The 69,589-nt window shown below is 42.4% G+C and overlaps 6 protein-coding genes and 1 long non-coding RNA gene across 9 annotated transcripts; 5 read left to right on the plus strand and 2 right to left on the minus strand.

Annotated features, from left to right (window-relative positions):
- Positions 1-3,682: 3,682 nt before the first annotated feature.
- Positions 3,683-10,415, plus strand: LOC121319408 (GPI transamidase component PIG-T-like). 2 transcript variants are annotated; one of them, XR_005950697.1, is made up of 13 exons: positions 3,683-4,197; positions 5,021-5,198; positions 5,352-5,479; positions 5,762-5,862; positions 6,085-6,171; positions 6,546-6,633; positions 6,788-6,885; positions 7,172-7,334; positions 7,488-7,688; positions 8,026-8,191; positions 8,392-8,475; positions 8,637-8,938; positions 9,463-10,399. XR_005950697.1 is itself a non-coding variant. In XM_041256821.1 (12 exons), the coding sequence occupies exons 1-12, from the start codon at positions 3,720-3,722 to the stop codon at positions 8,884-8,886; spliced, it is 2,022 nt and encodes a 673-aa protein (XP_041112755.1). In that variant the 5' UTR covers positions 3,683-3,719; the 3' UTR covers positions 8,887-10,415. The 2 variants fall into 2 exon arrangements, 1 of the variants encoding a protein (XP_041112755.1); XM_041256821.1 differs by having other exon boundaries at positions 8,637-10,415.
- A 963-nt stretch (positions 10,416-11,378) lies between these two features.
- Positions 11,379-14,158, minus strand: wfdc2 (WAP four-disulfide core domain 2). Its single transcript, XM_041256826.1, has 4 exons — positions 13,968-14,158; positions 12,281-12,418; positions 11,973-12,110; positions 11,379-11,634 (listed from the first exon to the last, which is right to left on the minus strand). The coding sequence occupies exons 1-4, from the start codon at positions 14,059-14,061 to the stop codon at positions 11,501-11,503; spliced, it is 504 nt and encodes a 167-aa protein (XP_041112760.1). The 5' UTR covers positions 14,062-14,158; the 3' UTR covers positions 11,379-11,500.
- A 640-nt stretch (positions 14,159-14,798) lies between these two features.
- Positions 14,799-19,118, plus strand: LOC121319410 (acyl-coenzyme A thioesterase 8-like). Its single transcript, XM_041256824.1, has 6 exons — positions 14,799-15,446; positions 16,307-16,443; positions 16,800-17,025; positions 17,550-17,707; positions 17,890-18,081; positions 18,195-19,118. The coding sequence occupies exons 1-6, from the start codon at positions 15,277-15,279 to the stop codon at positions 18,311-18,313; spliced, it is 1,002 nt and encodes a 333-aa protein (XP_041112758.1). The 5' UTR covers positions 14,799-15,276; the 3' UTR covers positions 18,314-19,118.
- A 584-nt stretch (positions 19,119-19,702) lies between these two features.
- On the minus strand, positions 19,703-25,205 carry snx21 (sorting nexin family member 21). Of its 2 annotated transcripts, XM_041256823.1 has the most exons (5): positions 24,901-25,205; positions 24,070-24,096; positions 22,548-22,824; positions 21,775-21,929; positions 19,703-21,508 (listed from the first exon to the last, which is right to left on the minus strand). In XM_041256823.1, exons 3-5 carry the CDS (start codon positions 22,807-22,809, stop codon positions 20,783-20,785), a joined length of 1,143 nt encoding a protein of 380 aa, XP_041112757.1. In that variant the 5' UTR covers positions 22,810-22,824; positions 24,070-24,096; positions 24,901-25,205; the 3' UTR covers positions 19,703-20,782. The 2 variants fall into 2 exon arrangements, with proteins under 2 accessions (XP_041112757.1, XP_041112756.1); XM_041256822.1 differs by lacking the exon at positions 24,070-24,096 and having other exon boundaries at positions 19,704-21,508; positions 24,901-25,204.
- Positions 25,206-32,153: 6,948 nt separating this feature from the next.
- LOC121319413 (troponin C, skeletal muscle) lies at positions 32,154-39,003 on the plus strand. Its single transcript, XM_041256827.1, has 6 exons — positions 32,154-32,253; positions 35,358-35,412; positions 35,834-35,977; positions 36,085-36,199; positions 37,379-37,515; positions 38,625-39,003. The coding sequence occupies exons 1-6, from the start codon at positions 32,251-32,253 to the stop codon at positions 38,654-38,656; spliced, it is 486 nt and encodes a 161-aa protein (XP_041112761.1). The 5' UTR covers positions 32,154-32,250; the 3' UTR covers positions 38,657-39,003.
- A 2,059-nt stretch (positions 39,004-41,062) lies between these two features.
- On the plus strand, positions 41,063-44,753 carry LOC121319414 (troponin C, skeletal muscle-like). The gene is made up of 6 exons (XM_041256828.1): positions 41,063-41,169; positions 42,887-42,941; positions 43,410-43,553; positions 43,669-43,783; positions 44,043-44,179; positions 44,391-44,753. Exons 1-6 carry the CDS (start codon positions 41,167-41,169, stop codon positions 44,420-44,422), a joined length of 486 nt encoding a protein of 161 aa, XP_041112762.1. The 5' UTR covers positions 41,063-41,166; the 3' UTR covers positions 44,423-44,753.
- Positions 44,754-48,870: 4,117 nt separating this feature from the next.
- LOC121320232 lies at positions 48,871-56,523 on the plus strand. The gene is made up of 3 exons (XR_005950797.1): positions 48,871-48,986; positions 51,973-52,611; positions 55,849-56,523. It is a non-coding gene; the product is annotated as an uncharacterized LOC121320232 (long non-coding RNA).
- Positions 56,524-69,589: the final 13,066 nt, after the last annotated feature.

Consider the following 69,589-nt stretch of genomic DNA (forward strand, 5'->3'; position numbering starts at 1 on the left):
GTTATCACACAGGTCGTTTCAGTGTCACAAGGACACTCTGAGATCACCTAACTCAAGTCTTACACTCTAAAAGTCTTGATGAAGACATTGTGTTTGAGGCTGATTACCTTATTATGAGTCCAGTGATTCCTTTCCCAGTCTTGGGGTCACAGTGACCCAGATTTTTGGAGCTATGGGACAAAAGTTATCATGAATTGCAATAAAACCTAATTGGCTAAATCGGTAATAGCCGTGTTGAAGGTTTAACAGCCATTAACAGAATACAAATCTTAGAAGACCTCCCTTTTGCTGTTTTATGTTATTAATTAAACTGTGGCAATCAATGCAGTTTCTAGTACGATATAAACTCCACAGCTAAACATATTTTTGTATCAGCACTTTTTTGTTTTAATGCATGTTTTGCCAGATCATTGGTTAGAAGCCAACCCAGTTTATAATCCCAGTTTCTGCTTAGTAGTCCCTTTGAAGTAATATTTAAAGGGCTTGACTGAACCTAAATGGAATAATACCTTCAGGAAAGCATTACCAGTCAAAATATTTTTTCTGCTTGACCTCACCATGTTATCATCTTGTGCTTGAAGTTAAAGTGATCTGCATTGTATCCCCGGGAAATGTCAAACCGATGACTTAATGAACTGGAAGGATTCAGCAAAGGTTTCTTAATAATGACGTAAATAATATGCTTCTTGCAGGCCCAGGTACACCGGAACTGCCTTTCGATTGGCTTCTGCAATCAGAGGTTAAAGGTCAGCATAGTTTGTGGGAGGAGAGCAACATGTCAACTTGTTAAACTGTGTCTGTCTACCCTGTGCAATGCATTCATGTCTTCATCCCTCTGGCAATGTAATACGTGGATGATCCTGCCTCAGGCTAGGTCTGGTTGCAACTTTCAAGGGATCCAGTCTGGATGACATTCAAGTTCCGGCTCAACCATGAGTGGATGAGATCATCAGGCTCCCTTCATAAATCAAAGCCTAATTCACAATACAATTAGACTCAACTCCCCAAAGACACAGGAGGAGCATCTGGAAGTGGGGTTCTGCTTATACAAGCACTTGGAAGAGTATAAAGAGTGAAGGGCCCTCAGTCGTCTTCTAATTGGGACTATTTACACTTTCCACCCTGGCTTAAGGAGCTGTGCTGCTTCCTGGAGTATAAGTGGTCAGTGCTAGTGAAACTGCCCAGTGTGAAGAGCAGGGCTTAAATAGTGTCTTCAGGGCTACACACTTTCAGCTACACAACTGCAATGGGGATCGGAGAAGAAAATAAGTTCAATAAAGTAAGAACATGCACATGTCTGTCCTGATGCAATCTTTGATGTTTTGATAGTGGAGTGTCCTTATGAGCAGCCTTCAGTAGGGACTGTGCCCAGCAATGACAGAAATTCATTTGAAGAACAAGGAGCAAAATCTACATTAGAGAAGAAAGGCACTGCAGAGAGTAAAGAGAGGTCCAAGCTGCAGTACACATTTAAAGATGTACGTGGAGAGAGAGAGAGAGAGAGAGAGAGAGAGAGAGAGAGAGAGAGAGAGAGAGAGAGAGAGAGAGAGAGAGAGAGAGAGAGAGTAGTTACCCAAAAATATTGGCTCATCTCCATAGTTCTTTAAAACAGCGGGTTTCCATGACATCAAGATTAAACAGATAACACATTCAAAGACTGGACCTGGACAAATCAAAGAGCCTTTGTTTCTGGTGTATTTTATATTCTATATTCCAGTCAATGTTTTTAATGAATATTTTATGTACCCTTTCCTCCTTTTTTTGGAGAAGCATTTAATCACTCTATAATAAAGTAATTATTATTACTGCCCAGACAGGATGTGTGTGTGTGTGTGTGTGTGTGTGTGTGTGTGTGTGTTTGCTGAAAAAAGCCTTCTACCCCAAAGTGTAAGCAATAAGCTGCTGTTATTGCTGCCTGATTAGCTATGCATTGCTCATGTAGGGCAGCGTTTGCGAATTCATATCCCTACCATATTAAATTGCACAGTGTTGGGATTGCTATCTACAACATGACCCCCTTGTGTTATTTTGATTTTTTAGGATTTTGATCACAACCCTCGCCATGTGTTGTCAGAAAGTAGTCAATTTCGTTCATACAGCTGCAACGTGTTAATATGAACAGATGTTGCCTATGCAGTGCAATACACGTCTGTTGAATGTGACATTGATTTGCTGATACTGTGTATGTATTTCTGCTGTACAGTCTAAGACACTGCGTACAGTACAGTGTGTGAACTTCCTTTGCTTTGGTTCAGGGGGACATGAGACGCTGTATATTGAGTCTTGCTATACAAAGCACAGTGCACAGGAGAGGACAGGCCTGATCTTGAATACATAGAAAGAGGGAGAAATCATACACATTACCATTAGCCTTTCAGTAATAAGGCAGCTCCACTTGCAGTTTGCATGATTCCTTGGCAACTTACACTGACACACTGTAGCATTTTGTGTTTGAAATTCACTTTCAAATATAATATCTCTCGTGAAAAATACTGACGGGGCTGCTGTTTGTTCTCTTGCACCCGTGCAAATATAACCAAGCGGTTTCCATACAAAGAACAACTCCCCACTTTTTCTACCTGCATGCCAGGTGTTTGTTTTTGCTCATTGTATTTCAGTAACATGCTGTCTTTGTAGAAAGAGGGGTCAAACGTTGCCCTGCTAGTTCAAATTTAAGTTTAAGACCACCCAATGTTAAAGTGTGTGTAGGCACTAGGGAGCTGTGACACTGAAACAACATGAGGGAAGCAACACCTTATATAACACTGATGTGAATGATATCAAACAAGCCTGAGAGGAGTCAGGTGGGAGACTATGAGGGGCAGGCCTGGCACTGTACAGTGTACTGTACAAATATAATATAAATAGCATAAGATGTGAAACAAAAACTAAACTAAAAAAATCTATATAAAAAAGCGCACTGTTAAACAATCTTACTCGTTTTAATAATAATAATAATAATAATAATAATAATAATAATAATAATAATACTTTTTGGACTTCCTCTCTTTATTATTTACAGCCAGTAACAGTAGTTTATTGAAGCTTTTCAGAAATGCCACTGCCAAAGACAAGGCCAGCGTGCAGCAAGCTGCTGCAGTGCCAGCAACGCTGCTGAGAGACGCAAAGGGAGGCAAGACATCTACAGACAGTGAAGAGGGTGGGTAGTAGAATGAGCTTATCCACAGTATCATTCTAGACGCTAGGAGGTAAGACACAAATAATATTGAAAAAATACACGTGTGTGTAGGGTAATGACTAAAGCCAGATGTGCAGATTGAAATACTATGTGTAGTAAATACACACCATTCACAATGTAAGTACTTGTTTTTCTGACTGTGACCCTTTGTAAAACTGTCGGAGGTGGAGGTGACGGAATGAAGTTATTAAAAGCTCGTTGATTTTTTTTTTTTTTTTTTTTACATAATTTTAATACATCACGTATGGATAACGCTGTATATGCGCACTCACGAAATTAACAAAAGAACAGATTGCAACACCGACTGTAAACCTGCTGTGACTTCAGCTAATCAAGTACGCTCCTCTAGTTGGTTGACCCGCCTCTTGAGTAATAACAGCCAATAACAAACAGACATTTGAAGACGGATCTTGATTGGACGTTTTGTGAACAGCTTTTTCAATACAATTGGCCAGAGGGGTGCAGTAGGCGGAATTATAACGCTTTGCAAGACTGAATACAGGAAGTGGTTGAGAAAAAGATGGTAAGTCATCGGCTCGGCGTTGCTGTGTTGGTTGCTACGGCAATCCTCTTGGCCGAATCAGAACCGAACCGGGTCGAGTCTGAAAAATTACAGGACGTCAGCGGGAGTCCTGATGCTGTCTTCTCAGACGCAGAAGGAGGTTTCAAAACTGGGGACGGAACTAGTGAAACAATACCGGGGCAGGCCGAGACTCACCCGCACCCGATAGAGACTGGACAGGCGGATTCCGCCGGGCGGTGGGTGTCGATCGAGGTGGGATCGGTTCGGGTCGAGGAGCCCGTCGCAGATGAAAAGCTGGAAAATCTTCAAGCAGAATTTGATTTGCAGGATGCACTGCAGCAGAGCAAACCCGTACCGACTCCCCGAGACCACTTTGCAGAAGAGCTGGTTATCAGACCCTTGCTGTCCGGGGATATTTACACGAATTTCCAGTTTCGCACACGCTGGGATACAGACCTGCACCGGGGGAAAAAAGGTGATCACACAATATCCAGTAATAGGATTTCACACAGTCAAATGAGTTATGCCTTGGGGTTTAACCATACATTAATAATACGAGGCCGTACGCTTCAGTATATGCGGGTCGCGATACTGTGTGTGTGCCACGATGCATGTGAGTGTCATGATCGGTTACTTGTAGGATGCATAATAAGAAGTGGTCATTTAATCATCAACCGTTTAGTTAATAGAATTAAACGAGACACTTAAACCACTTGTTGTGCTTTTGATGTTGTATCAAATGATGCATATTTCTGTTACGGTACTGTGTGCCATGTAAAGAAAGTATCGCCTTCATCAGTACAGGACGAATCGTTACACCCCAAGTATTTCAGCCATGTTGCTTGGCATTAAGAAACATACCAGTTCTGCTGTTCATGCTAAAACCAGCCTCTACCACTACCTGAACTTTAAGACTGATGATTTTTTTCTGTTCTTGTAACAGTTGCCATAGTAAGACAGGAACCGAGAGGGAGCAGTTGTCCCATCCCGTGTAAGGTGCTAGGGTAGCCCACACTGTGTAATGGGGAGGGGGGGGGGGGTTGTGATGAGAATTGGGTGAAAAACTCCCTTTAATCCAATTTTCATTCGATCCAGTTATCCAAAAAATTCTAATAAAGAAATATACAGTAACTTACCATTTTTTCTTGTGTAGTGTAATACCACTCTGTGTAAGTGGGCACAGCGAATGCTTATGCCGCTCAGGGTCATCAGATAGCTGGTACTACTGGGGTGATTTGTTCTTTTGCCCTAGCTTATTATTACTCTGCCATTGATTCCCTGTGCTGTGTGTGTTCTAGTGTCTCACTACAGGCTGTTTCCCAAGTCCCTGGGCCAGGTCATCTCCAAGTTCTCTGTGCGAGAGCTGCACATCTCCTTCACACAGGGCTTCTGGAGGACCACGCAGTGGGGCCAGCCGCTCCTGTCGGCCCCCCCTGGGGCAGAGCTCTGGGTGTGGTTCCAGGACAGCGTGGCGGAGTAAGTAATAGTGGCTGGAAGAATTTGAATCTTTACATTCACATGTAGTGCAAGATGCAGTGAGTGCAGTAGCCAGTAACGGCTGCCCTATGTGTGAATGAATTTCTTGCTGTCCTGCAGTGTGTGTGAATGAACCCCCTTGCTGTCCTGCAGAGTGGATGTTGCCTGGAGGGAGCTGACCAGCGTCCTGTCTGGGATCTTCTGCGCCTCTCTCAACTTCATCGACTCGACCAACACAGTGCAGCCCAGCGCCTCCTTCAAACCCATGGGCCTCGGGAATGGTAAGTCCCAGGCAGGAGGTTGGACAGGCACTTAGAAGTAAACAGAGGGACTGATTTTATTTTAGTTGTTTTCTATTGATTTCGTAGCGTGTGCTGGAACAGTGCAGGTGAGCCTAGTGATTAGAGCTGAGGACCAGCACTGGGCTGCACAAGCTTGAAAGCATGAAGTTAGAATGTAAGGTGTAATGTGTAAAAGCAACATTTTAAATTCAGACTTTGTAGGTTCGGTCTGTAGGTTCTGTACAGGATGAGCTGCTAATGTGTTCTTGTGCTGGGGTGCAGTTACAGACCAGCGTTTCCTGCGCTATGCTGTACTGCCTCGGGAGATCGTGTGCACTGAGAACCTTACGCCCTGGAAGAAGCTGCTGCCCTGTGAATCCCAGGTAGGGAACTGTACTGCACTGCACTGTACTGGATTGTATTGTGCAGTGCTGCTCTGTACTGCACTGCACTGCACTGTACTGGATTGTATTGTGCAGTGCTGCTCTGTACTGCACTGCACTGTACTGGATTGTATTGTGCAGTGCTGCTCTGTCTGATGGCGGAGGATCCTGCGTGGCAGTACAAAGCTGCTCCTCACCCTCTGCCCTATGCCTCTTCCCCAGGCTGGTCTGGCTGTGCTGCTCAAGTCAGAGAAGCTCTTCCACAGCAGCTACCACTCCCAGGCTGTGCACGTCCGCCCAGTCTGCAAGGTAAGGACTGTCTGTTTTAATCATGTCAAGCAGGATCTGTATCGCCAAGGGAAACAGCAAAATAAGTAGCATGAACCCCAAAAGAAAAGCGTTCTGCATCAGGTGACATCATCCGTAACTTTTGGTGGTCATGTTTATGCTGAAATACTGTATACCGCTAATGTAAGGACTGTTATGATGATGATAAATACGAAAAAAATAAAATCGCTACATTTTTTGTAGAATCTACTGTTGATGTTTAATGTGCTTTTAAAATGATATCATGAGTACTTTCTAAGCATACTGGGTGCAGGGATGTCCCTTGTCTTTTGAAGACCTCTGCACCTGAACTCAAGGAATAAAGAGGGTGATATTAAATGTGGTTGTTTTTGTAGGACTCTGCGTGCAGGGAGACATCCTGGGAGCTGAGCCAGACCCTGGGCATTGTCTTCGACCTGCACGCCTCGGGGCAGAGCAAGAGAGGTGAGTGAGGGCAAGCAAGCTGGGGGGAGAACAAAGTCAAATGTGAGGCTTTTCCATCGAACCGCGTTCGTTTCATCTGTTCATTCACTTAGCAGAGGAAATTGCGTGTGTGTGCTGGGTGCTGGATGCTAATGCTCAAATGGTTTCTTCTCAGAGTGGTCTCTGTTCAAGATGTTCTCCCGCACACTCACTGAGCCCTGTCCCCTGGCCTCCCGCAGCAAAGTGTACGTGGACGTCACTGACAACCCCCTGGTACAGTTTCAATGTATTTATTTATATAGCGCCTTTCATACCACAGTATCTCAAAGCGCTATACAGGTCGGTTAAAACGGAAAGAAGCATAGTGTCAAGAAGTAGCAGAAATAACCATCATCATAATAATCTAAATAAAACTATTGAAGGAAAAAGGAAATTAATAAGAATCGATAAAACACAGAATAAAAATAAATACGCAAATAGAAGAAAACGGAGGGGTATTTCCATTGCCTGGTTGCTGACTGAGCTGTGCATTAACTGTGTTATGTGTCCTCCCGTCCAGGGGGAGGAGCTGTTCGATCTGAGCCCTGCGGTGTCCTTGCAGACCCAGGTGGTGGTCCTGGGGGATCGCAGGACGTTCACGGTGTACGACCTCCTGACCCCTGAGCTGTACGGCCCCACGCGCTCCCTGAACATCCTCCTGAAGTGGAGGCAGCAGGAGAGCGGTGAGGACTGCTCTCTCTCCACTCTAAACTGTATATTTAGAGGGATAAAGGAATGGGTGGGCAGTATTTATATGGATTGATGAACCACGTTATAGGTGATACAGTATCACATGCAGTTTTATTCACCTTTGGTCTGCCTCCCCGCCCTTCCAGTGGACATGCATCGGCCCGTTCTCCACACAGAGCGCTTTGTGAGCGGCTACGGGCTGCAGACGGGCGAGATCAACACCCTCCTCTACAACAGCCACCCGTTCCGGGCGTTCCCTGTGCTGCTGATGGAGACGGTGCCCTGGTACCTGCGGCTCTACATCCACACCCTGACCGTGCAGAGCAAGGGCAAAGAGAACAAGCCTAGTGAGTGCCCGTGCACCAGGGCGAGGGGAGGGGGGAACCTTGTGGTATTTGGGTATTATTGAGATATGAGGGGGTCTGAACCAGTAGACCCCAATATTGCTGGAGAGTTAAATATGTATGGATCATTGATAACTATGCTCTTTGCATTTCTGCTCAGATGCGGTGTACTCATTGTCCACTAGGTGGGGCAGTGCTTGTGGAAAGTGGAAAGCCTGGATGTAAACTTGCTGAAGTGATTCCTCCCCTTTAAGCTCTGTGTGAGCTAAAAGACGTATTGCTGGTGAAGAAATCATTTTTAACAGAAGGAAAGAACTTCATATAGTTTCTGTGTCTCCAGGTTATATCCACTACCTGCCCTCGAAGGATCGACAGCGCCCCCACCTGTTGGAGATGTTAGTGCAGCTGCCCCCCCACTCCGTCACAAAGGTCACAGTGCAGTTCGAGAGGGCTCTGCTCAAGTGGACTGAGTACACGCCTGACCCCAACCATGGCTTCTACATCAGGTGAGACCCCCAGCTCCTCAGCCTGCTTAATCACTGACTGCCTAGACGCTGTGGGTTATAAACAACAGCAGCTCAGAACATACATACATACATACATACATACACAAATTCTCCAGAGTGCTTGTGTGTTTTTTTGTGGGTTGCTGTCCTGTGAACGACTGCTAATGATTCTTGCTTCTCTCTCGTTCTTTCCTCTGTAGCTCCTCAGTTGTTAGCGCTATGGTGCCAAGCGTGGTTGCCATGGATACCAATAGCACAGAGGAATGCCCCCTTTTCACCACCCTGTGAGTATCAGAACTGATCCACTGTACATTGTAGGCATTACGTTTTTTTTTTTTTTTTCCAGAGTACGCTGTATAGATTTTCTAGAACTCTGAGAAAAGCTGCTTGTGTGAGACCTTGCTTTGTCAGTAATAAAGCTGCGTGTGTGCGGCTTGGTTTGCAGGTTCCCCAGTACAGAGGAGTCCAGCTACTTCGTGCGTGTGTACAGCGAGCCCCTGCTGGTGAACTTGCCCACCCCGGACTTCAGCATGCCCTACAACGTCATCTGCCTGACCTGCACGGTGGTGGCCGTGGGCTACGGCTCTCTCTACAACCTGCTGACCCGCACCTTCCAGGCAGAGGAGCCCAGCGGCGGGCTGGCCAAGCGGCTTGCTAATGTCATCCGCAGGCTGAGGGGAGTACCGGCGCTGTGAGAGGGGCAGGGGGAGAGAGCGAGCCCCCACAGACTCTTAACACATTGAACAGGTAACTCCCAGTAGTCTGGGGCACAGGGGAGAGGGGCTACATTAATAACATACACAAATGTGCAGTTCAGCAGCCCACTAAACACAGGGCTACTGTTTTCTGCTGATGCTACTAGTTCATTGTGACTTTCCATTTGTTCTTTAAGTCCTTACATGGGGTGAAATTGCTGGAAGAAAATGCCCCCTGCTACTACTTGCTTTAAAAGTAGCCTTGTTTTTTTTGGGCTTAAGATTCTTTGTGAAAATATTAGGACAAACCTTTTGTATGCAGAAAGTTTATAAAAGTTCTAAAAGAAATTAACGTAAAAATAATTCCTGATCGGTCAGCACTTTCAAAGGGGCTTGTAAAATATATAAACAAATCAAACAATAACTACAGTCCGTCCTGGTAAGAGGTGACTGCTAACACGGGGTCCACTGCACCATACCTTACTCTTACACTAACTCTGGCCCAGGGTGGTTATGGGCCGATTGCTGAGTGTCAGGGAGGAATGCTGATGTTTATAACTCTATAACTGTTTATAGGCTGCCTCTCCCTGCTCCTCTCTGCTGTGAGAACGACAGGACGAATGAAAAATGTACGAAATTCCTGCAAGTCTTCTATTCACAGAGGGGTAACAAAAACACACAGTGGCTGGGATTTCTGTACTCTGGTGGGTAGCGAACTGCAACCCACTGAAACACAGAAATCTACAATGTTTTAAATCTGAACACTACAGTGAAACTTTATTTTTTCATTAACCCTGTGCCTCTTAGAGTAAATGCAGCCTGACCCATTCTGTTGGCACAAGTGTAAACTATATATGCCAGTTACCCTGTGCAGTTTGCATACAGGTCAGGAATGTGCTGCATGCATCAATTGTGTGTGACTTTAATTTCATTTGACAGTGGGGTGGGGTGTTTATACTGGCAATGGAAATGTATGTGAGAGGGGGAGGGGCTGTTGTGTTTGTTGTTACGTGTTTTCAATAAACCAACAACCGAGCCCTTTGTCCTGCTCTTACTCCCAAGCTCTCTGTTTTACATGCCTTCTCACAATGGTACAGAATCGCGGGTCTTGACCATCCTCCTTTATAAAGCTGACTCCCACTGCCAGGAGTTCCTTGTTTGAGTTTAGATAATGTAGCACAAACTGAGTCCTGGCCAACTGCCAATCACACTTTTCCTCAAACTGCTGATTGTGGATTATAGGGCAGGTCAAGCCCATTGTACCCCTTGTGTTTGACAAGCTGTGCGGTGTGTTAGAGCAGTGTTCCGTGTTTGGGGCGCACAAGTCACCACTAACAGGCCAGTGATGACAGCAGTTCTAGAAACCCTTGTTGCTGTCATAAAGTATCCCAGTCTGATTGTTCTGTGCAGTGCCTCTCATTAAAGACTTCAAGACTGCCAAGGGAGAAGGAACGCTCTGTGTGCAGAGGGATAGGGAAAACATTTGGCACAGCCCCCTCGACTGACCTCAACAAAGAGCAGCTCAGCAATCTGCTTCCAGTTTTCTATGGTAGCCTTGCGCTTGTGTTTCAGCTTGAATACATGGTTTGCTTGGGCAGGTCGACTAATGTGAAAATCATTTTACATAAGTCATGATTAGCATTTTTAGTTGCAGGATTTTATTAACAGATTTACTCAAGTTAACTTTGATAACAGCACCCATAGTGCATAGGTGTACCCTTTCATGAATGGCGACCTTGTGTGGGAAAATCTCTTATAGTCTTCATTGGGGACATTCTTTCCCCGTATAAAGCAGTGGGGAATTTTTTTTTTTAACAACTGTCAATGAAAAATATATGAATATTTCATGCACGAAAGGGTTGAGCAAAGAACAGACCTGTTTTCCTATTTGTAATCCGCATTTACCATACTTGTTAAAGCCCTACTGGGGGATGTGATCTCGAGCGGTTTGGTCCCAAAGCTTTTGCCACTAAACAAGGCTGCAGGATCACAACATGCTGTGCTGGTGCTCCGCTCCACTGCTGCCAAGCCGAGGGGGACCAGAGACAGAGCTCTCATTCACTGGAGCTTCTGAAACACAGCAAGAGTCTCTACATTCCAGGGGACAGTGCTAATCCCGAGACTGACTGACTGACTCTCTCGCACACACAGGAATGTGTGCAGCCGCTCTGCAAAAGGGTCTAGACGTTTAGGAAAACATGTCGATGTTTAAAAAAGGGCTCTGGAGCCTCTTCCTGTGGGAGTGGGTTTGGGAGGGGAGGGATGTCTTCAGAATAACTGCTTCCAGCTGCCCTCTGGCTCTGCACAGACTTCAGAAACTAAGGGTAATCTTAACCTCAGCTCAGCCCAGTATTTCACACTTTACTCTTGAATGCTCACTTAACTGTGCCAAGTTGATTTGTTTTTCACACAGAGAAAGCACAATTAAGAGAGCACTAACACTAAAGTGCATTTTTCTGAATGTTTCTATGGAAGACAGGAAGGAATGAAAATGAAAGGCTAACCAGGCCGTTTTATTGGTTTAAAAACTTGATACGGACACACTGCACAACATGAGAGAGAGATACGAAATGAAGGGTCAAGTATAAAAGGCAGCCTGCTGCGTGGAGTGTGGTCAGCAGGGCTCGCTGCAGGCGTGGCCGCAGGTGGTCCGGCAGCACTTCTGCTCCTCAGGACACTCCCCGTCGTGGTAGCAGAACTCGGCACACATGTGGGTTCCCTTGGGGCGAGCACAGCGGCCTGGCTTCACTGGGGAGACGGACGGTTACAGCATAGCACTCTCCTTATCAGGCTTCAGTGTAACATTGCAGTGGACTACAAGCATACCTACAAGTTTATGAGTGAGGAATACTCTCCCTGACAACATAAGAGGCTTTACAGATAATTAAAGGAAGGCCTGGTAATGAATATTAGAATTTGGTGTAGTCTGCAACAACAAGTCTGTCTTCAACTTCAGTAAGCTGCTTTTAAGCAAGCACACAGGACATGTACGCAAATGCGCCAATGCTATAGAGTACATCTCGATGTGCTCTTCGACATACACTTCCCTATCTATCCTGAATATGTGGTGCAGTTCACGACCCTACCTGTGTATGGAGCTGTGCACTCGTGCCCACAGCCATTGCTGCAGCACTTCTCATCCTTGGGGCAGTCGCTGTCATCAGAACAGAACTCGGCACACATCCCGGCTCCGCGCTGTCTCCGTGGGCAAACACCGGGCTTTGCTGAAACACCCAAGGACAGTTACACTTACACAATACAGTATTGGTGACATAGAGGAAAAGAGCATGCAACAACCATGACAAAAAGTGCATTGCACACGCCCTGCCTTAACTGGAAACTCTGAGAATCCCACACTCTACAATTCCCACAATCTTATTAGGTGTTTCCTTACTGAAAGCAGGGGGCACGCAGACGGATCCGCAGGCAAAGACACAGCACTTGTCGTCCCCGGGACAGTCTTCATCACAGACACAGGCCCGCTTGGAAGGGACCACCTGTAGCTTCCTGGGACAGTGACCCGGCTTAACCACTGTGGGGGGGTCAGAAAGAACCAGTGTCAGCTGCCATCAGAGGGTGTCTTCAGCATTGTATACAGAACCATATCTAATCACGAATCCCAATGGTGTATGACACATATATTATAGGACCTCTCTGTGGCTCAGTATATAATAACTGTACATGCCAAGGCAAACAACCTTCAAGCCCAGTCACACTCTGTGACATCACTGTAAGGAACTATTGTCTGTTTGTGCCACAGTAACCAGCTGTTTCTACCAACAGCAAGACTTCTATTTGGCTGTGGCTTTTGTGTCAATGCACAATTCTGTTGTTCTTGATTTGTTTGAAGTTGCAAGCTGACCCCCCCCACCCCCCCCCCCCCCCCCCCCCCAACCCCCCCCCCCCCCCCCCCCCCCCCCCCCCCCCCCCCCAGCTCAGGCACACTCCAGATGTTTTCAGGCAGTTTAACAAAACTTGATCCTTTCTCCAACACTTTTATTTAAGAACAAAGTGAATGCATTGTCCAAACTGCAGCAGCTTGCACAGTACCGCTGGCAGCAGCCACTCTGAGGTAACTGTTCTGTTCTCAAACACAGTGATTGGCTTGAAGTCTGAATTTTTGAGGTCTGCTCAATTAGCCAGATGGTGCTAGCTGCCCTCAGCCAAGTCAGCTAACACGACAGCCTATTCACCGCCGATCCAACAATGTGCTTTTAACTAACGTCTATGGACCAAATAAGAACACATAATTGATCCGAGACAGCTAGAGAACTTTGTTGGTAAGAGCTGCGTCACAATGCCAAGAATCAAAGAACACTCTGAAAAAAGCTGCACTGTGTGATTCCAGTAATGTTGGCACATAATATGCAGATTCTGAAACGCACTGGCTTTAATCAAATCAAAAGAGAGGTGAGCTTTAGACCAGGGGTGCCCAATCCTGGTCCTGGAGGGCCGGTGTCCCTCTTGGTTTTTGTTCCAACTGTACACTAAATTGCTTAAGTAGGCCAATTAAGCGTTTAATAAGTGCTTGATTGGTCCAATTAAGTAATTTAGGTGACAGTTGGTACAAAAGCCAGGAGGACACTGGCCCTCCAGGACCAGGATTGGGCACCCCTTCTTTAGACCGTACAGCTAATAACTAGCATTGGAAATAGAAAAGGAAGCATACTGGACTGTCAGTAACAGCTTCTTCATAAAGTGGACCGTGACTGACAAGATAAATGAGCATGAATCACATACTGTGTCATATAATTCTATACCATTCGCACTTAGAATAAAGGGGGGTCCTGGTCCTTCTATACAGCTCTTCACTGGCAAAATAGGGGTCCCAGCGAAAGATCAAAGGGACAGTGTGTCGAAAACCCGGTGTATCAGTTTTCTCAAAACATCCCCAAAACATATCTACGACAAATAACTGAACAGCATAATACACAAAGGCATGCAATATACAGTCGCTAGTAAAAGTATATAAGTCACAAAATTATTATTATTATTATTATTATTATTATTATTATTATTATTATTATTATTATTTCCCACGCCCGCCTAGGCTATCATTAAATAAAATAAGGTTATGTTACCTGTAGAGTTGTGTCTGGTGGCAGCGGTTAAATCCAGCCATGTTCCCAAAGCACAGAGAATCACCAGCAGAAAGTAAGTCTCGCCCGTCTTCATCGTCTCTTCTGCCGGTGGAGTTAGATGGCGCTGAGGAGTGAAAACCAGCTCAGGAAAATTCGCAGATAGAGGGAGGGAGATACAGGGGCTGCCGGGCAGCGACCAGGCTTCTCCGTCCTAGTGTCTGCCCTTTTAAATGGCTTTTACCGTATTCATTTTCATCCTGGTCCTCAAATAACCCCCGGTTTTGTTCCAACCGGTCGTCTTTTTAAAATTTGTATATAAGAACAAATATGGTTCAGCGACTTCTACAATATACAAGTCTTAATCGTGTGGAGTTGTGGAAACGTTTTACTGGATGCCGTTAAAAAAACGTGGATAGTCTTAAAAAGTTTAGTGAATATTACGCTTTTGTCTTTTAAATTGCTAAGTGCTATTAAGAGTTAACGTCCATTTGGGATTATTGGTTCACTGCCAAAATCTAAAAAAAAGCCATAGCAACAGTTTCCTTTAATGCTTCCAAATGATTTTCCGCGTAAAGGAATCTGCTGTAACAACGCAATTAATTTAAAAACAGCTTATGCGTTCATCATTACAGTGCTTCGTAACGGTTATGTTATTATTTTTTTTTTTAAACATAGTATAGAAAACATACAACAAAAAATGCAACATTATGAATAATGCTTTTATTGATTAGTAAAATAAAACATGAAAAATACAATTGTGGATATCTTAATACAATAAACCTGATCATTTGAGTGTAATTACTGGTTTACTAAAATATTACTGGAATGTTTTCTTGTTTCTTAGTTTTGTGAATTAATAGTGAATTAGTAAACTGAACAGCGCCATCACGTGTTCAATCTGTTGAATTGCAATGAACACAAGGTGTGTTTGTGGGTACCACAGTCTCCATGGGAACCATTCTAAACAAATGCTGTTCTTCATGTGGAGCAGGCTGAACGAGATGACACTGAACGGCGATATCCCTGCAAAAGCAGAACTACATTTCCTAGGCAAGGCACCTACAATTACGGAAGCCTACACAGTACTCCTGATTGTAAAACAGAATTGCATGTTCTGGGTGCAAAACTTAATGTTCATCATCCAGAAAAAAAAACAGTTTTCAGCTTCCAGAATACAGGACGTCCGCTTCATCTTCAGGATGTAAAACATAAGAAAGCAGCGTACAGAAAAAAAACCCATGTCGAGAATCACAGTCCTGTCCCATGACCCCTGAACCGCTCACATGACGAGTTTTTTGTCCTAATCAACATGGCCGCGTCCATCTCCGGAGAGAAATTTCACCAGGTGGAGAAACTAATGGACCCCAAGCCGGGTACCGACCCCCCTCACCCCGGTGACCCCTTGTCCAAATCGGACCTGCGCAGCGTGCTGGTAACCAGTGTCCTAAACCTGGAAGAACTTGATACCGACCTGTACAGGTATTCAAGTCGGAGTCGGCCTGTCAGCGTCAAAGATACTCGCTGTTTGGAACGAGATGCACCTGCGTGCCTTCTATGTAATTCATGCGTGATATTATTTAGATTTGTATGCACAAACACGCATTCGTATTACAAAACAGTACAATAAATATGATACACAACATATTTGCAATATACATTTGTTGTTGCTATTTCACAAAGCTATATGTGTTTAACTGTTGTATTGTAGGGAACGCATTATGATATTTGTTCTATTTCTGATGCACTAAGAAGGCTAATTATTGTACAGATGTGAAGTTAGCTTGAAAATTATGGACCTCACAGAGCTCAAGATAAACCAATAGAGAGTATACAGAAGCCGACAGTGATATATATCATTTATACATGGGGCCCACGCCAGCTGTAATACATACAGCATATGTAATAAGTGACACGGAAGGTGTGTATTGTGGGTTTAGATGCATGCATGTATAAATGTCAGTTATATATTTGTGGAATATGCATGCATTGTAAGATTGCATGTCTGTTATTTAAAAATGTTATTCAAATGTTTATATACCGGTATATAATAATAATAATAATAATAATAATAATAATAATAATAATCTGGATGTTGCACCTCGTAGTGGATCACTGGATGTGACGCAGAATGCCTTGTAATGTATTTATCTGCATTGCATTTAAGCTACTGCAGTAGTAGAGGATGGTGGAGGGGCTATACTGGAGCTAGACAGACACCTGCAGTACACAGCACATACCGGCTCAGCATTTTTCTGTTTCACACTGTCAGTCTGTTCCTTTGGTGATGGGCTGCTGGAAACCCCATTACAATATAACCCCCGTTTATTCTCTTCCCTCAGGGGAACTCACCACTGGGTGCCCAGGACTCAGCGCTTGTTCGGTGGGCAGATTATAGGACAGGCTCTCGTTGCAGCAGCCAAGTCAGTGAGTGAGGACGTCTCCGCACATTCCTTACACTGCTACTTCGTACGAGCAGGTGAGCGCTTTCCTTAGAGATAAATGTGCCACTGCTTTCATTTCTTATTACTGAATTTATAGAATATATATATATATATATATATATATATAGTATAGTTAAATGTGATTTGTATTTCACATGACTAGTCAGATTTTTTCACATATGATCATAAAGGTTCATTTGAAGTTGATGGCTCTGTGAATGGCATAGGACCTAAAACCTAAAAACCTAGGTTCAAATATGAACCTGTGCATGTGAAAATCATAGCTGGTCTGTCTCATCCTCCTTCTATACTGTATGTGGTTTCAAGGCTGCTCAAGAAAGTCAGCTTTGTACCCTCTGATGCCACTTCCCCAATCACCTGTCCCACACAGGAGACCCGAGGGTGCCTTTTCTGTACCAGGTAGATCGGACCCGCGATGGGAGAAGCTTCAGTGTGCGTTCAGTGAAGGCTATTCAGCACGGACGGCCCATCCTCATCTGCCAGGCCTCTTTCCACCAATCACAGCCCAGCCCTGTGCAGCACCAGTTCACCATGCCGAGCGTACCTCCTCCAGAAGAGCTGCACAGCGTCGAGGAGCTCATCCAGCAATACCTCAGGTGTGAACCATGCATGTGTGAAAGAGGAGTTCCCTTCAGGGTCATTTTAACAGCTGCTCTATATCCCCATTAATTGCTCTGCCAGCCCAGTCTATGCATTTTCTATAGAAGTGTAGTGTAGAGGGTTGAAAGGTCATGTGGTTTGAGTGGAATGAGGGTAGCTGTTCATTCCCAGCATTTAGGGCTGCATAGACAAGCTCAAAGTAGAAGCAGATTTAGAGAAACATTATGACAGGAATGGAAATAAGACTCCTATTGCATAGCAGGTTCACCTATTGCAGGTTTGAATATCTGCTTGATTAGCCCCAGTGTAGAGGTAACAAGGTCAGGTGTGTCTTATTAAACTTATAGTAAAACCAGCAATGCCTCAAACTGCTATGCAATGAAGTCTTATTTCCATCCTTTATACACGTGTCATATAAATGAGTGAAATATTATTTTAACCTACTTTGTCTTTAAGTATTATTTGGTTATGGTACACCTGTTCTGCACCTCAATCAACTCTGCCCTGGATTTTGTTTCAGTGATCCAAACCTGGCAGAGAAATACAAACTGGGACTGAATAACCTGCTAGCCCAGGAGGTGCCAATCGAAATCAAACCAGTGAACCCACCTGATATTTACCACAGGGTGGCAATGGAGCCTAAGCAGCTGTTTTGGGTTCGAGCCCGGGGACATATTGGTAAGGAGCAGGACGGGTAGTTGTTCAGAAATATTGCAATATAAAATGACAACGTTCATGTAGGATAAAATGAGTTCCCATAGTTCTGTAGCTGGTGTAACCAGTCCTCCATGGAGAGAACTGTGGTGCAATGACCCTTCAGCTCATCCCTTGCCTGACTGCGCCCTCTGCTTGCCTGGCAGGTGACAGCGATATGAAGCTGCACTGCTGCGTTGCTGCCTACGTGTCGGACTACTTCTTCCTGGGCACAACACTGCTGCCCTACCCCCAGCATAAGACACACTTCACCGCCTCTCTCGACCATGCAATGTGGTTCCACAGCTCCTTCCGAACTGACGAATGGATGCTGTACGAATGTGAGAGTCCCTGGGCAGGTAAGCAAGGACTATGGTGTCCTCTGGTTCCACAGGTTTGCACAATGCGGTGTTTGTGTATGTTGATGCCGTGTTCCTCAGCATTGAAATTCCACTGCTTTGTTGTTCCGCAGGAGGCAGCAGGGGATTGGTCCAGGGGCGGCTGTGGAGGCGTGATGGAGTGCTGGCGGCCTCGTGTGCACAGGAGGGGGTATTGCGAGTCAGGCCGGTGCCAAGTCAGAGCAAGCTATAGGGACTTGTAAGAGAGCAGTCTGCATGATGCACATGGGCCTCGATCCTCTTCTGTCAGCATGGTGAAAATGCTGGAATTGATTCCAAATTGACACAAAAAAGAACACTGATAAAATTCATCTTTGACAATGTTTTTTTTTTTTTTTTTTACAGTTCTGTAAGTCTGGCTATGAAAATCAAGTCAAAGGGGTGGTTTCAGTAATCTTGGGACTACTCTATAACATTAAGTAGTCCAAGATTACAGCTCTCAGCATCTTTGAAGCCAATTATAGGTTGTAAACAACTTGAAGCTGTTTGAAGTTTTGTTCAATTATATAGTTATACTAGTTCTAAAGACAACCAAAACACTTAACAGATCGATTCATAATTTCACATTTTACATGATCAGAACCAAACTCATATCCAACAAGCAAAAGCACATTCCGTCACTTAATTCATGAGTGTTTAGAAAAGAGCAGTGGACATGCAGAATGTACCCCACTGGTCTTAGAAATAGGACATGTTACAGTGGAAGAAGTCAGGTTAGAAGAGCAGATTGGTTTTCAATCACTTCACCTGTGAATTGCACGAAGAGCTGCTCTGCAGTTTATTGTTTAAATGATGTAAACTAAATGAACAACAAATCTCCTCAAGTAATATAGCATGAAAGTAAACCGCTAAGATGTGAAGTCCCCCTTTTAAGGATAAGGGGCGTAGCGAGTTGTTATGTTAAACAGTTCTTTATTATTATTAAGGAATACACCTATAAAAATGTATTGTGACCCTTTTCAAAACACATGTAAATGAATATAGCAGTAAACTCCCATGTCTTATATGTTGTCCCTCTCTTCTGTTACTCTCTGATCTGAGGTCTTTAGCAAGTGTACCAGCTGATCAGAGCCTCTTGTACAGCCTGGGGCCCAGCCTGCTCCGTTTTACAACAGCAAGGGCCTACTCTGGGTTTTCTAGTTTGTTAAATTAAGAAGAGGAGCTGACCTCCCCTACCCCCTCTAGTCTGTTCCAGGAAATGAAAGGGCTTCTAAACCATGCTGATTGGCTCTAAGCAACGTGGTTTTCAAAACAGAGTAAAACCACAAAGACTTGGGTCTGCTGTTCCTCACAGGCTAATGAGTCACTGCTCCTCAGATATCAAGAATATTTCAGTGAGCTTTATCCTTAGGAGCATGTGACACACGGCGCTGCCTTAGTGTTCTCTGTACTTGTTCACTTTCACTTTCTAAGCTTCTTCCCTACAATCCTAATGTTTCTCACAGTCCACTATATGATTTTTGGTATTAGTACACTATTGTTTAAACCCTGTTCCCTCTGGTCATACTGAAAGTAATGTTTCACAGCAGTGAAAAAAACAAAACACAAGCTAGAGTTTAAAAAGATATTTATTTGCACTAAAAATAAACTTTCAAAGACCAGTTAAAAAGGTGACTTTACAGGCAATTTATATATAACTAATTCCACAAATAATCCATGTGTACAGCTAATTATACCTGAAGCAGCATTACTGCATTATTTAAAAATACCTCAGTCTATAATAAGACGTGACAAAGGCTTGTAGGTGTCACACTCAACACGCTCCACTCTACGGTGACAGTAAGTGGTGTAACTCTAAGGCATTAGTGTAACAGCGGCCATGTCAACAGCTGAGCACTTCCCTCAAGCTTTGGTAATATATGAGTTTCCCTATTTGGGAGCAGCAGGGTAGCAGCTTGGCAAGACAGCAATAGAAGTAGGTAAAGCACCCTGCCTCAACCCTGACTCCCGAAGAGAGAGTGAGTTTTATTTTTGAACTAGTAACTTCTGCCTCATAGTCTTTAGTGTCAAGCTCTCTGTCTTCTAAAACCACAGGACAGATATGAATCTCAGTTCTCCTCAAGTGACCAGGCCACACCAAATCCCGTCGCTGTACACATGACTAGGCCACGGTACCGTTAAGTTCTCAGTTCTTGACACTAGTGCCACACACCTTCTCAGCTATACCTGACTACTCCTGGGCAAGTCTGCCTCAAAAACGTTCCCTTTATCCACTCAGTTAGTGCTTCCCAATCCTGAACCCCATAATGCGATCTATAATCAGTTCAGATTTTTTGCTTCAAACAAAAACATACTGTATGGTTTTGTTAAAAATTGTACATGTGGTGTTGGTGCAGTTTTGCGTGCAATGGAAAACAGTGAAGACTTTATTAAACATACTTGTCCCCAGTTGAAAGGAAAACCCAGATTTCTTTGATACCAGGACTGGGGATCAATTCCAATTCCATTTTCTCATCAATTCCAATTCCAACTTGCCACTGGATTTGGAATGTACTGAAGGAATGGGAATTGGAAATTGATTTTAAAATTGAATTGGAATTGAAAAAAAATGAAGTGACCCCAACCTTCCTATCGGCAACCAGACTCCCAGACAACTCGCACAACTAACAGACTAGAGAAACTGCCCTCAGTGATGGTCACGCGATTGCGGTAGGAATCAGGCTTAAGCCACATCGTCCCCCTTGTGCCTGCCTCCCTCACTCCCCTCCAGGCTTTCCTTCACCAGGTACTCCTTCAAGCTGGGCTGGCTGCTCACATCCACCCCAGAGTCCCTCAGCTGCTGGAGCTGGGACTCCCACTGACGCTTCTCCTTGGAGACCTTCCAGGACAGACGGACAATGGCCTGCAGCAGAGGCACCAGCAGGGGGTGCTGCTGCTGCAGCTCCAGCGAGGGGGAGCTCAGGTCCTGGAGAGCCCGCTCGCAGTACTCCTGAGCCTTCTCTGGCTGCTCCAGCTCCTGAAAGCTGGCTACCAGGATGGCCAGCGTGAAGATCCAGTGGCCCTGCGGCCGACAGCCCAGCTTCTCCTGCAGGCTCAGGGCGTTGAGCAGGCAGCCCACGGCCTCCTGGTACTGGCCAGCCCTCAGCAGGTTCTGTCCCGCCTGCAGGTCTCCCAGGTAGAAGAACTCCAGGAATACCGGGGCCCGGCGCAGCTCCACCAGCGAGTGCAGGTGAGTTAGGTACTGCTCGAAGGCGCGGCTGCGTCTAGCGATGGTCTCCGCGGCAAAGTTCCTGCGCAGCTTCTTCCTGGGGAAGGTGATGCCCTGCATCTCGTCCCTGTAGAGTCCCCTCAGCTGGCTGTGCAGGCGGTTGAAGTCCGTGTAGCGTCGGGTGATCGGCGACGGGGTTTTATCAAACTGCCCTGACTTCATCACGTGGACGGTGTAGAGCTAATGAAGAAAGGGGGGAATGAAATGACTCGGCCACCATGTTAAATAAAACGACTGATTTCATTTTATGCACCAATTTTAATCTAAAGGGGTTTTTTCTTTGAGAGTGTATCCCTAAAAGTCTCAAAGTCGTACAGCTAAACAGTGAATCTTAATAATAGAATTTTCGGTGCACCAGTATACCAAAAAGTATCGCCAGTCGTACAATATTTATTATCCAAAGAGGTACAATTTGTTTTCAAGTGGAACTCTGCTCATGCACTCACCACATACTTGGAGGCCCCCTCCTGCACCACACTGGCGTCTGTCACCTCGAACAGCAGTCTCTCAGGGATGCTCTGGGTCCGGCTCTTCTTCCAGCTGTCCTGCAGCTGTTTCGTCAGCATGTTGTGGGCTGGTGGTTGGCAGGCTGGGCTGCTCTCTGCAAGGTAAGATACCAAAGTGGATGAGGACAGCCCAGTTCATCTCATCCCTGTGGGCTACTCCATCCCAGGTTTCTGTTTCTATCTAACCGACACTCATTTTCATGCATTTCTTCCAACACCCCCACCATCATATATTTAGTAAAGACAAAGTTTCAATAAGAAGCCATTGTCGATGCAAGACATGTCGCTGCACACACACCTGTCTAGTGCCTTTCTCAAACTTAACTCAAAGTTCACTTACTAGAATATTACATTTTTCCTGTCTACGTTTTGTGCTGAAAAAGGATAATTATTATTAATGAACTTTGACCGCACCTGAAGCAAAATTACAGCCCAGCTTTCTCTATAAAATGGATTTTTGTTGGAACAGATTGTTGTAAAAAACAGGAAACTACCACAGAACAGGAAACTATTGCATAATGGACCACAACGCGATTTTCTGTTTTTCAATGTCAGAGTATAAGTGGCTTGTTTAATTTGACCATAATTACATCTTTATATGACTGCACCCTTTTTTCTTTTTACTTTAGTTTTGTCCAATCAAACAAGGTAAGGCAGTGGCTCAGTAGCCACGCCGCACTCTCAAGCTCACGAGAGACTGGGTGAAGCAGTACCCGCGATCTCTGTGCCGTTCTCTACCGAATCCCCCAGGACATCTGAATCGCTGTCCAGCTCCGAGTTCTCTCCCTCCGACTCTGGCTCCGGCTCCGGCTCCCCCTCGAAGCTGAGAGTGCCGCTGAACCGCGAGGACAGTCCCTCGGTGTCATCGTCCAGCTCCGAGCTCTCGGGGAAGTCCTCCGCGCCGCCCAGGTGGGGATGCAGCGTCACTTCCCTGAAGAGGCTACGGCGCAGCCTGTGCAGCAACTTAGAGGCCATGTCCCCGGGCCAGCACTGCACACAGCACACAGACAAGAGGCAACGTGAGAAGCAGTGTGGGGCCAGCGCTGCACACAGCACACAGACAACAGGCAACGTGAGAAGCAGTTTGGGGCCAGCACTGCACACAGCACACAGACAGAGGCAAGGTGGGAAGCTGGTGAAAACCAGCTCGTTTAACCCTTTCATGCATGGCAACCTCATATGGGGACGGATTTAAGAAAAAAAAAAAAAACTCCTAGTGGAAGACGCAAATGCACGATAGCCTCGTAAAAGGATGCAATTTTATCTCCACATAATGCAATGGGGAAAACAAGTGTTAGTGGAAAATATATGTATTGTGTCCAAAACTACTTCAAAGATTTGTTTTTTTACACCCCGGCTATTTTCAGTAGGTCTGGGGGAAGTAGTGCGTGCCAGTGATCAGACAGGAGAATTGGGGAAGTGATCTGTAGTTGCTGAGCAAGGTTTGCACAGTATTTGACGCTCTGACATATACATCTCCGTTTCACACATCTCTTCCTTCTGTGAGCCTTGGAGCCCAGGTGCAGGGAGGTGTCAGAACTGTTGCGAGAGAGTTGGAAATTCTTCAGATTTACTGTGTTTTTGTGGGTGAAAGTCTGATGCTTGTGAATGTAGTGCTTACCTATCTATGCCTTACCATTCTTTCACTATGCTTGATTACACTTTGCTGTGCTTTTAATATGGGAAACTTCTAAAAGTGAAAAACAAAGTGCAACACTTTGCAAAAATGTTTTGCTGTAGTAGTTTTGCATTAGTTAACGTGTAATTATGTGCTACAATAAAAACATTGTATTTTTTTGTTGATATTTTGACCGTTATATATATATATATATATGCACACACACACACACACACTTTACAGATTTGCAATGAAAGAAATCTGTGGGAAAATGTCTTGACCGCTAGGGACTTTCCATCAAGCATCTGATGATGGATATAAAGTGAAACACTACAGCACAGCTCAAAGATGCAGTGCCACATGAGGTTTTCATAAACTATATATTATCAGGAAACACAAATAAGCAGCTTTAAAAATGTTTATTCCCCCATAGCTTGCAAGCGACACACTGTAGAGCTGAATGACAGGACTTCAGAGAGGAAGGAAGCTGTGTAGATAAAGCTCAACGCCAACACGTTTCTAATTATGTAATGTGCAAAACTGGAGGCGAGAGTGAAAGTCATTTGTTAACTGAAATGGTAAAATATTCAGTGAATTATACAGTTTAATAGTATTACCTTGAAAACGATCGTTGGACACTGCAGCTTTTAAGTGAAAAAAAACAACATTATGTTATTTGGTTAAACGCAAATCCTTAGTTAGCTACGCTTATGTTTTTTTTTTTTATTATTATTATTATTAATTTTTGTATTCCAACAGTCGTATCTTCTGCGAACTGTTATTTTCACAATCCACCACCGGGCAGGTGACGTCATTCCATAAAACACAACAGTATATTACTGTACTTTCAGTAGCAACAGGAGTTTAAAACGCGCTGCGGGTTTACGTCACACAGTTGCAATATTTAACTCGGGGTTTCTAGGGTCTAGCTAACTGATAAATTCCACTTGTGATTTTCAAAGAAATGAATTTAAAAGTACCTACTTTTCTGTGATCCCAATTTAATTAGCAATCTCCAGATGTGTTGGAAAAAGTGCTAGTATGAGGCCTACGGGCTATGTGTGTTTGGACAAAGTGATAGCTGCTTACGACTAGTCATGACCGGGTTTAATGATTTTAATTTAAAAATAAAATACCCCTCTCCCCCACATTATTATCTCTGTTTAGTAAATTATAGAATTTTTAAAACCAAACAAATCAAAGTAAAGCTGTTTTGAAAAACAAACCTGCCCCCCGTTACAACATACTCTATGTACTGAGATTTGGCTTCATTTACGTGAGATTAATTTTCCAGAAATCATGATATCATGCAAGCAAGAACTGTGTTCATTATAACTACCGAAGCCGCGCTGCACTGTTGAAAGGGGCACACAAACAATACACGTTATGTCCCTCACAGTGTAAACAAACACATATTTTAATATACACAGATAATTATTCCAACTTACTTTTCTTCTGTCGACGCTGTCAGTCCACGGCTTTTAAACCCGACACGTTCGGTTTGTTGTTTATGTAATTCCTTTTCCAGCGCTCTTCGCTTTTATTGTTTGCAACAGAAAGAGCAGTAACTCACTCTTCGGTGGAGGGTTTTGCAAAACGGGTTTTTCAAGTGTAAACGTTTGATAAAAGAAAACAAACTTTTCCTTCAAAAAAACTAAGATGGTTGCAGTTAAACTATCCAGCGCCGATCCGACCTGCGCCGCCCTTTTTCCCTTGTCAGCGAGTCTGACAATCAGGCGGGGATATCAGGAACTGGGAAATCAGGGTGAAGTGAGATACAACAATAGGGCTTTTAGCAGAGAGCAAAAGTGGGCTACAATGAGTTAACAAAACACTACGATGAGTATACTCATATGCATGCGTTAATTTTACTCTAAGCAATTTATACACGAATATTTAAAACAAAAAACACAGAACATGCATTAATTTTGAACACAAGTATTGTTTGTTTTGTGTGTTTTTTTTGTTGTTTTTTTTTTTAAATATTCAGATAGGTTGCAAGCGAGTCTCAGTTTTACGCAGTGTGTACACCGGATTTAAACATAATATTATTGCTGATTTCAAATGTTTAGATAAACCACCTAATGCAACTTGGTAGTGAGTGTAAACTAATTTCACAGATAATCAGCTGTGTCTTCAGTACATAGTAATTATTTATTAGTGTTCCTAAAATAAAAAATAAATAAATAAAAAAACCGCTGCATATATCGAATTACGAGTAACTTGATAACTCTGAGTTGAAAAGCTATCTCGTTGCATTAATCTATTACCTCACACTGCAATGCGAGTGAAGACTCTGCTAATCTCCGCAAAGCGAAGCTTGGTGGTCCAGTGGTTAAAGTAAGGGGCTTGTTACCAGGAAGTGCCAGGTTAAATCCCAGCTGAGCCAATGACACACTGTGTGTGACCCTAAGCAAATCTTAACCGCCTTGTGCTCCGTCCTTCCTTCGCATGAGACGAAAGACCGAGGTCCTGTTGTAAGTGACTGCAGCAACAGTTGTGATGCATAGTTCACGCCCAAGTGTCTGTAAATAGCTTTAGATAAAAGTGCCCGCTAAATGACTAAATAATAATAATCTACAGTCTCAACTACAATCTGTTGCTTTTACAATTATACTGCTGTAACTTCCAGGACAGTGTTTATTTATTTTTTGCTAGGGGGTGGCAGAGGGATATGTGTGTAATGGGTTTACATTACCATGCTTGTTTTTGCATGTATTATTATTATTATTATTATTATTATTATTATTACCTTGTTTACCTGTACCTTAAGTGCTTAAAACTGATATATCCTTATTAAAGTTCTCTCAGGACCACAGTGCAATTTAACCCTTTTAAATACTGCTCTTTTTACCACTGCAATATGCATGTTAAAGCTTCAGTCTGGTAGAACAGGATAAAGTGGTTGTGGTCATGATCTGAAGATCTTCCACTGCAGCAACTGAACTGTGCCATGCACAGGGCGGATATGGCAAAACCAGTTAGAACAGCAGCTGCAAAACATTCGTGGTGAAGACCAGTAAACGCTAGGCTTCCCATATGACTCCATGTACACTTGGACAGTTTTTGACAGTTCAGGCTTTTCAACTCACATTGCAATGCATTCTGGTACGCTTTACCTGTCTCAGGTACCTTGCCAAATGATGATTAAAAAAAAACAAAAACAAAAAAAAAGCTTTTGATTTTGTATTTCGTAAAAGCAAGGTGAACAGTACATATAGTTTATTTCAGAGTGCTATGGGAGTCTAGCTGGGTGTGATCACAGAGTTTGATGTTTATACTACCAGCGTGTTTTAGTGATGTACAGGAACCATTATAAAAACAACAGGATATCTTCGTCTGCCAATCAGAAATCCCGAAGTCTACTATGCAACGACTGAATGAATCCCAGAATAACTAAAGCCTGTGTTGACTGGGTAGCTTACCATTCCAAGTGAAACAAGCAAAGAAACAGCTGCCTGGATTTGTGATGATTGCTGCTTGTCTGAGACTCTGTGGAGAACAGCATTCATCACACCTCTAGACAGCTGTCTATTCACTTGTTTCAGTCTGATTATCCCCTTCAACACCAATGACCCTCACCTGTGGGGAGCTGAGCCGAATAACTGAATCATCATTTCCTGCAGCTCAACTGGAAAGTATATTAGCCCACGAGACAGCCCAGTCCTCAGAGAAATACTATGACTGTTCCAAAGTAATCCTCACATTCCTAGCTGGGACAGGCAGCTGTTTGCGGAGTCGCAAATCCCCTCGCCACCGCCCGACTCTTACCTTATTTAGTTGGGAGCGTCTTGAAGGATGTCTCAGCTGTTTTTCTAAGAATAAAGTGTTGTGGCGAGAGGAGATGGAGAGGGACACCAGGCGCTGTCTGTCTATCAGACCAGGCATGTGGGCCCCCCAGCCGCTTCCACCCCCTCCCCACACACATGGTCCTCACAGAGGACTATACAATACAGGTGGATGCAAACATAGATACACAGAATCTAAGGACAGGAATACCGGTGCAAAAAAGATATATACACTGCTGTGCAAAGGTCTTAGACACATTCAGGAGTTACAATACATACATATATATTTATATATATATATATATATATATATATATATATATATATATATATATACACACACACACGCACACACACAATTTACTCAAAGCTTCCACTCATGTTTTTCGCTTTCAATACAGCTTAGTTTGGGTGAAAAGAAACCAAGCTTGTGATCACCACAACCCTAAGTAAACTATGCATGAGCAGCTAATATGAAGTGTTGTAGTAGCTAATCCATCACATTTACCCAGTGCTTCTCAACGTGACATGACGTTCTGTAGATGGCACGGGTCGATTCTATGGCCATATTAAAGGAGGTTGAATCTATTGCCGTATTAAAGCAGGTTGAATCTATGGCAGTATTAAAGAAGGTTGAATCTATGGCCGTATTAAAGCAGGTTGATTCTATGATAAAGCAGGTTGATTCTGTGGTAAAGCAGGTTGATTCTATGGCAGTATTAAAGCAGGTTGATTCTATGGCAGTATTAAAGAAGGTTGATTCTATGGCAGTATTAAAGCAGGTTGATTCTATGGCAGTATTAAAGAAGGTTGATTCTATGGTCGTATTAAAGAAGGTTGATTCTATGGCAGTATTAAAGCAGGTTGATTCTATGGTAAAGCAGGTTGATTCTATGGCAGTATTAAAGAAAGTTGATTCTATGGTAGTATTAAAGCAGGTTGATTCTATGGTAGTATTAAAGCAGGTTGATTCTGTATTAAAGCAGGTTGATTCTATGGCAGTATTAAAGCAGGTTGATTCTATGGCAGTATTAAAGCAGGTTGATTCTATGGCAGTATTAAAGCAGGTTGATTCTATTAGTATTAAAGCAGGTTGATTCTATGGCCGTATTAAAGCAGGTTGATTCTATGGTAGTATTAAAGCAGGTTGATTCTATGGCAGTATTAAAGCAGATTGAATCTATGGCAGTATTAAAGCAGGTTGATTCTATTAGTATTAAAGCAGGTTGATTCTATGGTAGTATTAAAGCAGGTTGATTCTATGGTAGTATTAAAGCAGGTTGATTCTATGGTAGTATTAAAGCAGGTTGATTCTATGGTAGTATTAAAGCAGGTTGATTCTATGGTCATATTAAAGCAGGTTGGTTCTATGGCAGTATTAAAGCAGGTTGATTTAATTTAATGCCTAAGACTTTTGCACAGCGGTGTTTATATCCAAATCTAGGTTTGATAGAATAAATGGCGGGTACCTTATGGGTACATGTTCAAAGAAAAACTGTTGAGATTAATTTTCAAAAAGAGCGTACGAATTACAGTCGTTTTCATATCCATGTTTAAAGATAAGTGCATATCAACACGGTACCATACATTGTGATTTACCATGCTTTCACTATGCTTTCACTCTGCTTTACTTTGCTATGCTTTTCCCATGGTATGGTGCAATGCACGTTTGTAAAGGGACTTTAAACATGTCTTTGTGAACCAGGTGGCACAACAAGGAGGAATGATGCAGTCCATTTGTGGATCAAAGATAATGACACTTGTATCAATAGATCCTGCTTTCTGTGAGGTCTTGGTGTGACCTAATGCATGTTTTGTTCAAATTGCAAAACAACCTAAAATACCCACAAGCTCATTATTTTTTGGGATTCTAAAAGGTCCAGAGTTGTACCTATATAAAAAAAGAAACGCAAATGACTTTTAAAGAAACGTATTAAGCATTTCTGTTCCCATGGCAAAACTACAAACAGCCATCATTTTTTAAATCAGGGTTAAAAAGTATATTTAAATTAAAGCAATATGCTTGCACCCATTTTCTTTTAATTGTATTTAAATTGTGAATGTGTGCTGCTTTGCTTCCTTGTCTACACGCTTTAAACTTGATCTGTTTTAATAATATTGCTGTTTACAAACAGTGCTACTTATTTTAAGCAGAACAGCATGTCATTCTTTGGCGTCAATAACAATGCGATAGGGAATGAACAAAGTAAACCGTAACTCAATAATTTAGAGGATATGGGCGCCTCAGCAATATGACCCTATTGAATTGCAGCGTGTGAGTCTCTGTGTACACGAAGAGCTTGTGATTCAGAGACAGAACGCTTTGCTTTGAAGACAATGTCTTATTGTTTACAGGTGTTCTTTTTTTACATTTATTGGCTGGGATAGCCCCCTCCAGATTTGCTATTTTGGGCCGGGTATATTTTTTTCATGAGCTAATGAGTTTCTTTCGGTCACCCAAAGTGATTACAAGAAGAAATCACTGCAAAAAATAAAATGAAAAAAAAAAAAAAACAGTAAATTGCCTTTGCACATAGGACAGCAGCTGATTCCACTATATGTGAGTGTGTGAGTGAGTTAGTGTGGGTGAATGAGTGTCAATGTGTGGTGTATCACTGTAGAAGACGTTGTCTTGAACAATTGTTGGATTCTGTGACATTGGAAATGCTTATCACAATAAAATCCTGGCTTTAATGCTCCCCAGCTGTACAATTACTCAATCATTTCTTCCCTCTGTGCTATATATTACAAACTAAAGCTGAAGGAACACAAAGCCACTTTTTCAGGAACAGTGGCTTGAAACCTGGTTACAGGAGACCAGGAGACCTAGTTTGAGGCAACTTTGCTGTATAAAACCCCAGGTCTCCCCTGGTGTTCCACGCAGTGTCCTGAAACCTTTCCAAGCCACAAAGTGGCTTCATGTTCCCTCAGCTAGTGTGATGTGCTCTCTAGAATGTATTGCTTGTATTATAGGTGGTAGAGCGTGCTGCTGGCACTGGAATCATGCATTTAGATGACATGATTAACACCTATGGCATTTGAAATGTTATTTGAGATCTGTGAAATAAAAAGGCTTGTAATTTACAGACTCCACCACTCCCGTTGAGTCCCATAAGATCCCGCTTAACATTTTGGAAGGTAATCAACACCAGCTATTAATCACACTGATGAGAAAATCATCTCAAAGAGCCATTTATAGGGGTCCAGACGAGAGCTGCTTGTCACTAAGATTTAATGATTTGGCATCTAGAGTATAAACTTGGGCACAGAAGCAACTTGCCATAAAGATACAGTGTCTGTATTCTTCAAACTTTCGAGTGCCAGAATGTAATGGATTTACTAGCATGATAATACATCATGAATAAGGCTCAGATGGGCCCTTGTTTATCAAAGCTTTTTAAACTGTGTTTGCGAAAGAAATATGCAACCAGCGATGTGACAAACCGCCTGTTCAATGACCCTGACTCTGAAGCTGTTTCTTAGCAATGTTGTACCGTTACTGATGTAAATTGTCTTTCACAGAAACAGGATGGTGCATCCTGTAGACTACTTTGAGAGTGTTCTTAGTATGTTACCTTTCCAGAAAGAAAGAAACTGAGAAGGAAACATTTCAGCAGTTAAGCTGTAAACTTCTTGTTCCGAACAGGCGGCAGAAAGTGATAGCTGTTTACTGCTCTGTGTCCCTGCTACCCCTATCAACAGCTTACAAACTGTCAGTCACCAACCTCTGAAGGAAGAGCTAGGACTGGCTTGTTCACTCACCACTGAACTAAAAAGTCTCTATGTGGACTTATTAACTAATACCCCATTCACACTACTTATATAATGCATGACCATGACCAAGCGGGATTGTCAATGACGGGAATAGCAATCACTTAGGCAGTGTGGATTATTGCTGAAGTTGCTCTATTCAGAATAAGCTGCAGAAAGTCATAGCTTAGCAGTTGAATATCTCTCTCTGTAAACAACCTGCGACTAGGCTAATTGTGTATGCTTAAGTGATTACATGTGTTGTGCATAGACACAGAAACTCAAATACATGAAATACAGGTAACACGATTCACTTTACCTGGCTTTCATCTCCAGGACCCATCAATGCATCCAACACACCTGTGCATCTTCTGGGCTAGGGGTGTACAGTCAGGGCGTCACTGTGTTTGTAATTACTTAATCAAATCAGTGTTTGCTTGTTCTTTTGTCTGGGCTGAGCTGGTTTTCTTTCACATTTCTGGGACGCTGCAAGTTCAAGCCAACCTGGTTAAACTCTGGAAAGCAAGCTGTAGTCCAACAAAAGACCTGGACTTGAAGTGCTGTCGCTGCCTACACTGTTAACAGCAGATACAGCTTATTTTTGCTTATTTATCCTGGTCAGTGTTGGCATTTTGCAGGGTTTTCAGCTGGTCATATTGTTTCAAGAGCTGGTTATGCTGGACAATTGATAGGTATCTGCTAGCACAACTGAACAAACAAACAATAGTTTTAAAGTTAGCAGGTTTCCTTTGGGTCAACTTTGCCTCATTTAATTCTGTGGGAATCAGCATTATATAACTATATAAACATGTTTATATGTGCATATATACATGCATACATATAATACTGTGTCTCTATACATTAGGCACACCCCACCGCCCCCCTGTGAACATTACCAGGCTGCCATATGCTGTGGCTCCTCCTCAAGACTGTCAAAAATAACCTGCCAACATCTTGAAATTTATTCTTTAAATGTCATTGATACATTGCGTCCTGTCCTTCAGCTAAATAAGGTTAAATTGCATGTGCTGCCAATCATTGTGGTGCAGGAGAAACGTGACATCCTGATTGGATGCCTGCTGCCTGAGCTGGTGCTCTAACCCAATCCTGAAGATTTTGGGATAAACTTTGCTGAGGTGTGAGGGTACAAATGAGAGGGCTGAGTAAGGTAATCAGGCTGCTTGGTGTGTGCTGTGGGGATCGTGTGTGCCCTCGCTTGCTTTTCTGTCTCTCTCCTGTTCTTTTGCATAGCCGGTCAAAATGGTAAGATTTTCTACAACAGCAACAACATTATTGTATTTTTATATTGTGATTGATTGAGGATGAGAAGCACTGACTGGATTCTACCAACAGTCTGGATCCACAGGATGCTGCTGACCACTGCACTGGAATGTACCAGACACTCGTTGTCTTTTATTTAATTCATTTATGGGAAAAAGCAATCTGCCTTGCCATTTTTTTTTTTCACAAAAATTAGGTCCTCAGTAGAAAGGAGTATTTAAAACCTTTTTTTTTTGTTTGTTTGGAGGCTGGAGTCTTTAGATTAAAAATCAGGAAAAAGATTTGAAAAATGTTCCCAATTGGCCATGTGATCCCACACAGCCAATCAGTGATGCTCATTGATGATTTTGGTGGGCAAAATTGACACTGTTGGCAAAATATGCCTTTACTCTTTATGAGTCTAGCTTGGTAATTGATTATGTAATTTTAAAAAGTTAATATGACCCACCCTGATGCAGTGTAGTAAACCGCACTGGTGCAGTGTAGTAAACTGTAGTTTGAGATGCTCAGTGGTTAGAGAATGTGCTTCGCTGCAGTGTGGAAAGTTGTGTGTTTGAGTAGCTCAGTGGTTAGAACGCTTGACTGCAGTGCGTAATCTATGTGTTTGAGGAGCTCAGTGGTTAGAGCGCTGGGCTGCAGTGCGTAATCTATGTGTTTGAGGAGCTCAGTGGTTAGAACGCTTGACTGCAGTGCGTAATCTATGTGTTTGAGGAGCTCAGTGGTTAGAGCGCTGGGCTGCAGTGCGTAATCTATGTGTTTGAGGAGCTCAGTGGTTAGAACGCTTGGCTGCAGTGCGTAATCTATGTGTTTGAGGAGCTCAGTGGTTAGAGCGCTGGGCTGCAGTGTGGAAGGCTATGTGTTTGAGTAGCTCAGTGGTTAGAGCGCTGGGCTGCAGTGTGTAATCTATGTGTTTGAGGAGCTCAGTGGTTAGAGCGCTGGGCTGCAGTGCGTAATCTATGTGTTTGAGGAGCTCAGTGGTTAGAGCGCTGGGCTGCAGTGTGGAGGCTATCTGGGTCACGTAGCTCATTCATTAGAATGCAGGTTCCAGTACAGAATGCTAAGAAAGTAGGCGGCTTAACTGGAGAGCTCCCTGCCATGAGGGAAGTACCAGGGAAGTTGTTCGCTGTTAGCTGGCACATGTTATATCCTTGTTTTACAGAAGCCAAATATAGTGCAAGAAACTGCCACATGAGGTTTTATAGCTTCAGGACTTTTATTCAATAAATCAAGTTTTTTTTTTTTTTTTTTTTTTTTTTTAATTTGGTGGCTGCAGTATGTTTCACAGTTGGAAGGTAAAATAATTTCTGTGAACATAACGCAATAGAATTCAGATGAATGTCTTGTTTGGAGGTCCACTGAGATGTATCTTTAAAAGCAGTCACTAAGCACAGTGGCAGTGCACATATTAATGTGCACAATCATCATACAAGCTTCATCCCTGTCTTGGTTAGTTGGAAGCGTTCCAACAGCTGATAGCTCCAGCTTGAAGCAGCAGCTATTTTTACGAGTCAAAAGCGTATCAGGGCTATAAGGTAATTCAGCTCCCGAAACGGCAGCCGTCAAACCCTGCTGGCATCCTCTCCCACATTCATACTGGTACCCACTCTTTTCAGTCCGCATCTTTTAAGCTTCCACTGGGGGCAGTGTTTGCCGTTGCATTCTCGGTCTGTTTGGAAATCTATTTGGAGGGGAGGGAGAGTTATATGCAGGCCAGCTAATTCAGCGATTAAGCAGAGATGCTTTTCTGCCAGAAGGCTGGGTACTCAACGTGTAACTTAGTGAGATACTGTATTTGCTGATTGCTGTTTTTAAAGTAGCTGAAGCTAATAGTAGAGCAAGCAGATTGTCATAGACTCCCATACCATTTTTCTTTTTAACCTTGTAAATGTCACGATGCCTGAAGGTTAAATAGAAAGGAATAGTAGATCATCATCACATCATTAACTTTGTAGTAAATGACGTCACACAAGCACAGTGATAGATTTAAATAGAAATAAATGAATGTAGCTTCCATGGCATCAAAAGCCTATAAGTACCTCCACTGTTTGTTTTTAAACACACTTTCCCTTGAATGTATGTATGTACTATATATATATATATATATATATATATATATATATATATATATATATATATATATATATATATATATAATTACTGTAGCTAAAATGATTTTTCTCTTCTATGTGTATTTTATGCAGTTCTGTGTTGAGCCAGCAGATGGTGGTGTTATATTTACAAGTTTGTAACTCGATATGCTGGTCACAAGCCTGCAGCATCACTTGAAGATGGCTTCTAACACACTCTTCTGTAATATCATCTGGGATAAGCTGCATGCTTTTGCCTTGCGTCTCCTTATTAGGAATCAAGAAGATGCTAATGCCGGTTTATTAATATCCCGAAATTGAAATCCGGCACAGGAGGTTAAACCATTTCAAGTTCTCTGCTTAATCCCTGGGTAAAAAGAACGAGTGGGACCGTCCTTCAAAGGCTCGGATTCTGTCTCTAAGACGAGGCTACAGTGTCTCTATCCCTGTCCCTGATAGTACTTTCAATTATCCAGTTTTGCCAACTACATTTTCATAAAATGCTCTAAACGAGCTGCAAAATACAACATGTGTTGTAACTGTTGATTTGTTAAGATGAAGGGAGCGTTCCTTCCCATTACATTGTCATACGACCAGTAAGAAACATTGTATATGCAATGGGTGCGTTTCTCTGTTCAGAGGCACAGCATGCTTTAAAAGCTGCACTGCAGTAAAGTGTGCACACCATAGGGCTTTGGGGCAGGCTGGCTAACTTTTAGGGACATAAACCAGCCAATAAAAAAAGCTTGTAATTATTAATGCAAGGTCTTCCATTGGATAGCATTATTACCATAACAAATTGAGAATTTTTCTCCAGCATTTGGTGACCTTGATAACTCTGAACTCTTGTACCAGACTGGTCCTCTGTTATTCTGCAAAGGGAATTGATATTGAACTGTTAAAAGGAAAGCTGGGAATGGCAGGATGCTTGTGTCAGGTGGCTGCAGACAGGTGATCTTTATTGAGGACTTCATGTGTGTTTTTGTTTCTTTATTTCAGCCGACTGACGCCCAGTCAGATGCTCGCTCCTACCTCAGTGAGGAAATGGTAGCCGGTATGTATATATGTACAGATAATTGAGAGATAGAATTTATTAATAGGACAGTAGTCTTTGATACATTATTCTTTTTGAGAGGACACTACAGCCTATGTAAGCAAAAATGCTGCAAAAAAGTAAAATTAATGTAAAGTACAAATGGATGAAGTGAAGGTTTGAGTTGCTGTCATAATGGTGAGCTTCTAATGGATATTATGAACTCTGTAAGTTACATCTGACATGACTTCTATGATAAAAATGTACTGTTTAAAAGTAAAAGAAAAAAATCTGTGCAATTAATATAGTTAAATGGTGGTGGTGTTTAAACTGGCTGCTGTTTAGAACATATCTTTAAAATGGACTCTGCAGTCAAAGTCTAGATAAGGGTAAGTTTCGTGAAGAGGATACTGACAGCCTTCACTGCTCTGTGTGATCGTAGAGTTCAAGGCTGCCTTTGACATGTTTGACTCTGATGGTGGTGGCGACATCAGCACCAAGGAGTTGGGTACCGTCATGAAGATGCTGGGTCAGAACCCAACCCGAGAGGAACTGGATGCCATCATTGAGGAGGTAGATGAGGACGGTAAGAATCCTCTCCACTCTTACAAACAGAATTGTCCTGAGAGATGTCTACCTTTCTCTCTGTCTGTCTGTCTGTAACTGTTGACATTTGTCCGGTTTGTCTCACAGGCAGTGGTACAATTGACTTTGAAGAGTTCTTGGTCATGATGGTGCACCAGCTTAAAGAGGATCAGGCTGGCAAGAGTGAGGAAGAGTTGTCTGAATTCTTCCGTGTCTTCGACAAGTACGTGTGTTTTGGATATGAATCACCTTGTGCAGTGTGTGTGGGAGCGATCAATGCAAACACATAGCATTGGGTCCAAATGTAAATCAATTCAATGGTTCAGGCAGAACTCCATAGAACACTCCATTTAAATAATACAAGCATTATTGTTGGTGATGCAAGTGAATATTTCAAGTTTCAAGCATTCGCATTATTAACGTAGGTTTCTTGACTTCCTTGTCTCTTCCAGAACTTATATAAGTGAAAATGTAGAGTTGACTCCCCTACATTGCCACACCTACTTCCCCATATGCTGACCGTCTCACTCTCTTATAGTGCAGTATATTGCTGGCATGTGTTATGTGAGTGGTCTGAAAACGTGCACACTGGAATATATAAGTGAACCGTGGTAACATCACCACAAGTGTCAGTATGTAATATCCCTACACACCGCTTTTACTGACAACAATATAAGTTGTGACATTTAACATTTTGTGTCATACAATGCCCATAAACATATGGTAAAACTGTTGTCTGAACTTATAAAAAATAAGAACATAACAAAGGTTTGTCCCTTGTTAGCACACCATTCTCAAATACTGGGGACAGACGGACACTAATTTAAAAGCACTTTTTTTGTCTTTTTTTATGACGCTCCCGGTGTTTTAGATGCTACTGTGTCACCTGGCAGGCTATCCCATGCATTTGTAACTCTTGGTGTAATAAAGCGCTTCCTCCCTTCTCTTCTGAACTTTCTTTTACTCACCCTCCATGTATGCCCTCTTGTTCTTCGTTCTGTGCTAAATTTGAAGTAGCATTGTTTCATGGGTTAGTTTATTCATACTGTTTATGATTTTATAGACTTCAGTCAAGTACTAATAGTTTATATATAAACATTGCTCACGCTGCATACAAACTATGGTTGTGTGATACTTTCTTCCACCATAAGAGACTGATGAAGGAGTTGTATGTTTTAATGTGCTGGAACCCCTTGCAGACGGTATCAATACTTTGATTAGCCCTGTCGTGCATGGCGTATTGAAAATAGCCTCCAATGAGACTATTATGCATTTGCATTTTCCATATCTCCCCATATAAAGACCAGAAGAGAGTTGTTTTGTCCGTCCTCGCATGAGGTCGCCATGCGCGAAAGGGGTCAGCAAACGAAAATAATAAATAGACCTGTTGCTCGCCCCACAGGAATGGCGATGGCTACATCGACCGTGAAGAGCTTGCTGAGATTCTGCGCTCCTCTGGGGAGAACATCTCAGAGGAAGAGATGGATGAGCTGATGGCTGATGGTGACAAAAATAACGACGGCAAGATCGACTTTGATGGTAAGAGACACTTAGAGTCCAAACCATGCAGCTAATATCACACAGGGTCTATTTTATAACACAGTTATTTCCATTGCTGGGTGGTACTGCCGGGATCAGTTTCCCAAATATGCCAACATTAATCAAAATTGAAGAAAACAGGTGCAACACCATGCCCATTTCCATTCTTTAAAGCAGCGTTTCATCAGGCTGTGGATTTAGATGCTAACTGTCCCTCTTTAGGATGGTGAGATGAGGACTGGTCTTTTTTACAATGGATGTTACTGCAGGCAGGGCGTGAAGGGCTGGATTATCTGGCAAGATCACCAAGAGCCTGCTCATAGAAGTCAGGCTGAACTTTGCTCTCACAGCTGCCTCTGTCCCAGTTGGGTTTAGACAGGTATTAACCCATTCAGTGTCATTGTCCTCATTTGAGAACAGGCTACTTTGCCATTTTTAACTGGCATTTTTGCCTTATTATATTGATATGATAACTTGCTTTCATTTTGTTAAATGCAAAAGTTAAGTCTAAATGTATCTGTCGGTTCTGCAAATGGTGCCCTTCAGTTGCTTTTATGAGACCTCACTGTAAAATAAGAAACTTAAGTCTAAAAAATTATGCATTTCGTGGTGTTTTCTTAGCCACGGTGATGATAAAGCTTCATTTCTTTGTGTGTTGATCTTCATAGCCGGTGTGACATGTCACTGGTCTGATTACGGGCACGTCTAGCTTGACAGCCCTCGAAATGGGGCACTGAGGATATATACTGTAAACATGCCTTGTCAGGTTACACTTCTAAAAGATTGAAAACTTGTAGAATGATTGCATATTGATTTAGAATGTATCATATTCCAGAAATACAGCTTGTGTTGTGATTTTGTCAAAGAAAAATGTATGGTACTTTTAATGGGTTAAGAGGTGAGCTCTGAAACGCACGACAACTTCCCTGTCCAGTTGGATTCCTCATTTCGGGTTGTATATAAGGTTACACAAAGAGAGAATGCTAGGGAGAGCAGAATATAATCTAACTGACACTCCACCTTTAAAAAGAATGTACAAACCACTAGACTATTGCAAGTAGGCTATGTTTGAGCTCTTGTTTTAATACGCACATTTCTTTCTCTTGCAGAGTGGCTGAAGATGATGGAAAACGTGCAGTAAAGACCAACATTCCTCTACGACACGACACCAGATTTTATTTTGCTGTTTAAGCCATTGATTCACAATTACTCAAGTATGCCAGCCAAGCCTCTTTAAGTTTGTCAAGACAAGCTAAAGCAAAGGGGAAAAAAGGCAAGAAGGATATCTGCACGCTCCCACTTAACGTGACAGGACTCTGGAAAATGGAAATGTATATTTACCCCAACCTTCAATTTAAAGCACTCTTCTTCCACACCTGTCTTTGTGTACCTACAGTATGTTACTGGCCAGGAAAGGGGGCCGCCCACAGACCAACATTGTAATGTACAGAGCTGGAACAAAATAAAGCTGTGTTAATTTTTGCCTCAGGAATTTGGAGTTATTGTAACAGCATGTTCCAGTGCCAGGGGTTCCAGTCATGGTTTGTGCCCACAAGACCTTTAACAGAAGTTTGCTTTTCTTTTTTTTTTCCTGCATGAGCTGAACCCAAGGTTTGTCAGTCTGCTTGATCTACTTATATCATCATATCAGGAAAATTGGGCCATCGTTTCATGCCAGCATGAGCAGTGATGCAGGTCAGGGTGGCATGAATTCAGCTAAGATGGAAACGGCATGAACAGTATATAGAAGTGGAAAGATATGGAGGTGGTGAAATACCAACCTTATTAGGGACTACCATATTGGGGTATTTTATATATATATATATATATATATATATATATATATATATATATATATATATATATATATATATATATATATATATAGCGCTCTGACTGTCTACTTTGATCTCCTTAAGAAGTTGAGCACTTTTCTATTTATAAAGACCGACCTCTTTTGGTCCTCCTCTTGAGGGGATACAGAAGTGACAATAAATCTTGCAAACTTTTACAAGCACACTGATCCCCTGGCTCTGATTGGCTGGCCTGACTCAGTGGAGTTCACCTGACTGAGATAAACCAATGAAAATCAGTAGCAAATAAGATCACATTCAAATAAGAGCAAATTAAAGAATACAGTAAATAATTATATTGAAGAGCGAGTTTGGCTAAGAGCAGTTAACTTGTAATAAAAATATGTGCTTATATGAGTGAAGTCCAGTAAGAGCATCTGGTAAGAATGATGAATGGATTTCAGATAAGAGCAATTACAAAAAACGTGACTACAGATACAAATGAAATACAGTAAAATCAAACACAAGCTACAGGAATTAGTTATTATTAAGAGCATCAATAGAATACGGCAAGGCATGGAGCAGTTCAGTGCAAGTACAAGCTGACGCAAGTACTGGAACAACTGGGTGCCATATAGTCCAGTATAGTGGAGAGCTGTGAGGTTTAGAGATGCTGTCTGAACAGGTGTGTTTTGAGGAGGTGCCGGAAGGTGGTCAGGGTCTGAACAGTCCTGATATCCATGGGCAGGTCGTCGGGTGGAGAAGGAGTGGGCTCTGGAAGCGGGGAGTGGAGGGGTGGGGGGGGTACAGCTAATCTGCCGGTGGTGGTGGAGCGGAGGGGGAGAGTTAAAAACCAAAAAGGTTATATGACTGAATAATAATGTATCTGTGAATGCACTGTACTGGTGAATTGAAAGTGTTGCAGTGAATCGAAATGCATGAATGATCTCAATCCAGCATCCTATCATCAAATCTTCAAACGTACTTTATTGCTTACATTGAAATGTATATTTCATTTGAACATTTTACTTTCCCGACATAAACATGTGTCCCAAAGTAAAATAGGCTTTGAGTAGTTATCTAAATGGATATACTGGCACGCGGTTTAACAAGAGACCCTCTTTATTGGGATTGTCACAACCAAAAAACTTGTTAATGACAAGCAAGCCATCATACACACACACAGACACACGCACACGCAAACACACACACACACACACACACACACACACACACACACACACACACACACACACACACACACACACACAAAAGCACACATAATCAAATTGTCATTTTTTCTATTTATATATATATATATATATATATATATAATATATATATATATATATATATATATATATATATATGTATTGAAAAGTAATAATTCCCCAGATTTCAAAAACACAAAAGTGTTATTTTTCTTCATATGGCTGTTGTTTTCCCTGTGAAAGCTGTTTTCCATTCCGCAGTATTCCTGTGATCCTGGTTAAAAAAGGGAGACTTCCCTGAGCGCTGGCAGAGTGAAGACATTTCCTCCTGTCTGCATATTGAACAGCACACATCTGGAGCCTTGAATGCTTTTCAGCTGTTTAGTCACTACCAGTTTTATAAGAGTCTCATAGTGTTGAGGGTGGCAAGGCAACACAGGAAATTCGATTCCAAGTAGCAGCGATTGGTTGGAATCGACAGAGATCCCTAAAAGTTCAGGAAGCTATATTTGGAAGAGGATGGGTCAGAGAGGGGTGGGGGGTTTAAAAGCTGGGTTTAATCCTCGCTAATGTCTAGTTATTCTGTGGAGGGAGCGGTGACAACCTATTCTTCAGTGGGAGTAGGGGGTCCTTCGTAAACTGCAATCATGGTAAGGAAATTTATCGATTCACTTGCTGTTTTGCTGAGATTTGAATCTGTGCATAAGGCCAGAGTTAAGATGCAAATTCCTACGAACGTGTCTGGAGAATAGAGCAACTATCATACAGACCAGGCTAGAAAGTGAACCGTTTACATCAGCATTGACGGAACCATTTCGTCATGCAGTAGCAAACCATTAGGATAGACAGTGGAGGTTATAATAATAATAATAATAATAAAAATAATAATAATAATAATATTGTAACTATATATATATATAATATATATATATATAATATATATATATATATATATATATATATATATATATCTTCCCTAATATAAATGGAATTCATATATTGTATAATAATGTATAATACAGAGAGAGAGAGATTATATTCGCAGCATGTAATCTAAGTGGTGTCTATATTTACTAAAATATGAATTGAAAGTTTGGCTGGTTGCATATAATAATTTTGGCCATATTCAGATGCATTTACCACTGTGCTAAATTTGCTTTTTAAAAATGTTATTCATTTATATATAAAACTACTAATGTTATTCATGTTAACAAGCTTGAAATGAACACCCTGGATTATTTATTTGAAGGTATTTTTAACATGAAAGTCGTGTTTGCTTCTTTGAAAAAAATTTGGGGTTAAGACAGAAAAATGTTTTGAAAACAGACCTCAGTTTATGATTCAAGTTTTGCAGGACAACATTTCTGGCATAAATGCACTACATTGATTTCTATTAATACACGTAGGAGAAATTACTTTCTTTTTTTCTTCTCCATGTAATGCAGTACGGCATGTTATGCATTTATTTTAATTTTAAATAAATAAATAAATAAATAAATAAATACATCTAGTGGTGATATCAAAGTCGTGGCGGTGGCCTCCTCACCTGCTCAGTGTTTTACGGACTCACAGCTGTTGGTGGCGCGGCTGAGTCAGCTGTAATGAAAACTGACCTGGACTCCTGCGGTAATTTAATCCTGTTAGAAGGTTATTCCCCGATGTTGCAAATTCCACAGAGTTTTCAAACTAGCTTAAACACGGAGCATTATTACTGCTCTGAACGACTTTTTTCTGTGATTGGGGTGAAACCCGTACCGACAACTATTTGAAATGCCGACCAGGCGCAAGAATCAAAGAGGCACAAAGCGAGCGCACAACTATCCAACTGGCTTTCTACTGAAAACATGCTTCATAATAGGTTGATCATGTACATCAATTTCTGTTCTACGTTTGTCTGTTTAAAGTAAAACAGAGCCTCAAAAAGTACATTAATATCTAATGTTTAAAATAAAGTGCTGCATATCATTCCAAAATATTTTAGTATAGACACAATGGTAAAATAAATGATAGTCTCTGTTTCCATAATTCAAAACATGCATTTTATAATTATTATTTTTTATTATTATTATTATTGTTATTATTATTTTTTAAAATTTATTTATTTATTTATTTATTTTATCAATTTCGATCCTATATTTTGCCAACACATCTTTAACAAGATAAATCCTATGGATTATCTTGTAAGAGAAAACATACTCGATTTCTATAATATATACAATACCTCACCCCATCCCATTGATAAACCCTTCTAAAAACCACAGACTTTAGTATACTATCCTATATAGTTTTGAGATCAAGCTGTTTCACGTTGTTATACATTGGAGACATCTCTGCTGTATTCAATTAAACTATTATGCTTTGTTGCAGCCGACCGCCGCACAAATAGAAGCGCTGTCGTACCTGAGCGACGAGATGGTGGCTGGTAGGTATCACTGTTTGCAACCGATTAACAGTACCACTACTACTGCTAATAATAATAATAATAATAATAATAATAATAATAATAATAATAATAATAATAATAAACCAGTATTGTTCAAAAGAATAACCTTAGATAATGTAGCTATAATAAAATGTAGTGTTCATGTATACATGTAATGTATTATTGTGTGTTGTTTTTAATATTATTGGCTTCCTCAACAACAGTCTTGAACAGTTTAATGAATGAAAAACTTATTTAACTCATAGTTGTCTATTTTAATAATCTAAACCGCAGCAGGTTTTAAAAACAAACAAACAAACAAAAAAACCCAGAAGGAAACGGTGGTGGTGTTTAGACTGGCTGCTGTTTAGAACAGATCTTTAGAATGGACTCTGCAGTCAAAGTCTAGATAAGGGTAAGTTTCGTGAAGAGGATACTGACAGCCTTCACTGCTCTGTGTGATCGTAGAGTTCAAGGCTGCCTTTGACATGTTTGACACTGATGGTGGTGGAGACATCAGCACCAAGGAGTTGGGTACCGTCATGAAGATGCTGGGTCAGAACCCAAGTCGAGAGGAGCTGGACGCCATCATTGAGGAGGTAGATGAGGACGGTAAGAATCCTCTCCACTCTTACAAACAGAATTGTTCTGAGCAACATCTACCTTTCTTTCTTTCTGTCTGTCTGTCTGTCTGTCCATCTTGACACTCGTCCGGTTTGTCCCCCAGGCAGTGGTTCCATTGACTTTCAAGAGTTCTTGGTCATGATGGTGCAACAGCTTAAAGAGGATCAGGCTGGCAAGAGTGAGGAAGAGTTGTCTGAATTCTTCCGCGTCTTCGACAAGTACGTGTGCATTGGTATCACCTTGTGCAGTGTGTGTGGGAGCGAGCAATACAAACACATAGCACTGGGTCCAAATGTACTGTAAATCGAGTCAATGGTTCGGGCAGGTTACTCTCCGAGTAGTCCGTCACTCAATATATTATTAACAAACTTAACAACTTTGCAGTTGTTAGTCTGTAATGCTGATCGCAACAGCTGCCCTGAGTTAATGAAGCTCTGAAAGGTGTATTTGAACGGTTTTGTTTTTTGTGCGCCTCAGGAACGGTGACGGCTACATTGACCGCGATGAGTTTGCGACAATTATCCGCAGCAGCGGGGAGACCATCTCTGACGCTGAGATCGATGAACTCATGACCGACGGAGACAAGAACATGGACGGCAAGTTGGACTTTGACGGTAAAGACAGAAAGCAGCTTTCTTACTTTTCCAATTTCTCCTGGCTCTAAGTCTCTCTTGATACAATGCGCGAATGTTCTGAATAGCCTACCCACGTGCCCTTTAGTGTACTTTTGAACTGTTAAATATTATTTTAGGAACTTTCACATCTATTAGAAACTTGACATTTGTAGCAGCTTTGCAAAGTGAGATCTCACTCTTTGTCTTTCAGAGTTTCTCAAGATGATGGAAGGTGTGCAGTAAAAATGAACATTCCTCTTCGCAATGACTCTCCCGTGTCCCCTTTCCTAAGTGTACTGCTTCTGAACAATCTCACCACATCCCATAGTCTGACTTTGCATCTTAACAATGTCTTCAAAAAGCTCCCCAGAGGGACCTGACCCTTTCTTAGCTGCTGCTAGCTGATAGGCTGCTATCTAATGCCAATCTTTATACAGCCCACCCCGCTCCATAGATGCAGTGTGGAGGCACTAGTAGGTTCAACAGCCTGGGATGCTCAAGAGCCGCAACACAAGACGACACCGCGCTCTAGACTAAAACACTGTAGATGCTTCAATAAACTTCTGTTGATTTCCCTCGTCTTTTATTGTGTCATTCCATTGAAACCCCGGCTTATCCCAATGGATCTTTTCCTGCATCTGTACTGTTGCATTTAGTACACGCATTGGGCGGTGTACTGTAATCGAGCTTCCACTGTAACTGCAACATAGCGGACCCAAACAATTCCATGGCGTGCGCTGACAGATTCAGCGGCAGTTTGGAATTCATTAACAGCAACAGTTTAGAAGTTACATGAATATCAAACTTGATTTAATTCCAGCAAACGATCTGACATGTTCCTATAGGATATAGACGCCGTGTATATATGGGAGCAAGGATTTCCGACTGCATTAACACGATCATTGATTGCCTGGACTCTCTTTCCTTCCTACAGCACACATTCATCAGTTTCGCCTCTGGAGGGCAGTGTTTCCTACATGTACATTTTCATTTTCCCTTATTGACCACTAGAGGACACTGTTAATACAGCTTTGAAACAGGGCACCAGTCACCAAGGGAGGGTTTCATTATATTGGTTTAAAATGACAAATCCCAAAACTGAATTTAATTCCAAGGATTATTATAACAAAATAATCACTCAGACGAGGGACCAGGGTGTTGTTCTGCCTTCCTCGCTTCTTGCTCATGAGAACTTGAAGATCACTTGTGTGACACTGTGTTTGTAAACTGTTTCAAGGTAAGCAGCTGACGCAGAGTGCACAATAAAAATATTAAATTAATTATACATTATTTGTGAGAAAGCTGGACTTGAATTAACAACCTTCGCCACCAGAGGTCAATCCACTAACCTCAAAGCTGCTCGTTTCTCCCAGGCAGAGGTTTATTAGGGGGTTTGGTGGTAATGGAAGGTAGGTAAGATGTGAGAGAGGGTTAAGAGATTAACTACTCTGGGCACTCCACGCTGTCAATGCCAGGAAGGCTTTCTCAGTCGGCTGTATCCCATTCACTGTGTATAACAATAATAAACCCCTGCTTGGGTTCTAATCAAGCACAGAAGCACACTAGGCAAATCAGGGCAGTTGTTTAAATCAAAGACTTGACTAGACTGGAAGCTGCTTGAAAAATACTAAGCCTTCCACCCAGTGACAGCTCTAGGAAACAGCCCACCAAGGCATCTCAAGGGGGCTCATTCTGTTACTGAACTGAAACAAGCCAGCAGCAATATCTAGGCGAAATTAGACAGTGATTGTTTGTGTTTGTCGTATTCAGAGAGCAAGGAAACCAAGGTTTAATTGACAAATACGCAATTGAACCAGAAGCCAGGGATCTTGCTTTAGCATCTATGGGTGTATTCACTTGTGCTCAATCAAGCATTTTTAAAACTATAAGAACCTAACAGCCAAAGCAGACGCACGCAGGCACTTCATTAGTGTGCCAAAACATTTCTTTCTTGTAACCTCTTCTGGGTTTATCTATTACTTTACCCCACACATAAGAGTAGATGGAGTCATGTTTCTAGTTGAATAAGGTGGTCTGGTCGCACTTCATAATCACTTCACAATATGACTGCGTAACGATTGCCTTGCGATTCAGGAGTGGTATCTTATTATTAATAATCACTAAAGAGAACATGAGCACCCCCTTGTTGAAATAACCTCCATCTCCCTCTGGCCGCTCCAGCCCACCTCCCCCGGTCACATTAACAGCTGATAAAACACTCGACGCTGCAGCCCAGACATCAAAGCGCTCTCAGACAGATTAATGACTCAGGGTTTGCAGGAGTGACCCCCCAAAACAAGGGGACAGGCTGGATTAGTAACACGGCCAGTGTGAGTCTCTCTCTCTCTCTCTCTCTCTCTCTCTCTCTCTCTCTCTCTCTCTCTCTCTCTCTCTCTCTCTCCTCTCTCTTGCTCTCCCCCCTTTCTTTATTTCTGTCCTCCCCCATTCTCTCACTCCATCCCTCATCTCTCTCCCCTCTCTCTCCTCTCTCTGTCTCTTTCTCTGTCTCTCTCTCTCTCTCACTCACCCTTCTTTTTTTCTTTATCTCTGTCCTCCCCATTCTCTCACTCCATCCCTCATCTCGTTCTCTCTCGTGGGGGGGATTGGGAGTTGACGAACTGTTATTTTGTTGTTTTCTGTTTTTGATTTCTTCCTTCTTTAAGTTAAATCAAGTCCAGAAAAGTCTCAGTCTCTCCAAATCTCTCTCTCTCTCGTTCTGTGTCCTCCCTCATCCTCACACTGACAGATAAGAGAGAGCTGGTTGGATGAGTGGTTAAAGCGAGTGGCAGACAGTGGTCCTGGGAGCCTATCAGACAACGGGCAGGCCTGGGTTCAGTGTCACTGCTGGTAGAACTTGGTTTGAGGTCCAGGTGGGTTTTTTGGCTCTGGAGGGCTGGCTTTCTATTTGGTTTTAACCTAATTTGACTTTCTCAACTAAATTACCACACAATCTGATGTAATTTCGCATTCATTTGGAGCAAAGTATAGTTTATGGCGCTCATTAAGTTCCTACAGCAAGTATGGCTGAGTCAAGACTGCACTGCCAGCCCAGCCACACCTTTCTTGCAATAGAGACCCACCTTACTGAGAAGAACCACACCCATTAGTGTGATAACCCCTCCCCTTATGATATTAACCACACTAACCCCTCCCCTTGGGTAATGAACCCCTTTGTTGTTTAAAGTTGAGCCCTTGTTGTTTTTGGCTTGTCCAGCACCCAATTCTAGCCCTGGGCTCCAAACCTTTAAAAACAGGAGACCTGAGTTTTCCTCTGTAATCCTCTGTTCCCTCGCTGTATATATAACAGGGAAAATGCGGCTGGCAGAAGGTCATGCGCTTGGCTGCATGTACATCTGGGGAGCTCCAGAGCTCGTGGAGCGGGTTTCAGAACCAAAAACACATGTTTTATATGCAAGCCGGGGGTAGAAGAATATCTGTTATTCATGGATTCTCAGACTCTGAGCAAAAGCAGGGGTTGGGTTTTAATTTAATCATGCCACCAGCTGAACAAGAAAGTATATCTGGAAAAAAACATCCAAGGGATGGTTAATCTAGCGGTCAAACCCAATAGCGGTCAAAATCAGGTCCACACTGCCTCCCAGTCCCTGAGCGCTAAGCACTAGAGCACACTGCCTCCCAGTCCCTGAGCGCACTAGAGCACACTGCCTCCCAGTCCCTGAAGACTGAAGAATTCCCTCTCATACCTTCATGGTTTCAATGTTGTCATGTTCTTTTTCTTACTCATTTCTCTGCCAGTATTAAAAGCCCCCCTCCCAGCTGTTGATAAGTGGTGTGGGGGTGAGTGAGCACAAGGGAGGGGAGCAGGGAGAGCCAGAAGGCAGCTACTGCCCAGGGAACCAGCCTGCGGATCCAATGAATGCCCCTGGGACCCTCCCTCCCCAACGCATTGATGGGAATTAGCTTTGTTTACAAAGCTCTGGATATTTATAGATCCCTAGCAGTCACTTGAAAGAGAGGAACAAACCTATGAAGTTTTGTGCATCCAAATCAGGGACTGGGTATCACCAGGCAAAAATAAATTCAACGGCAGAAAATAACTTAAATTGTATTTCATTGTGGTAACAAGGAAAGTGTTATCTAAAATTTTAATACACTGTAGTTATAGTTTAAAATCTTCAACATCACATTAAGAGGACGGAGGCTAGGCGCAAACTAGCGAGCAAGCGCTCTCCACACATGCTCCACTGTACAGAGCCGCTGGTGCAAGAGCAGTTATGTACAGTTTTTAATCTCGTCTCAGCAGCAGGGTCAGAGCGTACCGCGGGAGAGCATCACACAGCATTGCACATGCGTGTAGTCAGGTCTGTGCCTTCAGGCACGGCTCTCTGCTGTTTGCTGTTCAGCGTGAGAGGTCGGGGTATTGACCTGCACTGTGAGGTATCACTTACAGGACTGGCTTGTGAATTATACAGAGTACTCTCAAAAGCCTGTGTTTAGTTTAGTCGTAATAAACGTTTCGCAAATCCATAAACTACAAACTAGCAATGACGAGTCGCCGTTGTATATTTTTAGTTGTTGTATTATGCTGCAATGGCATACCGAATAAATGGCAACCGTCATTATTGAACAAACTATAATTTTACTCTCAAATATTAGCTGTAGATGTTTTTTTTTTTTTTTTTAAATACGTGAAACTACACAATCCACAATGCATCGGACCAGACTTCCTGTCACAGTCTCACGTGGGGTTAATTGCCTTGCTGTATAGTGATGCAATCGGGGTTAACGTTTTAAAATTATAATTTTTTTCATCTGAACTTAGAAAAGGACGCCCTATATTCAAAAGGTAGGCGCAGCTCAATAATAAATCGTTGTTGTTTCAAATTATAAAGGTCGTGGTTTATGTTAATTAGCCACGTATATTCCAACACAAAAATGCATGTCTGCAAACACCTATCTTTATGTATCTAATTTAAAATCTAAATTATATTTCTACCGTAATAGAAAAGTGTATTATGTAAGGCTGTACTGTGAAATAACGTGTAATGCTCAATTGAAAGTTTAAAAAAAAAACAAAAAAAAAAACAACACAACCATGTATTGATATATTAGTAATACTAGAAAAAGCCCCCATGTTTGAAGGGTGCCGTTTAGTTTACTTCATACCGTTTACACGTTTACAAAAAACTGTAAACCTGACAGCGTTATCCAAGACATGGTTGAGTCATTGTCTAGGTTTTTGCTAGCAGCTTTGGTAAGTACATTTTTACACACGCACAGAGACACACACACACAGTCTGTTTCGTGGTTAAACGATTGCTCTGAACCTGTGGTAACCAGATCTCTTTCCTGTGCTTTCCGCTGGGCAGATTCGCTTAGCATTGACGTTCACATCAAAAGTTCCATTAGATTGTGGACTTGCTGCCTTGTTAAAGAGCAGTGCGGTTTTCTCATTGATTCTCCCCGAAACCTTAGCTAAAAATCATTTCATTTCACCTTATTAAGGCTGTCGAGGGACAACTGGAAAGGGGCTTTTTAAAGAAAAAACCTGTTTATTAATGCACTTCTTTCCTTCTTTTATCCAAAATGCTTTTCAATTTTCCAATTTGCCCAAAGAACTGTCTTTTTGTCTTCCATTTGCCTGTGCTACATTTCCAGTAATTTAGAAATTGCGTTAGAGTTTATTAGATTACTGCTGCCTCGCCATTGAATGTTTTCCCATTATGATTCTTGTTAGGCTTCAGAGTGCTATTTCTGTTGGCAAACTGGTGCTAACATCCCTCACCTCTCTTGGCCTATGCAGCAACAGTAGAGATCCAGCTAGCTCAATATTTCATTTTTAAAATATTTTTTTCAAACGTCCCGTTTGCTAACTAGCATTGCTTTAGGAAGGGAATTCTTAAAATATTTTGACTGAAGAAGAAAAGCCTTCTGTTTTAAAGGCCATCATTGTTTGCAATTCATGGAATCTGTCTGTCAGTCCCTGTGCTCTAACCACTATTCAACACAACTACAACTCGGGTACAATCCCCAAGGTACACTGCTTCCCAGTCCCTCAGCTCAAACCGCTAGGCCACACTGTCTCCAAATATTTCAACTCTAGGGCACACAGCCTCCCAGTCCATAAGCCACAATATCTGGGCTACCTGGACTATTGACTTTGCTTTGAAGTCAATAATGTGCATCAGCTTTTATTTTTAGCTGCAAACACTGAATGAGCCCACTCTCCAGCAGCCCCACAGCCTTACATGGCTCCATCTGCCACTGATTTTGCAGGGAATGAAATCCAATTAAAACAACACAAACTCCGTTGGACTGAAACCCAATCAATTTTAAACTTATTTTTCGAGAGAGCCCAGCTTTAATTGCAGACAGCAGGCTGCGCCAGGCACTGAGTGGAGTGCACTTCCCTTCTCTAATTGGAAAGGAATTGCCTTATTTGTATTGGCAGCCTCTTGCAGAGCCAGACGAGTCACTGTGCCTCTGCTGCGACCCGGCAATAGAAACCTGAAGCCGCCCTGCTGGCCTCGGAGGTAATAAACTTGCATTAAACTATTGAAACCGCGGCAGCCAGTAAGTTAACATATTTAGGGTTATGATAATATTTTTGCATTGCAGACAGCAGGAGAAGGTTTTGTTTTTACCTCTCTGCTACCTCTTATTTGAAAGAAGCTTTCACTTGGGTTGATAAGCTGTAGTGTGTGCACCGGGCTCTCGACTGCTAAACATCAGTGCATTCTGCACAGCCTCCTGAATTTGTTCTGGACCATTATGTTTTAAAAGAAAAGTCCAGATTTGCAATTGAGGTTGATCTCTGAGTTTTCACATACGTAGTGTCTGTTTGGTTGCATATGTTGCTTTTACATTTTGATATCTTGAGAACTGGCCAAAAAAAGATGTTTTTGGCTTGCAGAAAAACCTAATAAATCACACACAGACAGTTATATCCATATTTCAATACTCAAAAATGACATATATGAGATTCCTGCATAAAGTTAACATGCATCAGACTGTTTCATTTTGGAAGCCTTGCTTTAATAGAGTTTTGCAGGTTGAAGTGATCGGTCCTGTTTGTTTTTTTAGCAGTTCCAGTAATTTGGCTGAAACGCAATGCTTATTATTAAATGAGTCGCTAGCGTGGCTAACGGAACTTTGATTCTCATCTGCATCCCTTTTCCATGACCAGCTACGGTGAAGTTCACTTTTTATTACCCTTTTCCCTTCAACATGGATCATATTCAGCATGTTTGCAAAACAATTCCACTGCTTTTTAGAATACGTGTACCCTGCTCACCATGTGGCATCTGAACTCTGCAAGGAAGAGAAATCGATCAAGTAGTTTAGGTTAAATGAAAGCACTGCTGCGTATTATATACTCTACTGCAGTTGTAAATTGTGAACCTATTCCACAAAATAAAAATTTCATTTCAGAACCACACACCTTCTCTCCCAGTATTCGGGTGTGTAGTAATGCTACTGTTAGGAATTCACTAAATTATTATTGAACGGAAACTCAGTGCAAAACCAATACCTGCACTGCACAAACCAAACTTGTAAGCTAAGTCATATCATTTTTCTTCCGTACATTCTCCCATGCAAAATCTAAAAGCAGTCTCCCTCCTTATCCTGTGCGTTGAATATGCTTTGCAGTCATCTCACTGTACTTTTGCCACGGGATACCACAGTCATTTTTTTTGGAAGGGTTCCTATACTCATGGTATCAGAGTTTCGGGGGGCGAGTTCCTCTTTTGCAAACAGTCCTTAAATATTTGTTGTTGGGGCTCATTATCACAACCACTTACCCCTCAAACCCACTGTCTTCTGTATTGCAGCTTAACACTCTATCCACTGTGCAAGTGAGAACCACAGCCTCTCAGATGGTAGCCACATACTACTGTCTTCTGTACTGCAGCCTGGAACTCTTACTGCTGTGCAACTGACCCTAACAGCCTCCCAGACTGTAGCCACATACTACTGTCTTCTGTACTGCAGCCTGGAACTCTTACTGCTGTGCAACTGACCCTAACAGCCTCCCAGACTGTAGCCACATACTACTGTCTTCTGTACTGCAGCCTGGAACTCTTACTGCTGTGCAACTGACCCTAACAGCCTCCCAGACTGTAGCCACACATCTTTGTCAGGAGACTGTGTGATTTCAGTTGCTGAGGAGGTTGCCAGTGCGGACTCTCATTTTCAGATGACTCCACTGCAGAAGGCCGTGCCAGAAGGAAGAAGGTCCAGGAAAATAGAAAGTTTCAACGCACCTGATAGACTGGAAAGCACACAGAGGGGTCTGGCAGAGGGCTAAAGAGGCTGGTAGTAGGAATCAGGTGTGATTGTATTGCATTGAATGATGCTGATAATCTTCTATCTGGGATCTTGTGCAGGATAGATGTAAACTCCCCTGAGCTTGCACTACACATATCAGCCCTAACAGGTGCAACAGGTAAAATTTGGCCTGTGTGTTACAGGTAAGGAATGCAGCGTAAGGATCTTTATATACGCGTCCCACGTCAAAAGCATAGCAAAATGTTATAAAGCACAGTGCAATCATGGTAAAGCATAGCTAAGTATTGTAAAGACCAATGCTTATCTGTGCTTTACCATGGCAAGTGCATAGTATAAAAATGGGGAAAATGATAGTGTGCAAAGAGAGGAACCAGGTACATGTTGTGTCAGGTACTTGGAAACCCAGATCGCCAATTATTTATTGATTGTTTTGCCTGTGGAAGTGTTGCGTATAGCAGCAATGGAAATGGAAAATGTTTTTTAAAGGAATTTTAAGTGTTTGCCTTAAACAAAAACTAAAAAACACCTATACCTCCCTGCTCTATAAAATACACTCTTCCGTAGCTGCATGTCTGCATTTGCTCTTCCTTATGGAGTGAGCCTGCAGCTGCTTGAGTCAATTCCTGTGCGAGTAGCTTTACTTCAGGGAAGAGGATACTGTACACAAAAGAATAACCAACCATAAATTCTACATTTTAAAAGGGAAAGGAAAGGGAAGAAGGAGTTAAGCTCCTGTCCTGCTGCACAATATTTCTTTAGGAGAGAAAAAAAAAGCTCTTCGGTTTGACAAATGATGTAATAAACAGGGAAGGAGATGACAGCCGGTGTGCCCAAGGGAGAGGAAGCAGGGCAGGGCATCTTTTTTAAAGGCTGTCAATAAATATGTAGTGTTGAGTTGAGACCCAAGCTGGAGCAGCAGTGAGCAGAAAGTCTTTTCCTGAGTTTGCATGCCCTGACAGAGGCCTGGAGAGAAGGGCATGTGCAGGAATGGGATCGAATCTCACCAGAATAAACCTGACATGAATATACTGCAGTATGCTTGCAGCGTTCCTTGAATTATCTGTTACATTGACAGTCATTTTTATACAGTGCTTTGCGTAAATACTGTACTTGTAACGATCTAAACCATGGTTACACCAACTCATTTTTATAAAAGAGAAATCACATTATATGAAAAAACAAACAGTGTAGGAGTGCTGTTCGGGTGTTTTTATCATACGATCAGTCAAGAAATGTTAACGGATCGAGATGTATTTATTTCCATTAGACCAAAAAAAAAAAAGGTCAATAGTTCAGCAAGCGTTTCTTGTGTCAGTACTAGTCATAGCTACTAGTTTCACTGGGGTATTGATATAGGCTGTTGGGGAGAGGATATAAACATACAGTACACACCTCAAACTCATCTAATGTTGACCCCCCCCCCCAATCTCAGGGGACTGTACAAACCTGTCTGTTTTCTGGTTTCTCTAATTATCCCCTGTGGGGGCTGGAGTGATGGATTGGATAATGAGTGATGGGTAGAGATGACCTCCAGCCTTCATTTCAATTGTCTGTCACGTAAAATCCTTCCATTGTAAAGAGCTGTTGATATAATGTCAGAAATAGTGAGAGAAATTATTATTATTAATATTATTATTATTATTATTACATCGCAGCATCAGTATATTATCAGTATCATCGTCAGAAGGTTTTCAGCTTTATTATTATTATTATTATTATTATTATTATTATTTAAAACTAGCAGGGATTGAAAAGCTGCAATAGGATGCTTAGTGGAAGCCTGACTGCACTTTGAATTTGATTGTGGTGATTCCGAGTGTTCAAATTGGTTGATCTTCGGCTGCACTTTGATTATGATGATTCCGAGTGTTCTAATTGGTTGATCTTCGGCTGCACTTTGATTATGATGATTCCGATTGTTCTAACTGGTTGATCTGCGGACGGTAGTCGCAATGCTTTGTTCTTGGAAGAGCTGGTGATAGTGGGATCCAGTTTGATTTAATTCATAAAGTCTGACATTCATGTGCCTCATCTATTGCTAAAGAGTGCAACAAGAGTCCAGGACAATGTTATGAATATCAAACAGTATTTTATAATTAAAAACGTTCTTTGAATAACACAGGTGCTTTGTGAATAGATACCTGTGTTGCAAGACAGATGGCAACCCCAAAAGGTGGGTATTTCTATTGTTATCTGCATATAGTTTGAGTAGATGGAAAGTTCACCACCCATCATCTCACTAGTCAAAGTCTAACCTAGATGTGACCTTGGGTGCAGACGACCGCCCCCTCCCCCCCCCACGCCTGCCCAGACTAAAAATCACAGAAATGAGTGAGGAATCGAGGAATTAAGGAGGAAGAACAATCTGAAACCAGTTAAAGCCTGTCAGAGGTAATAAAAGCCCCAAGCACAGAGGACACATAGCAGGCTGCTCTGATTTCTGCCAGGGCTAAATGTAATAATTGGGAGGAATTCAGCAGGGAGAGTCGCTTTGCTGCTGTGATGAGGATGTGGCTGAGCTGGTGGGTCCATGGCTAGAAGAAGCCATGCTTCCCTGGCGTCAAACCTGCTTATGTAATCAATCTGATCTGCAGCAGCCCAGCAATGACCTGCTGTCTACCTGCTCTGTCAGCTAGCATACAGTAGCTGCAGTGATAAAGAATAATCCTGCTGGCACTCCAGCATGATGTGTATGGGCTCTAAGCATCACACAGGACTTAGTAGAGAGCACACGGTGGAGACTGCAGTTGCCTGATCACCAGACTCACCGGGTAACCAACTGAAGCCAAGAAGACCAATGTTTGGGTGAGTGCCGCCTTGCTTGCTTTCTTGTGCACGTGTGCAGGCATAAGTTTGTAGATGTCCCCCAACCCCCACCAGATTCCTCGGTCACAGGCCATCTCTCCAAGGCCAGGATTTAAGCTGCTATTCCCCCATCTCACTGGAATGCGCTCTCTAAGGAGGACAGAGGTGCTGAGAACCTTCTCGGTACAAAGAAATGCTCAAGACATTCCTGTTTAACCAAGCGTTGCGTGCCCTGTTGCAACCCTAGGCTACTTCGGTAAACATTGTCACATTGAGGTGTTCTATTATCTCAAAAGCAATATGCACGCAAGTTGTTCAGGGTATAAACAGGGTTATTTCTATTTAAAGTACATTTTGCAAAGTAACATCTTTTCAGTGACTCCATGGACTTTTCGGTATGGTTAATCATTTTGGTTGTAGGTTCTGGCACTGGTCACATTAATCCTAGGCTCACCAACCCTCTCATATCTTTTTAATTGACCACATAGGCAGCCCTTCCTAAAATGGAGGAAATGAAAGTTACTGGTACCCCAACAGTCTTCAAAAACGTATTCCAGTGCCAGTAGTCTTCAATCATTACTGTACTAATTGTAAACACTTTCATCTTCCTATAGGTCAAGATAAGTTAACTAGGCACTCCCTGGAAGATTGCTGCAGAACTCTGTAGCACCTGGAAGAAAAGCAGCTACAAGATAAAGACTAGTGTAGTTAAACACTATCATTTTACTCGCTGTCAGACAGTGATCTGCCATTGCCCTACGGTGGCAGTGCCTGGGAGCTGCGTGGAGGCTGGCGGCAGGTTTAAAGTTTCCAGCGGAAGGCGCGGAAGCCCTCAGTTTGAGAGCTGAGATTTGAGGTGGCAGGTTGTACCGGGAGCCTGGCTGCTGTGTGAAGCGGAGCTACCAAACAGGCATCACAGAGAATTACCATCAAAGAGTTGACGTCTTGCACAAAATGTGCTCTGCTCTTAGATTTCTTTTTAGCAGCGCTGCTTCCAACACTGCTGGCTTAGTCCAAAACGTTTCAAGTTAATGCCAAGTGACTTTTTATTTTTTGGTTGGGTTATTTTGAAATGAATTGTCTTTACAGCCGAGTAAAGTGCAAAGGGGGGAGGTTCTGGGGTGTAGCACAGGGTCTGTACAGTGTTGGGGGAATGAACAGTTTGGAGATCCAGTTTAACCTTCACCAGAGGGTGTCTTGCTCAGGTTTGTACCGATGTTTCACAAAGATGGCTGCAGTGGGTGACATCAGACCAGAAACCCAGGAACCAGGAAATAAACAACAGAGGTGGAGTTTGGTGAAGCTGAGCGAATGGTCTCGCTCAGCATTTAATAATGAACAGACGGACAGAAAATAAAAGGTTGTAAGACAAACGAGACAGGACACAGCACTCATAGCCAAAACAAAAAGACAAACAAAACGGACTATACAGACAAAACACAGTGAGCTTCTATTATTATATCTATTAAAATTACTTCAGTCTCCAATCCCGTTCTCCACTCACCGAACACACAACCCCGAGTGAGTGAAAACATGCTGCTTTTATGCAGCTGTACCGAGACTCGATTGCTAATCAATCATTCAATTGGAGTCGCGGTACAACTACACGTGAATTAATAAAGTGCAATTCCCCATGCTCACATATTATTACATTTTACTTCCACGTGAAGTGCTGTGCAATCCTCCTGCCTAAATACAAATATACATTTTAAACAATTGTGTTACACATCAGTTTATAACCCGTGTACCAATGACTATACACTAACATTAACACACAACACAAAATACACAGGGAAGGGCACTTTGCAATACCATGCTTTGCCTTTTTAAGCGAAAAGTCAAGATAATATTGCATAGCTGTCCAGTGTGTCTTTTTCATACTGTACAATATTTCTGTACCCACCTGTGCCTCCCCAGAGGGTCCACAGTTTTACAGTCACTCAACCAAGCCTAGTATCTGCGCTGCACAGACCTTTCACAGGCCCTAAATGTGTCACCACACCCGACTAGGTTGGCTAAATTAAAGAACACTATTCCTCCCGTTCCTTTTCCCCGACACCTACTTTGTAACAGCACCACCTGTCCTGTGAACACACAATGCTTCTGTATGCTTGGCCTTGTGTGTGTGTGTGTTTGTATACCCCTGTCTGTGGGCTACTGTACCTTTATAGACTGAAGGCTTCAGTCCCCCGTGCTGTCAGCACCTCTCACCTCACAGGCTCTCAATCCCCTCCTCAGTATTTGAAGGAGTGAAGGGTGAGATTGATTCCGTGGGAGAGGTGTCTGTAGTGAACTCAACGGGCCTCTGCTTGCGTTTCTCTGCCAGGGACTCTGCCGTGTCCCCGCCATTTAATAACCCATTTGTTATTGAAAAACAAACAACCAGAAAGTACAAGAAATACCACTCAAGAGTCCAGTCAAAACACCCTGGCAAGCACTCCCAAGCACTCGGCAAATCACTAACAGATGTTACTGGGGAGCAAGCCACTTAACTGTTTCACCTCCCTCCCTTCTTACTGGAAGCTCTGGGTTGTGGTACTAGTTAGATCTGCTTGTTGTGCTGCTTTTCAACTGGTCATGCTTGTTTAAAAAATAAATCAAAAAATTTCAAACATGTACGGTCTAGAGAGTTTTTACAGACTAAGAAAAGAAATCCTATTAAAGTGTCTTCCAGTTTTCAGTGTTTCCCAAGTGAACAGCTCAGCCACTGCTCGCTTTCAGCAGGTCTCTTTACTGTGAGCGGCTGCTGGGACAGGAGCAGCTGTGTGATTAACCCTAACCTCGCTGCTGTCATGGCTGGAAGATAATGGAGGGGGTGCCTGTATTTAAAAAGTGAACATTGACCATTCAGTGTACTGCACACGTTCAGTTTCGTTAGTGTATCTAACTGCATTGGAGACATTAAGCCAGTAAGATTTTGCTCCTGGGCAAAGTTTGCAAGATTTGTTTTTGTGAATTTTTAAAATGAAATGAAAGGGTTAAATATTCACATACCTTCCAAGGGTTACTCAGAACTGCAGAAGAAGCTGGGTTCAATCTTCGGTATTTTATGGGGCTGGATTTTATTGTACACATGACTGTTGTTTTATTACGTTTCACATTTGGTTTGCTCTGCACGTATAGACGTAAAAAAAAAAAAAAAAAAAAAGTGTGTGTAGCTTTGTTTTTGGAGTCGTCCGCCCCCCCTCCCAAGAATAATTTACTAATTTACGCAGCTACCTTTGGACCTTGGGCCTCATTTCCAGCGAGGAAATTGTAATTATAAAATCCTAAATCTCACTTTTACTTGGTGTCAAGCTACCAGGCAAAGTGTAACGTAAATTCCTGGGACAGCTGCTGCTCTCTCGTCTTGGTCTGCCACCCTGCTGCGCTGTGCTGTACTGCAGGGTCCTGGATAGTGATCTGTGTGATGCTCTCTTATAAAACACCCTGCTCATGTTGTCACAATCTCAATCAACGGGGTAGAAACTGCTTAAGTAGACACTTGTGGGAATTCAAGCTCTTTATTTATAAAGAACAGCTCGTGTAAACGTTCAGGTTAATGAAGGTAAAACTGCCTAATCCTCCCTCAATCCCCCATAATCCACTGGAGTGCATGAGGCTGTCAATCACACAGCGGTATGGGGAGGGGGGGGGGGGGGGTCTGGCACACAGGGATTCAGGGGGGTGGGAATTACAACAAGGCTGATTAATGCACCAGAAGCTAATAAATGCCACATGAGCCCAGCCTCTTTACGCAGTGATGGAATGCAGGCAGGGTGATCTGTATCCAGTATAGAGGGGGTTGCAGAAAAACACTTTTCATTGGACTTCTTTTAACTTCCATTTTATTGAATTCCGTTGCATTGATTTAACTTGCATTTAACTGTAATTGGAGGTTTTTTTCCTCCTGTCAGACCACAAATCTATATATTAACATCATGAATTAAAGCTGATTCAGGGTTTCCTTCGGGAATTCACTCATAGTTTGTATATTCTTCGTTAAATTCTTGACAATTTAGCAGCATCAATCTAAATGTAGACCAGAACTGTCAGACCATACTTCTACCCAGTCCCTCGTCCCTAACCACACTGCCTCATAGTCCACGGCTAAACACTAGACTGGTCTTAGTTTGACATATTTAAGATATTCCATAGCAAAGCCCCCACTGAAACACCTGAATTGAAACAGAGACACCGATATGTTGTGTTTGTTTTTTTCCAGTCGCGATGTTGCCTCTAGCCAGGATTAAACAGTCTACCAGGCTTTCCTCCCTTTATAACATTTACAAATCTATTGTCCACTGCAACTAAAACAGCACTGGAGCCTTGCTTCTGTGGCCTTGGCAATTTGATCTATAGCCGGTCACCTCGGAGTCCTGGGTATATTTGAGCCTGTCCTGCTACTGGAGGGGCAATGCAACCCCTTTGTTTGGTTCAATGTTTTATATATATATTTTCGTTAAATATAGGCCACATTTTGCAACCCTTGCATTGATCTTATGCAAGCATGACGTCTCTTTGCAGCTGATTATGCAACAAAAAGTGGCTCAAAATATAAATGTGATTTTTTTTTTTTCAGGAATCTTTTACACACTGTTTCTGAGTTTGTTCGCAGCCAGTCTTGTATCAAATTTAGGGGATGGTTTTCATCACAGCGGGCAAGTGTTTACCTTGAACATGCTTGCAATGTAATTGTGAAATATTTTTCATATTTGTTTTTTTATGTGTTTTTTTGGGGGAAATATTTTTCGTATGTGTAATTCTCTACTCCAAGTAGACATTAATGTTAAATGCTACATAAAAAAAAAAAAAAAAAAACTGATTCAATCCATTAAAATCCAGATCTGAAGAGAAGTTACAGCATGCATTTTGGGGAGGGTGAGAAACCAAAGTATGGGTCAGAGTAACTGTAAGAGCATTGTAAAGGAAATGGGTTTGAGTGTTCTGTACAGTCTAAGCAGTTTAAATGTGAAGGTATGTAAAGGTATTCTGACTGAGATGTGATTTACAGGTGGGAGGCAAATGTTAAATTCTCTGCAGACACCTGAGAGTAATTGCTGGAAGCACATTTAATCTGAAGGCTCAAGTCGTGGGCAGGTTTCCAGAATTCACACAGCTATAAAAATTTCAATGTCTGTTTTAATGTAGCTGTTACTGGAACACCGCTGCCTTGACCCTGATGGCAATTCCAACTGATTCTCCTGTGCTGCTGGTGAATAGAAGAGAGGGGGGAACGGGATCACACCTTTACATTTAACCAGCTGAACAACCTTCAGCCAGCAGGGACCAGCATTGTAAAACACAGAGGATCTCGTTCAGCCATTGGGATTGAGATTTGTCAGGTAGAAATGAGACTGCCGTGCTCAATCGCTATACACTATCGCAGTTCCATTCATGCATGGTTTGGCCATATTGACGATACATTGTAGATGTTCTATGCTTTATCTTTCTAAGGGTCCTTCATTCATGCTTGACTGTTTTTAATATGGTGAAATGCTGAGACAGCACCTCTATATGTATTGAGGGTCTGGTTCAGTGCCGCAGGCCTCGGTGCAGGGGAATGGCGTTCTCTGCGCTGTCCTGTTCATTGATTTTGTGATGGGATTGCTTTTCTCGGGATCTGTCTCTGCGTGGTGTTCTCACACGTCTCGGTTACCTTGGTGAAAATCTGGATGCGTTTCACGATTACATTATTGTCCTGCGCCTGCTGATTTATGTGCGCTTTCATTCTCCTGCGCTCTTAAATCACTGAGCGAACACGCTGTGCTTGCAGCTTGGCACCCTGGCCCTCATATATTATTTAGCTATGGGTTCTAGGGGATTCAGATGGCATAGAGAAATCGACAGTGCTGTAATTAAACCAAGGATACTCTCATCTGCTATCAATCATGTTCCTATAATTGACTTGAAGCCACGAGTAGTGCAGATCTCCCTGGAAACTGTTCTAGAAGAGTAGAGACTTGGTGATGCCAGTGGCAGACACAAACGATAAGGCACAGCACCGCTAGATTGAGCCAGTTTGGAGTTGTTTTGGCTTGTTTATTACTGTTTGGCTCCTCCCACAGTACAGTATAGTTCAGAACAGTATAGTATAGCATAGTGGTGAGCAAGTGGGGCCAACCCAGTTAAAGTCATATCTATCATTCCACATGTGCAGGTATAGAAGAACAAAATGGCATTGTGCGTAAACTTACTGACATGTGCTGTAGAATACGTACACTGTGAAAAATCCTCAATGAAACCCCTCTCTTTGTTGTCTTTTTAATCCTCGCTTTGTAGTCAATAGCTCTGCTCCTCCACCTGTCACCCCCTCTCAGAGCTCCAGGGAGGGGAGGTAGGAGCCCTCTACTTCACTGCTCTCAGGATCCCAGTCAGGTGCTCGCACTGCTTTTGAAATGCTGCTAATCAGCGGATCACATCTCAAAGCCACTTACGAACCCCATACTGTATACATCCACCAATAACATTTGAGGGGGTTCCATTTTCACAGTCCTAATCCTCAGGGTACACACCATGCATGCTTAGTGGATACATGTGGGTGAGAGGGGTGCTTTGAGATGCAGGGGGCATTGGAAGAGTGTGCAGACAGCCAGCAGTGCTGCAGAGAGTTTCTGGTAAACATTATAATCAAACATTGCTGGGTGAGCTGGTCATGCCTCCTTAGGACACACATGGAGTAGAATTTGTTTTGCTGTAATAAGGGAATCCCCTTGCAAGATATTACAGTGAAAAATCAAGGTAATGGCATAGACAAGTACTGTAAAGGACAGTAAAAGCGTGATCACTCTTTTATAAGCTAAACAAATACCAAGGTCCCGCCATCTCTGTAAGAACTTCAGGCAGTAGTGTGTCCATTATGGAAGGCAGGAGTGTGTGGTGGATCCAGTCTTGCATTCAGGACTATGTTGCTGAGGTGAGATTTGAATAGGCAAAAGGGGGAGCAGAAACGTGCTGATGCTAGTTGTAATCCGGGAGTGTCAATGAATATGATGTCTGAACAATGTACTAATGCCAGATGTCAAGGGGGTTGGAGCAGGCTTGTTACAACTGCCAGATAAATAACAGCAACCAGCAATACTTAACACATGTGTACAGATGGTTGTGTGTAGCCCCTGCCGTGGTCCGAGGCCAGTATAAATAAGGCTGGTCCTGTGTGCAGATGTGCTATCACTAAAACGTCCTGACATCAGCGTGGTTTTATTTGTGTTCCCCGGTGCTGTTTGTAGTGGAGGTGGGTGGGTGCAGTATTATTTCCACTGCGAGGCTGGATCTCAACTGTGATGTTACAGTGTCAAATTCTTCTGAACAGCCTCATTGCATTGCATTTGTAATACCATAATTCATGGTTTAGGATCTGCTTGTTTTTATTGTGCTTTGGACCCAATTCTCTGAAAGACTTGCCTTAAAACGAAACAAATGCCATTAATATGAATTGCTATAGATAGGCCTGTTTTGTTAAAGTCAATTTTGATTAATTAAATAAAGTCTATGATTCACAAACCCCATTTTTATTTGTTTCAGACAGGGTTTATTCTAAATTTGCAAAGCATTGTCTAACCTAAGAGAATGTTTTATAAACACTCTTTAAAAAAAAAAAAAAAGTCCTTAGAAAACATGCCTTGAATTGAGCCCGTTGTTTCTATCTATAATTAAAAAAGGTGTTGCTAACTTTGTACTGCAGTAGAACTGGCAGAACACTCTGTTTCTTTTAGGGGAGATTTTAATTTACACAGAAGCAATCCCACAATCCCACAGACATTCAGATGGCAAGCTTACTGTACACATTCCGACTCTGTGCCAACCCACAAATCCGCTGCGCTGCCTAGAAAAACCTATTCACCCCTCCTGCCCTTCCCGCCCTGTATGAACACCACGTTACACAAAGGAGCTGGACCCCGGGACGTGGTGGACAGTGCAGAATAGAAAGCCTAGGGTTTGAAAGGGGCACGCTCGTGGGTCCTGACTAGTTGGAGCTTCTGTGTCCCAGACTGCAACTATGGTTGAAGTCCATACAGTCTGAGTCTTCTTTTGAATGAGCTCTACTGCAGAGGGTTTATTTGCAGTGGAACGATGCTCCTCCCAACCAGAGATGGAGACCAGGCCTGGCTTGGCAGTGATGGGTAGAGGGGGGTCGTTTGGATGGAGTGAAAGTGCAATCGATGGCTGGGATCTAGTTTCCACTGAGAAAATGCTCATCATTCCTGGTGTCAAACAGGCTGCTTGAAGAGAGGAGGGTAGAGGGAAATAGAGAGAGAGAGGGAAGAGGGGAAGGTGAAAAAGAGAGCAATGTGTCTAATAGACAGAACTGGAGAAGAAAGGACAGAGGTGTTCATGTTATTCCTGTTGCAGCGAGAGAGAGTCTTTCTCAGCTGTCTCTTCTTCCCTATTCACCAGACAGGGGGACATGCAGTTGCCACCTTCTGAAGGGATAAGCTAATTCTGTGTTAAACATCTTCAGTCACTGGCAACCAAGAGCTCCATACACAGAAACCAAACCAGAGGCAAACACTCCTGCATCCTGCCCTACAAGTCCAGAGAATGAGATATTGTGTGAGAGAAAGAGAGAGAGAGAGAGTGCAAAAGAAAAGGAGGGTGAGAGAGAGAGAGAGAGAGAAAAGCAAGCCTAAACAGGGCACTTAGTCCCCATTAATAAATCATAGCTCCTAATACATTAGCATTCATTTCCATCTTTAAGTTTATCAATAAAACGATGAGGTTAATAGAAAGGTCCGGACCTTAAAACCCTTTTTACTTGTCACTTAATTAAATCATCCACTTCAGAAATCTGCCTCTACAGAGCCCGAGCTGAATAATTGATGGGACACTGAGCCCATTGCGCTCGGCGCGGCTCATCAATAATGCAGGGCAGGCAGCAGGGGCTCTGAGCAGGTCTTCATTAATCACAGCTGCCCGCGGACCGAGGGGGGAGGGATGGGCTTGGAGTCCGGGCTGGGCTGGGTGTGGAGCAGTACCATGTGAGTTGTGCATTTAAAAACATGGAGCTGGACGATGACGTGTCTGCTTCAAGGCAGTGATACAACTATGAAAGAAAGAAAGATTGGGGCATAGGTGTAAAAAGGGACAGTTTTCAATGATGGGCCAGTTGAGAGAATAAGTTCACAGAAGAATCACACTCGGAGTAATTCATTACATTTTTCACACTCGATGTTGTTGAATAAAACGTATTACCTTTAGAGTGTCAGCAGCCTCAATCTCACCACCATCAAAACGTTCCCTGTGTTACGAAAACAGAGCGCACAGAATCAGTTGTAAGCGGTGTGATACGGTGGTCTTTAGGACAAGCAACGGCTCAAACGTTTCACGCCTTCGAAGGAATGGAGTGCAGCTTTCCACTGGCCTGGGAAAGAGTGTGGCCCATCTTTGTATTGGATTGAAAAAAAAAAAGCTTTATAATGTGATGTCAAAAACAACCCACCTGTGACTTAACCCAGAGTGGTGCAGGTTCCTCAAATCACCACCTTAGCTTTAATGGGAATTCAAGAAATGTTTCTGCAGATAGTAGGTATGATTTGGTGCCCTGTCTGTTGTGTGTGTGTGTTGGTGGGTTCGATGGCGATCGAGGGATTTTGCTGGTAGCACAGCAGGCAGCTCTCCCTCACCTCTAGCCCCTCTAAACACATAGACACAGGCAGACACTGTGAGCTCTGCAGGGCAGGCAGAGCTGGGTCTGGGAGTGCGGTGTGTGATTGACACAGAGTGAGAGGTTATATTGTGGATATACAGCACCTGAAGCCTGCTGACAGATGTGGAGGAAATTAACACATTACTCCTGGACTTTCTCCCAGCTCTCAGAAATAGAACAAGCAAGTGACGTTCTCCCCCTCAGGCCAGCTTCTTCAGTAATGAGGTTTACATCTCTCAATCTCCTGAGGGGACAACACTCTTAAAATGAACAAGGTCTTTCCATAAACCGCTCACAGTCCCAAGATTACAATTGTTAGAATGAAATTATATATATACCTGTCTAAACTAAGTAATTGTATCTTTATTTTGATACTATTTTTCAACATTAGGTATGCACAAGAATCATTTTCTATATTTAACACATTGTTTTATGACCACAGTGGTGGATCCAAGGGCTGGTATAGTATCTAAACTTTAAAAAATAAATGACGAACACAACTCCAATATTTCTATCTATCTATCTATCTATCTATCTATCTATCTATCTATCTATCTATCTATCTATCTATGTGAAGAAGAAAAGTAAGGCAGGCTAATGTTGTTTAAGTTTGAAAGTTTGTATATAGCTAGGGCACTATTTTCATGCTGTGGCCGATGCTAATAAAAAGGTTGTATTTCACTTTGCTTGATGGATTTGCTTGAATTATATATGTTTGTGTGTGTGTGTGTGTGTGTGTGTGTGTGTTTATAATTATTGCCAAGGAACCACAATCATCCACATTCATTGTTCTTTCTATAAAGAAGCTGAATAACTAGTGTGGGTGACAGACGGAGGGTCCCCACTTCTCGTTCTTTAGTGGGAATCTTTATCGGTCTATCCTAAACAAAGTGGGGGTGAACGTGTCGGGCTGCGGCAGGGAAAGTGGGGTGACCCGTCCCCCCTCTGCAGTGTTTGTAATGGATATGGACCCCGTGGAGCGCGTCGACAAGGCTGTTTGATAGAAGCATTGCTGAGTAGGGTCGAGGAAGAGGGGAGCGGATCTGGTTTCATTCGTCTCTGCCAGGCTCACACTAAATTCACCAATCCATAAAGACATCTGTATCTAATACCAGGCATTGATTTGTGTTACTTGCCGCTGCGTTTTTATCATTGATTTGGATTGTTTAATGGGTCCTATACATGCTAATGAATAATAGAGTTGCGTTAGCAGAGGCATACTGTATGTTTTTCCTCATTGTCCCTGTACTAAATCAGATATCTAAACATATTGCACACATTGTTATCTATGGTAATGTACCAGCTAAGATGGGGGAGGGGGTGTTGCTGCTGGGCTGGGGCTGACACACAAGGGGCTGAATTCCCTCCCAACCCTCCAAGGTCATATGCTTGTTTACTAAAAAGGACACTTTTGCCAAGCCAGAGCCTTAATGATTCTTTCCTTCTCCGGGGGTATGAATCTATCCAGGACTTTTCCGGCACACCCTGAGCACCTTTAACTACAAAGGAACTCGAACTTCAAGGTGTCTTCAGACTCGGGCGAAAATGTGGCTATCATGTTACTGTGTTAAATGTCAAAGCCGGGATTCAAAACTCTGTTTTACTGGCTTTGATCTGTGTGCTCAAAGCAATAGACAATATATTAACAGACCGATCCAAAAGTGTTATTATTATTATTATTATTATTATTATTATTATTATTATTATTATTAGTAGTAGTAGTAGTAGCAGTAGTAGTATTATTATTCCTTTGCTAGGTTTTACTTGGCGCTTCTTGAAGAAGCCTATTACAGCTCTTTCAGTTTCTCAGCTCAATTGCCTTGGAATTCCCCTCTCTCCTCCACTCTGCAGACTGTGTACACTAAATACAAGCAAGGCTATGCCCACTTGAAAGTCATCATGCAGGGCTTATTCAAAAAAGAAACTTCAAAGAACCTTTACTTAAAGAAAATAAATACAATTTGACATCTCAATACACTTAATGAGGATGGTTGCCCTTATGTCCTCCAATATTTGTTGGGGACATTTCTCAAGAAATGCTTGGAGAAGATATGTAAGATCTATCTCTATCTCTATCTCTATCTCTATCTCTATCTCTCTCTCTATCTATCTATCTCTCTATCTATCTCTATCTCTATGTCTATCTCTCTGGCTCTGGCTCTGGCACTAGCTCTGTATCTAAATTTAGCCCACGCATGTTGATCTACATCTAAACATCTGTACAAGGGAGTCATGCAATTGAGACCCTGTTAAAGACTTGGTGGACACAGAGTGGAAAGGACTTGAAGAGACACAAGTGTCTACATGCGTGTGCACTATCAACTTTGTGAACGTCTTTACCATGAATCACAAACCCCGGGCTCCACCTGCACTGCGGCTGGTAATGATCCAAAATCAATTGCTGTAGCAGCGCACGGTTCCCTGGTCCCATGAGCTGCTGCCTGGGGTACAGTCAGGGTCTAATAAGGAAAAAACCACCCTGCCCAAAAGCAAGATCTGCTCTAAAACATGAGACTGTACTCACAGTAAGATTTGGATGCCCAAATAAACTCAGAGTTTGGGTGGGGCAATAACTAAAACTAAGTGGGTGCAGCCTTATTTATAAGCATGCATCCTTGGACTGAGACCACTTGCCTCTCATTAAAAAATTGTTTATTCTCTTATGACTTGTTATAGAATTCTTATTAATATATATATATATATATATATATATATATATATATATATATATATATATATATATATATATAATATATTATATTTATTATAAAATTACACTGTGTCGACAACATAATTAAATAAAAAGACATATAATAAACAACAACAGCAAGCAAAGAGCTGGACTGACTACACATAACAGGGTGAAGGCTTGACAGGAAACCCTGCACAACGCAAGCACCTGAACCACAGTGTAAAAGAACTGGGCTTGTCTGCATGTGTGGTTATAGACCTTTTAACCTCATCTCACCTCACTGATATGGGGATATGGGGGGGGGGGGGGGGGAGCATTTAAAAACGGCAGTGTATGTGAGCCAGCACCATAACCACATGTGTAGTGTTGGGTTTTGCACACCTTCAATGATATTACTGTATATATGAATGAGTTGTTATAAATACTGCATGGCATTTTGAGCTGTTTTTATGCAGCTATTTTTTTGACCTTTTAAAGAAATCTCAGGTGACAGTTTCCAAGGAAGGGAACCCCTTTCCTGATCCTCACACTGACAACACAATAGCCCCCCCTTTTTGAACATCGCGTCCCTTGACACCCTACAGTCTCCCTAATGCTCATGGGCTGGCAGTGTGTCTCTGAGAGGTGTCTCCGGTGAGGAATCATCATCTGACAGCCTGCCTTGGGCGAGTGAAAGAGGAGAATGAGAGAACGAGCTGAAATAAATCAACACACAGGAGGGGAAGGGAGGGGAGACAAATCACTTTCTGTCTCCTTGTCAGCCAGGCAGGCAGGCGCTGCAACACCCTGATACTGTGCAGGAGTAAAGGGAAGTGGCATTGTCATTGTGGTAGCAATATCATAAAAAAACAGACCAAAACAGCAGTTGTGTGGGATGTGCAACAAACCCACTTAAGGCTGCATAACAAGCTGTGCTCCCTAGTGGTTACATTCCATATCTGTGGTGTATCAGACACCACTAAATAATACACTTGTTTGTATTTGTATTGGTCTTTTGATTTACTGATGACTGTCATTTGTGTTTGAGTTCTCCAGTAGGAATGTAACAGCGCTTGGCTACTGAAGCTGATATAGATAAAGGTATGTTTTAAGGTCAGATCGGTTCAATTGTGTTCAGGTTATGATCATTCTCGCTGGAAAATAAATAATCAATACCAATCAATCAATACTTTAAAGAAACAATGGAAATATAAAAGTGACCTCTGGAACTCCTATTGTTCAAACCTGTTACTGTATTTATCCACGATACAACAGTAGCTTCAGCAAGCTTTCAAACAGGAATTCGATTTTTGCACCGTTATTGTTATTATTATTATTATTATTATTATTATTATTATTATTATTATTATTTTAGGATTGCTATTTGTCAAGAGCGTCAGGAATGACAGAAAGCAATATGATTTTCTCTGCGAGTTAAGCAGGACCCCAGGGTTTGGTCTCGTCGGAAGATTTCACTCAAAGCATTTCCCACACTACTTCTTTTGTCCTTGGAATACCTCAGCTGTGTTCAAACATTTCTCTGCAGTGTCGTCGCTGTCAGGTCCAGCAGGTAGCACTCCCAGTGCCATTGTCTCTCTGTGAGCACATTCCTCCAGCGCCTCTCACAAGCCTCCCCTCTCTGCCAGCTCCCAGGGTATCCGAGCCTGCAGCCCTGCTTGCCATTCTCTCCCGTGAGAACCTGGGAGGTACACAATGTGAGCTTCACGTTCTCACACTAATACTCAGCCTATTGTATATGATGGGAAGATTTCTAGGTGTTTGTCATGAAACCGTGATTGACAAGCAAGATTCAGTAGCACCCTGGTCCACAAGTACATTCAGTGGTAGTCCTGGTTCTTATTTCAATATGCATTGTTTATCTAGTGCCCATTATCTGTGTTGTTGTGTATTGCTGTTAAATAAATCTGACCATGAATACAGACTGGCAATGGCAATACTTCAAAGTTCGGCATATTGTTGTATGTTGTGCATTCTTGCTACTGTAACTTTTATATTGATACAATATTTATATGCAGTGTATTGCATCTATATTATGTGA

The sequence above is a fragment of the Polyodon spathula genome, chromosome 8, assembly GCF_017654505.1.
Source record: "Polyodon spathula isolate WHYD16114869_AA chromosome 8, ASM1765450v1, whole genome shotgun sequence".
In the NCBI taxonomy this organism is placed as follows: Eukaryota; Metazoa; Chordata; class Actinopteri; order Acipenseriformes; family Polyodontidae; genus Polyodon; species Polyodon spathula.

Bases quoted from the DNA above. Each gene is read 5' to 3' on its own strand.
- LOC121319408 (XM_041256821.1), top strand. From the start codon at position 3,720: ATGGTAAGTCATCGGCTCGGCGTTGCTGTGTTGGTTGCTACGGCAATC. The intron at 6,886-7,171 runs GTACAGTTTCAA...CCTCCCGTCCAG, and splicing joins ACGTCACTGACAACCCCCTG to GGGGAGGAGCTGTTCGATCT. The intron at 8,192-8,391 runs GTGAGACCCCCA...TTTCCTCTGTAG, and splicing joins AACCATGGCTTCTACATCAG to CTCCTCAGTTGTTAGCGCTA.
- wfdc2 (XM_041256826.1), bottom strand. From the start codon at position 14,061: ATGAAGACGGGCGAGACTTACTTTCTGCTGGTGATTCTCTGTGCTTTG. The intron at 12,419-13,967 runs GTAACATAACCT...ACCCCCCCACAG, and splicing joins CACCAGACACAACTCTACAG to TGGTTAAGCCGGGTCACTGT. The intron at 12,111-12,280 runs GTAAGGAAACAC...TGGGTGTTTCAG, and splicing joins CTGCGTGCCCCCTGCTTTCA to CAAAGCCCGGTGTTTGCCCA.
- LOC121319410 (XM_041256824.1), top strand. From the start codon at position 15,277: ATGGCCGCGTCCATCTCCGGAGAGAAATTTCACCAGGTGGAGAAACTA. The intron at 16,444-16,799 runs GTGAGCGCTTTC...TGTCCCACACAG, and splicing joins CTGCTACTTCGTACGAGCAG to GAGACCCGAGGGTGCCTTTT. The intron at 17,026-17,549 runs GTGTGAACCATG...ATTTTGTTTCAG, and splicing joins CTCATCCAGCAATACCTCAG to TGATCCAAACCTGGCAGAGA.
- snx21 (XM_041256823.1), bottom strand. From the start codon at position 22,809: ATGGCCTCTAAGTTGCTGCACAGGCTGCGCCGTAGCCTCTTCAGGGAA. The intron at 21,930-22,547 runs GTACTGCTTCAC...CTTACCTTGCAG, and splicing joins GAACGGCACAGAGATCGCGG to AGAGCAGCCCAGCCTGCCAA. The intron at 21,509-21,774 runs GTGAGTGCATGA...TTTCTTCATTAG, and splicing joins AGGGGGCCTCCAAGTATGTG to CTCTACACCGTCCACGTGAT.
- LOC121319413 (XM_041256827.1), top strand. The intron at 36,200-37,378 runs GTACGTGTGTTT...CTCGCCCCACAG, and splicing joins TTCTTCCGTGTCTTCGACAA to GAATGGCGATGGCTACATCG. The intron at 37,516-38,624 runs GTAAGAGACACT...TTTCTCTTGCAG, and splicing joins CGGCAAGATCGACTTTGATG to AGTGGCTGAAGATGATGGAA.
- LOC121319414 (XM_041256828.1), top strand. The intron at 42,942-43,409 runs GTAGGTATCACT...GTGTGATCGTAG, and splicing joins GAGCGACGAGATGGTGGCTG to AGTTCAAGGCTGCCTTTGAC. The intron at 43,784-44,042 runs GTACGTGTGCAT...TGTGCGCCTCAG, and splicing joins TTCTTCCGCGTCTTCGACAA to GAACGGTGACGGCTACATTG.